Below are 71449 nucleotides of genomic sequence, written 5' to 3'. Positions count from 1 at the left end.
GTTGAGTTCATGGAATAAACATTGTTGTGTTTAAAAACTCACGTGTCCATAATTGTAATATCACACCTGGAGAACAAACCGCGTGCTTCAAAAGCAACAATCCGTTAAAGGACTCATGGTTGGACTCCATGATACATTTTGGGGTTCTGAAAACACCTCTCCCATAACAAGGACTCAACAGAGAGAGCGATGAAGGACTGCTCAAAGAGAGCGACACAAGCCTCCACAAACTCCACAGAGAGAGCGATGAAGGACTCCACAAAGAGAGCGACACAAGCCTTCACAAAGAGAGCGACGCAAGCCTCCACAGACAGCTTGGTGACAGACTCAAAAATGGAAGCAAGCAAACACTCTGTAGCGAACGCCATGCATGAACAAGACCATGAAGATCTATCAAGCTTATTTGAGCCACCAGAAGAAGACACTGAATGTCTACCCACTGTATGTGAGACAAGTGACGAAGAAATCACAATTCCCTTCCGGAATGTGCAGGATCACAGCGAGACTGACATATCTCAGCCCGTCTGCACAGAAGCACTCAATAATCAGAGGACGGCCACCCATGATCCAGAGAGACCAGGTCAATTGAAATCTTGAAGATTTTGACTCCAGAAAAGGAGCACAAAGAGATCACAGATGATTCAAATGAAATGACTCCAAAAGAGGAGCACCAAGAAATCAATGATGATTCAAGTGAAGCAGAAGTGAATCTAGAAGAGGAGTACCAAGTAAGCAAAGAAGAGGAATTGAATCCACCACAAATGACTGATGTCACCAACATCAATGCAACATCAGATCATTCTCACAATTCTCAAACACACGCTCAATGTAGCAGATACCACAAAGGACACTGACACCAATAACTGTGACAATGACTCAAATCATCCACATGGCACACTCATTGAGCGCAACAAGAACAAAAACTGTAAGAGGCACAACAGAAACAAGAATAACAATAGCAACAACAAAAACAACATGCAGCACAACAAGAACAACAAAAGCAACAAGAAGCATCCCAGAAACAACAAGCACGACAAGAAACGGGCAGCACGGTAGCATAGTGGATAGCACAATTGCTTCACAGCTCCAGGGTCCCAGGTTCGATTCCTGGCTTGGGTCACTGTCTGTGCGGAGTCTGCACGTCCTCCCCATGTGTGCGTGGGTTTCCTCCGGGTGCTCCGGTTTCCTCCCACAGTCCAAAGATGTGCAGGTTAGGTGGATTGGCCATGTTAAATTGTCCTTAGTGTCCAAAATTGCGCTTAGTGTTGGGTGTGGTTACGGGGTTATGGGGATAGGGTGGAGGTGTGGGCCCCGGTAGGGTGCTCTTTCCAAGAGCCGGTGCAGACTCGATGGGCCGAATGGCCTCCTTCTGCACTGTAAATTCTATGAAATCTATGAAAAAGAACAAGAATTAAAGACGAAAACAACAAAGACAGAAACGACAGAAACAACAACAATGAAACAACGACCTGTACAACATGGTACAACTCTGCACGTGAAGGACAATGCAACAGCACACTGCGAAACAATGACAAGACTACAAACATGCCATGGCATGATAAAGAATCTCACAAATTCACATCTGCTCCAGAACAAACAAGCAAAACAGCTTTCACGAACGATGACATACAGAATCAATACCACAAACACAGGAAAAAGTCGAGGTCAGACAACGGTGCAACACAGACTCGCTACCCGCAATCAAATGGAACAGGGGAAAAAGTGTCCACATCATTAAACGGCTCGTCAGCAAGGCAACCGAGTCACGTTCCGACATCAACCTAGCTCTGTTATCATACCGAGCAACCCCATTGAGCTCAGGACTGTCGTCAGCACAAATGCTCTTCGGCAGAGACATCCGGACAGCCCTACTGGCAAAGGAATTCCGAGACCCCGGCAACGCACCGGTTCTCGACGGAATGCGGGCACTCCGCTCCAAACAAAACTATACTACGATCAACATGCGATCCCACTCAAGCTGCTGACAATGGGTGACACCATCAGAATCAGGGACCCAGAAGGCGGATGGTCTGAGTCAGCCACGGTGATCAGGCAGGAGGCACCGCGGTCCTACATTGTCAAATCGTCTGTGGGAGTACTTTTTCGCCGTAAACGCCGGGATCTATTAGAGATTCAACCTACAACGCCAGTATTTCCCACACTGGACTTGACCGAGTCCATTAGTCCACAGGACGCTCCTTGCCACACAACGCCAGACAGTACTCTATCATCCCTACTACCACCGTTAAGACGCTCCAGCAGAAGCTGTAAGTCACCCGACCGGCTAGATTTGTGACGACACTTCAACACATTTGGACATTTATCACGATGGACTCACAACACAGTTAATTGTTTCTGTATTACTTTATCATTTTCACAGTGTGCAGCTTTGCTTATTCTCAACACTTGTTATGTACAGTTTTCTTGAGGCCAGTCTAGAAAACATGTCAAATAAAAGGGGGGGGGGATGTAGTGATCTGTACATCTGCATATACACCAGGGACTACAGACAGATGTAACAGCCACAGCATCACTAGAGGGCAGCATCAGAGACAGGTATAAAGCCCAAGGGAGGATCCGCCTCTTTCAGAAGCACAGGGCTAGTGAGCAGCAGCAGACAGAGACAGCTCAGCATAGGCAGTTTACTTTAGCTTCACTGGTCATACCTCTTGACTGTATTACATCTAGTTAAGCTCTGGAAACAGGACAAACCTACTGAATAAAGTATTTGTGTTAACTGGAAGTCTACAATCTTTATTCAGACTTAGAGAATAACATAATGGGTGTTTAAGAAATGTACCTTTAAGAAATGGAGCTGCTCATGTTACTGGAATGATGTCAGAGTGTGGGTGGAGCTGAGCTCTACTTCTGCTTTTTGAGTTTCAGTTTGAGAAGAGCTTGGATGTATCTGTGTTCTTTCAGTGAGCTGCACTGCTGTTGATCTCTGCCACGCAAAGACTATCTATGGATGATTTGGCAAACTCAGAATTGTAAAAAGGTCTCAGTATTAAATGTAACCCTAATGTGTTCCTGTTTGAAGGTTTGTTAAGTCTTTTGGATGATAAAAGGATAGCATACAGGTTACTTAGTGTTGTATTCTTTGGGGGGTGTATTTGATTTACTGGTTGCTAAGATGTTCACTGTTTGTTTTTAAAAGGTTAACTTGAGTTCATAGAATAAACATTGTTTTGTTTTAAAAAACCACTGGTCCAGTTTCTGCTGTACCACACCTGTAGAGTAAGCCGTGTGCTCCCCATACCACAATCTATTAAACGTTGTGGGTCAGGTGAACTCCATGATACACTTTGGGATTCTCTAAACCCTGGCCCATAACAAGGTTATTAGAATCCCTACAGTGCAGAAGCAGGCCATTTGGTCCATCTAGTCTGCACTGACCCTTGGAAACAGCACCCTACCTAGGCCCACGTCCCCACCCTATTCTCGTAGCCCAGTAACCCCATCTAACCTTTAGGACACTTAGGGACAATTTATCGTGGCCAATCCACCTAACCTGCACATCTTTGTAACGTGGGAGGAATCCGGAGCACCGGGAGGGAACCCACGCAGACGTGGGGAGAATGTACAAACTCCACACAGAGAGTCACCTGAAGTCAGAATTGAACCCACTGCGAGGCAGCTGTGATAACCAGTGTGCCATCATGCCGTCCATATATGATGATAAAAATTATGGATAAAATAAATGTAGGACGGATGCTTTCTCTTGTGGGGCAGTCTAGAACGAGAGGCCACAGTTTTAGGATATGAGGCAGCAAATTTAAAACAGAGATGAGGAGAAAATATTTCTCCCAAAGGAACGTGAATATGTGAAATTCGCTATCCTAGAGTGCGGTGGATGCTCTGACAGTGAGTAAATTTAAGGAGGACCAAAGAGAAAATGCTGGAAAATCTCAGCAGGTCTGGCAGCATCTGTAGGGAGAGAAAAGAGCTAACGTTTCGAGTCCAGATGACCCTTTGTCGCTTTGAAATACAAAGAACAAAGAAAGAACAAAGTACAGCACAGGAACAGGCCCTTCGGCCCTCCAAGCCCGTGCCACCCATCTAAACTACAATCTTCTACACTTCCTGAGTCCGTGTCCCTCTATTCACATCCTATTCATGTATTTGTCAAGATGCCCCTTAAACATCATTATCGTCCCTGCTTCCACCACCTCCTCCGGCAGCGAGTTCCAGGCACCCACTACCCTCTGCGTAAAAAACTTGCCTCGTACATCTACTCTAAACCTTGCCCCTCTCACCTTAAACCTATGCCCCCTAGTAATTGACCCCTCTACCATGGGGAAAAGCCTCTGATTATCCATTCTGTCTATGACCCTCATAATTTTGTAGACCTCTATCAGGTTACCCCTCAACCTCTGTTGTTCCAGTGAGAACAAACCAAGTTTATTCAACCTCTCCTCATAGCTAACGCCCTCCATACCAGACAACATCCTGGTAAATCTCTTCTGCACCCTCTCTAAAGCCTCCACATCCTTCTGGTAGTGTGGCGACCAGAATTGAACACTATACTCCAAGCGTGGCCTAACTAAGGTTCTATACAGCTGCAACGTGACTTGCCAATTCTTATACTCAATGCCCCGGCCAATGAAGGCAAGCATGCCGTATGCCTTCTTGACTACCTTCTCCACCTGTGTTGCCCCTTTCAGTGACCAGTGAAATGTTAGCTCTTTTCTCTCCCTACAGACCTGCTGAGATTTTACAACATTTCCTCTTTGGTTTCAGATTCCAGCATCCGCAGTAATTTTATTTTCACCCCCACAACCCAAAAGATGTGCAGGGTAGGTGGATTGGCCACACTAAATTGCCCCTTAATTAGGAAATAATAATTGGGTACTCAAAATTTTTTTAAAAAGTAATTTGCTTTTATTAAATTTAAGGAGGAGTTTATTACAGGCCCCCACAACTGCCAGCGAGAGATGGAGGAGCAGGTAGATAAATTTTGGATAGGTGCAAAAGTAACAGTGTTGTGGTCAGGGATTTTAACTTCCCCTATGTTGACTGGGACTCACTTAGTGCTCGGGGTTTGGATGGGCAGAGTTTGTAAGGTGTATCCAGGAAGCCTTCTTGATGCAAGATGCAGATAGTCCAACTAGGGAAGGGGCAGTACTGGATCTGGTACTGGGGAATGAGCCTGGACAGGTGGTTCAGGTTTCAGAATGGGAGCATTTTGGGAGTAGTGACCACAATTCCGTAAGTATTCGGGTACTTTTGGATAGGGATGAGGGTAACCCTTGCGTTAAGGTGTTAAACTGGGGACTTCCGGGTGCGGCGATGACCAGCTGAGTCGCACCTTTCGGCAGCTCCCGGTGGAACGGACTTTTGGGCTCTTAATAAGAGCCCCAACGGCAATTTTAACGGCTAAAAGTACTGTGCGGTGAACCAGAAGGGAATCCCCCCTGGATACGGATGAAAAAAGGAGAGGAAGGTGGCCGGATTGCGGTGGATCCTTTAGAGCAGCGGCAAGGAAGTCAAGCAAAAACCAAGATGGCGTCGGAAGGTGGCAGTTTAATATGGGACCCTGAACAACACGAGTTTTTGAAACGCTGCGTGGAAGAACTTAAAAAGGAGATGAAGAAGGAGCTGTTGGCCCCGATATTACAGGCGATCGAAGGGCTAAAGGAGGAGCAAAAGACCCAGGAGCGGGAGCTTCGGGTCGTGAAGGCAAAGGCTGCCGAGAATGAGGACGACATACAGGGCCTGGTGGTGAAGACGGAGATGCACGAGGCACACCATAAACGATGTGTGGAAAGGCTGGAGGCGCTGGAGAACAACGCGAGGAGGAACAACCTAAGGATTCTTGGTCTTCCTGAAGGTGCGGAGGGAGCGGACGTCGGGGCATATGTGAGCACGATGCTGCACTCGTTAATGGGAGCGGAGGCCCCGGCGGGTCCGCTGGAGGTGGAGGGAGCATACCGAGTGATGGCGCGAGGACTGAGAGCAGGAGAAATTCCTAGAGCCATAGTGGTGAGATTCCTCCATTTTAAGGACAGAGAGATGGTCCTTAGATGGGAAAAGAAAACTCGGAGCAGTAAATGGGAGAACGCGGTGATCCGCGTATACCAAGACTGGAGTGCGGAGGTGGCGAGAAGGAAGGCGAGCTTTAATCGGGCCAAGGCGGTGCTTCATAAAAGGAAGATAAAATTCGGAATGCTGCAACCGGCAAGACTGTGGGTCACATATCAAGGGAGGCACCACTACTTTGAGACGGCGGATGAGGCATGGACTTTTATCGTGGAACAAAAATTGGAATGAGCGGGTTATTTAAAAAAAAGAACGTTTGAAACAAAGTGGTGGGGCGAGTATGGGGGGGCGAAGAGGGGGGGTAAAAAGGGGGGAAAGAGGAGTTTTATGTTATTAATCCTGCGATGTGGTAACTTTTCTCTCTTCCACAGGAGGTGGTGGGGGGAGGAAAGGAGGTGGAGGAGATGGGGCGTTGACCATTGGGGGCGGGGCCAAGGGGGAAGCGCGGGCTCGGTTCCCGCGCTATGATAAGCATGGCGGGAATAGGGAAGCAGGAAGGAGGGGGCGTCGCACGGTGCGAGCCGAGGTCACGGGGGGAAGCCGAGGTCGGCCAGAGTTTGCTGACTTCTGGGAGCAACATGGGGGGTGTAACTACGCTAGTGGGGGATCTAGCGGGGGGGGGTGGGTGGGAGGGGGGAATTATTGGGCTGCTGCAGCTGGGGAGAGGGGGGAGCTGGCATGGGATGGGATGGGCGGGGGGGCACCGCCTGGGGGGGACACAGCTGCGTGGGAACCGGGTGAGGAGCTGGAAAAAGGGGATGGCTAATCGACAAGGGGGGGGGGTAAAAAGCCCCCCAACCCGGCTGATCACGTGGAACGTGAGAGGGCTGAACGGGCCGATAAAGAGGGCACGGGTACTCGCACACCTTAAGAAACTTAAGGCAGACGTGGTTATGTTACAGGAAACGCACTTGAAACTGATAGACCAGGTGAGACTACGCAAAGGTTGGGTGGGGCAGGTGTTCCATTCGGGGCTAGATGCGAAAAACAGGGGGGTGGCTATATTAGTGGGGAAGCGGGTAATGTTTGAGGCAAAGACTATAGTGGCGGATAGCGGGGGCAGATACGTGATGGTGAGTGGCAAACTACAGGGGGAGACGGTGGTTTTGATAAACGTATATGCCCCGAACTGGGATGATGCCAATTTTATGAGGCGTATGCTCGGACGCATCCCGGACCTAGAGGTGGGAAAGTTGGTAATGGGGGGAGATTTCAATACGGTGTTGGAACCAGGGCTGGACAGGTCGAGGTCCAGGACTGGAAGGAGGCCGGCAGCAGCCAAGGTGCTTAAAGATTTTATGGAGCAGATGGGAGGAGTAGACCCGTGGAGATTTAGCAGACCTAGGAGTAAGGAGTTTTCGTTTTTCTCCTATGTCCACAAAGTCTATTTGTTTTGGGAAGGGCGTTGATCCCGAAGGTGAGGGGAATGGAGTATACGGCTATAGCCATTTCGGATCACGCTCCACATTGGGTGGACTTGGAGATAGGGGAGGAAACAGAAGGGCGCCCACCCTGGAGAATGGACATGGAACTAATGGCAGATGAGGGGGTGTGTCTAAGGGTGAGGGGGTGCATTGAAAAGTACTTGGAACTCAACGATAATGGGGAGGTCCAGGTGGAAGTGGTCTGGGAGGCGCTGAAGGCAGTGGTTAGAGGGGAGCTGATAGCAATAAGGGCATATAAAGGAAAGCAGGAGAGTAGGGAACGGGAGCGGTTGCTGCAAGAACTTCTGAGGGTGGACAGGCAATATGTGGAGGCACCGGAGGAGGGACTGTACAGGGAAAGGCAAAGGCTACACGTAGAATTTGACTTGCTGACAACGGGTACTGCAGAGGCACAGTGGAGGAAGGCACAGGGTGTACAGTACGAATATGGGGAGAAGGCGAGCAGGTTGCTGGCCCACCAATTGAGGAAAAGGGGAGCAGCGAGGGAAATAGGGGGAGTGAGGGATGAGGAAGGAGAGATGGAGCGGGGAGCGGAGAGAGTGAATGGAGTGTTCAAGGCATTTTATAAAAAATTATACGAAGCTCAACCCTCGGATGGGAGGGAGAGAATGATGGGCTTTCTGGATCGGCTGGAATTTCCCAAGGTGGAGGAGCAGGAAAGGGTGGGACTGGGAGCACAGATTGAAATAGAGGAAGTAGTGAAAGGAATTAGGAGCATGCAGGCGGGGAAGGCTCCGGGACCGGATGGATTCCCAGTTGAATTTTACAGGAAATATGTGGACTTGCTCGCCCCGCTACTGATGAGGACCTTTAATGAGGCAAAGGAAAGGGGACAGCTGCCCCCGACTATGTCTGAGGCAACGATATCACTTCTCCTAAAGAAGGAAAAGGACCCGCTGCAATGCGGGTCCTATAGACCTATTTCCCTCCTAAATGTAGACGCTAAGATTCTGGCCAAGGTAATGGCAGTGAGGATAGAGGATTGTGTCCCGAGGGTGGTCCATGAGGACCAAACTGGGTTTGTGAAGGGGAGACAGCTGAATACGAATATACGGAGGCTGCTAGGGGTAATGACGATGCCCCCACCAGAGGGGGAAGCGGAGATAGTGGTGGCGATGGATGCCGAGAAAGCATTTGATAGAGTGGAGTGGGATTATCTGTGGGAGGTGCTGAGGAGATTTGGTTTTGGAGATGAGTATGTTGGATGGGTGCAGCTGTTGTACAGGGCCCCAGTGGCGAGTGTGGTCACGAATGGACGGGGATCTGCATACTTTCGGCTCCATAGAGGGACAAGGCAGGGATGCCCTCTGTCCCCATTATTGTTTGCACTGGCGATTGAGCCCCTGGCAATAGCATTGAGGGGTTCCAAGAAGTGGAGGGGAGTACTTAGAGGAGGAGAAGAACACCGGGTATCTCTGTATGCGGATGATTTGTTATATGTAGCGGACCCGGCGGAGGGGATGCCAGAGATAATGCGGACACTTCGGGAGTTTGGAGAATTCTCAGGATATAAACTAAACATGGGGAAAAGTGAGTTGTTTGTGGTGCATCCAGGGGAGCAGAGCAGAGAAATAGAGGACTTTCCGCTGAGGAAGGTAACAAGGGACTTTCGTTACTTGGGGATCCAGATAGCTAAGAATTGGGGTACATTGCATAGGTTAAATTTAACGCGATTGGTGGAACAAATGGAGGAGGACTTCAAGAGATGGGACATGGTATCCCTGTCACTGGCAGGGAGGGTGCAGGCGGTTAAAATGGTAGTCCACCCGAGATTCCTCTTTGTGTTTCAGTGCCTCCCGGTGGTGATCACGAAGGCTTTTTTCAAAAGGATCGAAAAGAGTATCATGAGTTTTGTGTGGGCCGGGAAGACCCCGAGAGTGAGGAAAGGATTCTTACAGCGTAGTAGGGATGGGGGGGGCTGGCACTACCGAGCCTAAGTGAGTACTACTGGGCCGCCAATATCTCAATGGTGAGTAAGTGGATGGGAGAAGAGGAGGGAGCGGCGTGGAAGAGATTGGAGAGGGCGTCCTGTAGGGGGACTAGCCTACAAGCTATGGTGACGGCCCCATTGCCGTTCTCACCGAAGAAATACACCACAAGCCCGGTGGTGGTGGCGACTTTGAAAATTTGGGGACAGTGGAGACGGCATAGGGGAAAGACGGGAGCCTTGGTGGGGGTCCCCGATAAGAAATAACCATAGGTTTGCCCCGGGAAGAATGGATGGGGGATTTGGAATATGGCAAAGAGCAGGAGTAACGCAACTGAAAGATCTGTTTGTGGATGGGAAGTTCGCAAGTCTGGGAGCGCTGACCGAGAAATATGGGTTGCCCCAAGGGAATGCATTCCGGTATATGCAACTGAGGGCTTTTGCGAGGCAACAGGTGAGGGAATTCCCGCAGCTCCCGACGCATGAGGTGCAGGACAGAGTGATCTCAAAGACATGGGTGGGGGACGGTAAGGTGTCAGATATATATAGGGAAATGAGGGACGAGGGGGAGATTATGGTAGATGAGCTGAAAGGGAAATGGGAAGAAGAGCTGGGGGAGGAGATTGAGGAGGGGCTGTGGGCGGATGCCCTAAGTAGGGTAAACTCATCATCCTCGTGTGCCAGGCTAAGCCTGATTCAATTTAAGGTGTTACACAGGGCGCATATGACTGGAGCACGGCTCAGTAAATTTTTGGGGGTCGAGGATAGGTGTGCGAGATGCTCGAGAAGCCCAGCGAATGACACCCACATGTTCTGGTCATGTCCGGCACTACAGGGGTTCTGGGTGGGGGTGACAAAGGTGCTTTCGAAAGTAGTGGGGGTCCAGGTCGAACCAAGCTGGGGGTTGGCTATATTTGGGGTTGCACAAGAGCCGGGAGTGCAGGAGGCGAGAGAGGCCGCTGTTTTGGCCTTTGCGTCCCTAGTAGCCCGGCGCAGTATACTGTTGATGTGGAAGAAAGCCAAGCCCCCGGGGGTGGAGACCTGGATAAATTACATGGCAGGGTTTATAAAGCTGGAACGGATTAAGTTCGTCCTAAGGGGATCGGCTCAAGGGTTCACCAGGCGGTGGCAACCGTTCGTCGAATACCTCACAGAAAGATAGAGGGAATGGAAAAGAAGAAGGCAGCAGCAGCAGCCCAGAGGGGTGGGGGGGGGGGGGGGGGGGAGGAGGAGGAACGAGAAGGACTTTTAAGGTTGTTAATATATATGTATAATATGTATAGGTCGTTGCTATAAATAATTGTATATTGGACTGTTAAATCATATTTTTGGAGAGTGTTTATCTGAGACAAGGCAGTTGCCATTTAGTTTTAGTTTTTGTTATATATTATTTATTCTTTGTTTATAAAACAGGTCATTGTTATTTATACTGTTATATTATTGTGTAAAGGATACACAATGTACTGTGATGGTTGACCAAAAATGTTCAATAAAATATTTTTTTTTCAAAAAGGTGTTAAACTGGGGAAAGGCAGATTACGGTAACATTAGACAGGAATTAAAGAATTTGGATTGGGTGTGGCTGTTGAAGGGTAAATCAACATCGGACATGTGGGAGTCTTTCGAGCGACAGTTGATTAGGATTCAAGAAAGTCACATTCCTGAGAGAACAACGGATAAGTATGGGAAGTTTAGGGAGCCTTGGATAACGAGGGATATTGTGAACCTCGTCAAAAAGAAAAAGGAGGGGACTTCCGGTGGCGGCTATGAAGGAGTAAGTCTCACATTTGGTGGCTGCCGCTCGGGTCGGACTTTTGGACCTTTTCCCACGATTTTTTACCGGACTTGATTTGAAAAATCGATGGCAGAGGCAATTGTGTACTGGATTCCCACATCGGTGCATGGAGAGGAGGACTAGGAGTGCTCACAAAGTCAGAAACAGAAGGACAGAGAAGACTTGGGTTGAAGCTGCAGCAGGAGGAAGCATGGCAGAGGACCGGACCTCGGGCTTGTCGACCCAGCGGTCATCGGAGCAGCTGATGCAGTTTATCCAGGAGGACTTCGCCAGGCAGAAGCAGGACTGCTTGGACCTGATTAAAGAGGCAATTGCACAGCTGGAGCTTAGATTGGATGCCCAAGATCAGGCGATCCAGAAAGTAGAGAAGGCGCTGAGCAGGAGGAACATCAAACAGCAGTGGAGTTGGATGTGGGGATGCTGAGAGACCAGCAGAAAAGGCTCCTGGAGAAGGTGGAGGACCTAGAGAATAGGTCCCGCCAGCAGAGCTTGAGAATCGTTGGGCTCCCGGAGGGATCCGAAGGAGCGGACACTGGGGCATACATAGCGGACATGTTTGAGAAGCTGCTGGGGGATGCGGCATTCCCCCGACCCTTGGAGGTGGGCAGGGCTCACAGAGCGCTCGTGAGGAAGCCGCGAATGGGAGACCCCCCGAGGGCAATGGTGGTGAGATTCCACAGGTACTTGGATAAGGAGCGTATTTTACAGTGGGCCAAGCAGACACGGAGCTGTCAATGGGACAACGGTATCCTGCGGATCTATCAGGATCTGAGTGCGGAGGTGGCTAGGAGAAGAGCGAGCTTTAACCAGATCAGGTCGACCCTTTTCAAGAAAAAGATGAAGTTCGGGCTGTTGTATCCGGCCCGCCTCTGGGTCACATACGAGGAGCAACAGTTCTATTTTGAGTCGCATGAGTAAGCCCTGGACTTCGTGAAAAGGAAAGGTCTGGTGTTGGACTGAGAACTTTGAAAACTCAGCGGCAACTTTTGTTTTTAAAAAAAAGTTTCTTGTTTTTCGGACGTTATTTGTAATGCCTGCTGTATTGATCTGGGGCCAGTTGCAGAGCTGAGTGAGGTAAAGTTTGCATGTGCACTGTTGGGGGATGGAGGTGTGTTTCTCTAGATGCTGGATCTTTTGCTTGATCTTTTCTTTGTTTAACTGGGGTTTTTTTTCTCTGTCGGGCAATTGTGTTGGGATTGTTTTTCATTTGAATATGTATGTATGAGCGGGGGGGGGGGGGGGGGGGGGCGGAGTGTATGTATGAGTGGGGAGGGAACAATAGGTGGGAGAATGTCTGGTGCCAAGGGCGAGGGCCACCAAGCTAGCTGGGCGGGCTAGCTTACGGAAGCGTAGTGGGGAGTGAGCAGATGTTAGCCTTATCAAAGGGGTTGATCTATTTTGTGCTGTTACTGGGGGGGGGGGAAATGTTCTGCTGATGAAGGAGGGACTTTTGCTGAGGGACAGAGAGGAGGTCGGGGGCTGCCTGGGGGCCAGCCGGTGGAGGCGTGGGGCGCGGGCTGGCGACTGGCCCAGGGGATGGCGACCGACGAAGGGGGGGGGGGGGCGATGAGCCCCCCAACTAGACTGATCACCTGGAATGTAAGAGGGCTCAATGGGCCGGTCAAGAGGGCACGCGTGTTCGCGTATTTGAGAGGACTGAAGGCGGACATGGTAATGCTGCAGGAGACGCATCTTAGAGTAGCTGACCAGATTAGATTACGGAAAGGTTGGGTTGGACAGGTTTTTCACTCGGGACTGGACTCGAAGACTAGAGGGGTCGTAATCCTAATCAACAAACGAGTGGTGTTTGAGGCGGGAAGAATAGTTTCGGATGTGGGAGGCCGGTACATTATGGTCAGTGGGAAATTGGAGGGGGTGCAGGTGGTACTAGTAAATGTGTATGCGCCAAACTGGGACGATGTGGAGTTTATAAAGAGGATGCTGGGGAAGATACCGGACCTGGATTCGCATAAGCTTGTCATCAGAGGGGATTTCAACACAGTTACACAGTTATTGACCCTGGTTTAAACCGGTCAAGCTCAAAAACAGGCAGGGTGCCAGCAATGGCTAAGGAGCTAAAAGGGTTGATGGAGCAGATTGTGGGGGGGGGGGAGGTGGACCCATGAGATTTGGACAGCCGAGGGGGACGTTCTCCTTCTACTCACATGTGCATAGAGTGTATTCCCGGATCGATTTCTTTATTCTGAGCAGGGCTCTACTGACGGGGGTGGTGGACACGGGGTACTTGGCGATTACAATCTCAGACCATGCCCCGCACTGAGTTGACCTACAGGTTAGTAAAGACAGTAGCCAGCGCCCGCACTGGAGGTTAGACGTGGGACGTTTAGTGGATGAAGAGGTGTGCGGGCGGTTGAGGAAATGTATTCAGAATTACCTGGAGGTCAATGACACGGGGGAAGTTTCAGCAGTGGTGGTCTGGGAGGCATTGAAGGTGGTGGTTAGAGGGGAGCTGATCTCGATACGGGCCCACAGGGAGAAAGTAGACAGGGCAGAGACGGACCGACTGTTAAAGGAGCTACTGCAGATCGACAGGAGATATGCGGAGACCCCAGAGGCAGGGCTTTTAAGGGAACGACGGAGGCTACAGGCGGAGTTCGGCTTGTTAACCACAGGAAAGGCGGTAGAGAAGCTGAGGAAGGCTGGGGGGTGATTTATGAGCATGGAGAGAAGGCCAGCAGAATGCTTGCACAGCAGCTTAGGAAGAGGGAGGCAGCCAGGGAGATAGGGAAAGTAAAGGATGGAGACGGGAACCTGGTGGGAGACTCAGCAGGAGTGAATAAGGCGTTGAAGGAGTTTTACAGTAGGCTGTATGGGTCGGAACCCCCACCTGGGCCGGAGAAGATGAGGCACTTCCTAGGGGGGCTGAATTTCCCGAAGGTGGACGGTGAGCTGGTAGAAGGGTTGGGGGCCCCGATCGGGATGGAAGAGATAGCGGAGGGGCTGAAGGCCATGCAGTGTGGTAAAGCCCCGGGGCCGGATGGGCACCCATGGAGTTCTATAAAATGTTCTCTGGGATATTGGGGCCGTTGTTGATGAGGACATTCAATGAGACAAGGGAGAGAGGGGTGCTTCCTCCGACGATGTCACATGCCACGATCTCGCTGATCCTGAAGCGGGACAAGGATCCGGAGCTGTGTGGGTCCTACAGACCGATATCCCTATTGAATGTGGACGCCAAACTACTGGCCAAAATTTTGACCTCTAGGATTGAAGACTGTTTTCCGGACGTGATTGGGGAGGACCAGACTGGGTTTGTTAAGGGAAGGCAGTTGGTGGCCAATGTAAGAAGGTTGTTGTCATAGTATACACAGTATATCATGGTGCAGACACACACACACTGATGGACATGCAGTGGGACCAATCAGCATTCACAACACCGCAGCCAATCACCAGTGAGAGCACACGCACTATAAAGACAGGGGACAGGAGAGTTCCCGCTCATTCTAGTAGCAGCCAGCTCGGAGCACAGAGCTCACAGCCTGCAACACAGACATTCACCATGTGCTGAGTGCATCACCTAGTTAGGACTAGGCAAGTTAAAGCTGGTATTGCATTTACCCACAGTTCAAGTATGTTAATATAGTTAACCTTATAATAAAATAGAGTTGCACCACTTCCAGTGTTGGTGACCTGTTTGTGATCCAGAACACCCAACACATCATGGTACAAGGAGTGGTTGCATACTAGCACTTCTGAGACCCAGCTGCAACTAATCAGCATTCCGTCATCCTGAAGTATGGAGAACATCAACCCGCCGCCGCTCCGCATCGCCGGCAATCTCGGGGTCAATTGGAAGATTTTTAAACAGCGCTTCCAGCTCTTCCTCGAAGCCACGGACAGGGAGAACACCTCGGACACCAGGAAGATTGCTCTGCTCCTCCACGGCCGGGCAACACGTCATCCACATCTTCAACTCCCTCACATTCGCAGACGACGAGGACAAGACAAAGTATAAGACGGTTCTCCTCCAATTCGATACCCACTTCAGCATAGAGGTCAATGAAAGCTTCGAAAGATACCTGTTCCAGCAGCGCTTGCAGGGTAAGGACGAGCCTTTCAAATCTTTTTTAACACACCTCCGCATCCTTTCCCAATCCTGCGGCTACGGGCCCACCTCCGACTCCATGATACGCGACCAGATCACATTTGGTGTTCTGTCGGACCCCCTGCGTCAGCAGCTCCTCAAAGTTAAGCAACTCAACCTAGTGACTGCCATTGAGACCTGTGTCCTGCATGAAAATTCCACCAGCCGGTACTCCCACATACAGACGGCTGAAACGGCGCGGCAAGGTCCCCATGAGGCGGAACGGGTCCAAACAATTGAACACCTCTGAGGCTGCAGTCTGGATGAGGGCGGCCATTTTGCGCGCTTTTCGCGGCCTTCCGCGCTTGTACGCGCCAAACGAGGGGACGGTGACGTGGAGGAACGTGATGTGCAGGCACGCACCATGCAGGACCGCACCGCGCATGCACGGTGGTGCAACGAGCGTACTGACGTCATGACGTGCGGCAACTGTGGCTCCGCCCATTTAAAGTGGCAATGTCCTGCAAAATCGCGACAATGCCTACTATGTGGCAGACTTGGCCACTATGCTGCCTGCTGTCGAGCAGCTCAGCCTGCCAATTCGCATCGCTTCAGCCAGCCTCGCAGGAATGTTCGGGCAATTCAACCCACGTTCACCGAGTCCGATTCCGAATTCCCGCAGATCAGTGACACCGAGGACCCGAGGGAGCCTTTTCGAGTCGCTGTTATAACAGAACAGGCTGTCCCCGAATCAAAACCACCAGCTGCTGTCAGTGCACAGCATTGATCCAGACGACGAGTGGTGTGCCACCCTGACGGTCAACCAGAATTCGTCGCCCACCTCAGAGACTTGACTTATGAGTTTTACAATGTTGGACTCTTTGATCTGTTCTGTTATCCTGTTTCATCGTTCCAGTAGTTTGTATATAATGTTCATTTCGTTGTTGGTGTGATACCCTATTTCTCTGCACCAGGCACCTTCCCATGTAAATAGATTAGCCTCATGTACATAGTCATGTAAATAACATGCACTCACATAGTCAGGTACATTCACTACACGATATTTATTGTCACGCAGGCACGTGTTCTTTATATGAAAGGGGGGATGTCATAATATACACCAGTATATTATGGTGCAGACACACACACACTGATGGACATGCAGTGGGACCAATCAGCATACACAACACCGCAGCCAATCACCAGTGAGAGCACACGCACTATAAAGACAGGGGACAGGAGAGTTCCCGATCATTCTAGTAGCAGCCAGCTCAGAGCACAGAGCTCACAGCCTGCAACACAGACATTCGCCATATGCTGAGTGCATCACCTGGTTAGGACTAGGCAAGGGTCAACAGTAAAAGCTGGTATTGCATTTACCCACAGTTCAAGTATGTTAATATAGTTAACCTTATAATAAAATAGAGTTGCACCACTTCCAGTGTTGGTGACCTGTTTGTGATCCAGAACACCCAACACATCAGTTGTTAAATGCGATCATGATGCCCCCGGAAGGTAAGGAGATGGAGGTAGTGGTCGCAATGGACGCAGAGAAGGCTTTTGATCAAGTAGAATGGGAATATCTGTGGGAGGTACTGGGACGGTTCGGATTTGGGCGGGGCTTTATTGACTGGGTCAGGTTGCTATATCAGGCTCCTGTGGTGAGCGTACGGACGAATAGGACAACATAGGACTATTTTAGGCTACACCGGGGGACGAGACAGGGATGCCCCCTCTCCCCACTCTTGTTCGCATTAGCTATAGAGCCGCTGGCAATTGCACTAAGAGCCTCAAGGGGCTGGAAGGGGCTGGTCCGAGGGTGTGTGGAACACAGAGTCTCGCTTTACGCAGACGGCCTGCTCCTGTATGTATCGGACCCAGTAGAGGGGATGGAAGAAATCATGAGGATCCTGGGGGAATTTGGCCGGATTCTGGGGTACATACTTATGGGGAAAAGTGAGATGTTTGCAATCCAGGCAAGGGGACAGGAGAGGCGACTGGGGGATCTGCCGTTTAGAGTAGCAGGGGGATGCTTTCGGTATCTAGGCATCCAAGTGGCACGGGAATGGGAACGGTTGCACAAACTTAATCTGGCCCGACTAGTAGACCAAATGAAGGACGATTTTCGGAGGTGGGACGCGCTCCCGTTGTCATTAGCTGGGAGGGTCCACACGGTGAAGATGACTGTCCTTCCGAGATTCCTGTTTGTGTTCCAGTGTCTCCCAATCTTTATTTTTTAAACGGGTCAATAATGAAATCACTTGCTTTGTCTGGGCGGGCAAGACCCCGCAAGTAAAACGGGATGCTTGAGTGGAGCTGGGAGGAGGACGGGCTGGTGCTGCCAAACTTCAGTAACTATTATTGGGCGGCGAATATAGCTATGATCAGGAAGTGGGTGGTGGGGGAGGGTCGGTATGGGAGCGTTTTGAGGCAGCTTCATGCAAGGGCACCAGTCTGGGGGCGTTGGTAACTGCGCCTCTGCCGTTCCCGCCGGCACGGTACTGCACCAGCCCCGTGGTGGTGGGGCCCTGAGAGTCTGGGGGCAATGGAGGAGGCATGTGGGGGCGGAGGGAGCATCGGTGTGGTCTCCAATCTGTAATAACCACCGGTTTGCCCCGGGAAGGATGGACGGGGGTTTTGGGAGATGACAGAAAGCAGGAATTGAGAGGATGGGGGATATGTTTATATCCTAGCTTAAGGGAGCTGGAGGAGAAATTTGGATTGGCGAGGGGAAACAAATTCAGGTACCTGCAGGTGTGGAACTTCCTACGTAGGCAGGTCTCAACCTTCCCGCTCCTACCACCAAGGGGGATACAGGATAGGGTAGTTTCCAGAATGTGGGTGGGAGAAGGGAAGGTGTCTGACATCTATAAAGAACTCATGGGGTCAGAGGAAACACAGACCGAGGAGCTGAAGCACAAATGGGAAGAGGAGTTAGGAGGAGAGATAGAGGATAGTCTCTGGGCGGATGCGTTGAGTAGAGTCAACGCGTCCACAACATGCGCCAGGCTCAGCCTGATACAGTTTGAGGTTGTTCACCGGGCTCACTTGACAGCGGCCCGGATGAGCAGGTTCCTTGGGGTAGAAGACCGGTGCGCAAGGTGTGCGGGGGCCAGCGAACCATGTCCACATGTTCTGGGCATGCCCGAAGCTGAGGGGATTTTGGCAGGGGTTTGCAGATGTCATGTCCATGGTGTTAAAAACAAGGGTGGCACCAAGTCCAGAGGTGGCGATTTTCAGGGTGTCGGAAGATCCGGGAATCCAGGCGGAGAAAGAGGCAGACGTTCTGGGCTTTGCTTCCCTGGTAGCCCAGAGACGGATATTATTAGCTTGGAGGGACTCAAAGCCCCTGAAGACAGAGACCTGGCTATCGGACATGGCTAGCTTTCTCTGTTTGGAGAAAAACAAGTTCGCCTTGAGAGGGTCACTGTTAGGGTTCACCCGGAGGTGGTAACCGTTCGTCGACTTCTTTGCAGAAAATTAATCGTCAGCAGAAGGCGGAGGGGGGAGGGGGGGGGGGGGGGTTAGTTTAGTGTAGGAGGTTAATAAAGGTGGGACCTGTAAGGGAGGAAGCAGGCTTTTTGCACTATGTTTATAGACTTATGTACATTGTTTATTTTGCGTTGTTGTAAAACCAAAAATACCTCAATAAAATGTTTATTAAAATAAAAAGGAGACTTTTGAATGGTCCAGAAGGGTGGGGAAAGTCAAAACCCTTGAGAAGTATAAAGAAAGTAGGAAGGTGCTGAAGCCTGTTCCTGTGCTGTATTGTTCTTTGTTCTTTGAGTTACAGATTTGTCATTAGTAATGGGCTGAAGGGTTATGGAGAACAGGCAAGACGGTGGAGTTGAGGTCAGAATGAGATCAGCCATGATCATACTGAACGGAGGGGCAGGCTCGGAGAGCTGAAATACCTCATCTTGTTCTCCCCCTCTCCTGACCCCGCTCTCTCCTCTCTCTCTCACTGACCCCGCTCTCTCTCTCTCTCAGACTCCGCTCTCTCTCTCTCTCTCTCACTGACTCCGCTCTCTCCTCTCTCTCTCACTGACTCCACTCTCTCTCTCTCTCACTGACTCCACTCTCTCTCTCTCCCACTGACTCCGCTCTCTCTCTCTCTCACTGACTCCACTCTCTCTCTCTCTGACCCCGCTCTCTCTCTCTCTCTCTCCCACTGACTCCACTCTCTCTCTCTCTCTCACTGACTCCACTCTCTCTCTCTCTCTGACCCCACTCTCTCTCTCTCTCTCTCCCACTGACTCCACTCTCTCTCTCTCACTGACTCCTCTCTCTCTCTCTCACTGACGCCACTCTCTCTCTCTCACTGACTTTGCTCTCTCCCTCTCTCTCTCTCACTGACTCCGCTCTCTCTCTCTCTCTCACTGACTCCACTCTCTCTCTCTCATTGACTTCACTCTCTCTTGTGGTGTTGGGTGCTCTGAGGTACAGACGAACCAACACGGTTGCGATTGGTACAACGCAGTTTTATTCCAACTAGTTATGTACACATCTGACTTGGTACTCAGCATGTGGTGAATTTGAGAGTGTCTTGTTAATGAGGTCCTGGCCTTGTCCTGTCTCCAGATGGACTGGCCAGCAGGTGTCGTGTTTCTTGTCTTATACTGTGTCTGCTCTTGTCTGTGATTGGCTGTCGTGTTGTGTGTGATGATTGGTCTGTTGGTCTGTCTATCATGATGTGTGTGTTGTGATGTGTGTTTGAATATCATGACCTCTCTCTCTCTCTCTCACTGACTCCACTCACTCTCTCTCTCTCACTGACTCCACTCTCTCTCTCTCACTGACTCCACTCTCTCTCTCTCTCTCTCACTGACTCCACTCTCTCTCACTGACTCCACTCTCTCTCTCTCTCACTGACTCCACTCACTCTCTCTCTCTCACTGACTCCACTCTCTCTCATTGACTCCACTCTCTCTCTCTCACTGACTCCACTCTCTCTCACTGACTCCACTCTCTCGCTCTCTCTCACTGACTCCACTCTCTCTCTCTCTCTCTCTCACTGACTCCACTCTCTCTCTCTCACTGACTCCACTCTCTCTCTCTCTCTCACTGACTCCTCTCTCTCTCTCTCTCTCTCACTGACTCCACTCTCTCTCTCACTGACTCCACTCTCTCTCTCACTGACTCCACTCTCTCTCTCTCACTGACTCCACTCTCTCTCTCTCTCTCTCTCACTGACTCCACTCTCTCTCTCTCTCACTGACTCCACTCTCTCTCTCTCTCTCACAGACTCCACTCTCTCTCTCACAGACTCCTCTCTCTCTCTCACTGACTCCTCTCTCTCTCTCTCACTGACTCCACTCTCTCTCTCTCACTGACTCCACTCTCTCTCTCTCTCACTGACTCCACTCTCTCTCTCTCACTGACTCTACTCTCTCTCTCTCTCACTGACTCCAATCTCTCTCTCTCTGACTCCACTCTCTCTCTCTCTCTCTCACTGACTCCACTCTCTCTCTCACTGACTCCACTCTCTCTCTCACTGACTCCACTCTCTCTCTCTCACTGACTCCACTCTCTCTCTCTCACTGACTCCACTCTCTCTCTCTCACGGACTCCACTCTCTCTCTCTCTCACGGACTCCACTCTCTCTCTCTCTCTGACTCCACTCTCTCTCTCTCTCTGACTCCACTCTCTCTCACTGACTCCACTCTCTCTCTCTCTCTCACTGACTCCGCTCTCACTCTCTCTCTCTCTCACTGACTCCGCTCTCTCTCTCACTCACTGACTCCGCTCTCTCTCTCTCTCACTGACTCCGCTCTTTCTCTCTCTCTCTGTCACTGACTCCACTCTCTCTCTCTCTCACTGACTCCACTCTCTCTCTCCCTCATTGACTCTGCTCTCTCTCTCTCTCACTGACTCCACTCCTCTCTCTCTCTCTCTCTCTCTCTCACTGACTCTGCTCTCTCTCTCTCTCTCTCACTGACTCCGCTCTCTCTCTCTCTCTCTCTCTCACTTAGTCCGCTCTCTCTCTCTCTCTCACTGACTCCACTCTCTCTCTCTCACTGACTCCACTCTCTCTCTCTCTCACTGACTCCACTCTCTCTCTCTCTCACTGACTCCACTCTCTCTCTCACTGACTCCACTCTCTCTCTCTCACTGACTCCACTCTCTCTCTCACTGACTCCTCTCTCTCTCTCTCACTGACTCCACTCTCTCTCTCTCTCTCACTGACTCTGCTCTCTCTCTCTCTCTCACTGACTCCACTCCTCTCTCTCTCTCTCTCTCTCCCTCACTGACTCTGCTCTCTCTCTCTCTCTCACTGACTCCCACTCCTCTCTCTCTCTCTCTCTCACTGACTCTGCTCTCTCTCTCACTGACTCCGCTCTCTCTCTCTCTCTCTCTCTCTCACTTAGTCCGCTCTCTCTCTCTCTCTCACTGACTCCACTCTCTCTCTCTCACTGACTCCACTCTCTCTCTCTCACTGACTCCACTCTCTCTCTCTCTCACTGACTCCACTCTCTCTCTCACTGACTCCACTCTCTCTCTCTCACTGACTGCACTCTCTCTCTCTCACTGACTGCACTCTCTCTCTCTCTCTCTCACTTAGTCCGCTCTCTCTCTCTCTCTGACTCCACTCTCTCTCTCTCCCACTGACTCTACTCTCTCTCTCTCTCTCACTGACTCCACTCTCTCTCTCTCTCTGACCCCGCTCTCTCTCTCTCTCTCTCCCACTGACTCCACTCTCTCTCTCTCTCACTGACTCCTCTCTCTCGCTCTCACTGACTCCACTCTCTCTCTCTCACTGACTCCGCTCTCTCTCTCTCTCTCTCACTGACTCCACTCTCTCTCTCTCACTGACTCCGCTCTCTCTCTCTCTCTCTCACTGACTCCACTCTCTCTCTCACTGACTCCGCTCTCTCTCTCCCTCACTGACTCCACTCTCTCTCTCTCACTGACTCCACTCTCTCTCTCTCTCTCACTGACTCCACTCTCTCTCTCACTGACTCCACTCTCTCTCTCTCTCACTGACTCCACTCTCTCTCTCTCTCTCACTGACTCCACTCTCTCTCTCTCTCACTGACTCCACTCTCTCTCTCTCACTGACTCCACTCTCTCTCTCTCTGACTCCACTCTCTCTCTCACTGACTCCACTCTCTCTCTCACTGACTCCACTCTCTCTCTCTCACTGACTCCGCTCTCTCTCTCTCTCTCTCACTGACTCCACTCTCTCTCTCACTGACTCCGCTCTCTCTCTCTCTCACTGACTCCACTCTCTCTCTCTCACTGACTCCACTCTCTCTCTCTCTCTCTCACTGACTCCACTCTCTCTCTCTCACTGACTCCACTCTCTCTCTCTCTCACTGACTCCACTCTCTCTCTCTCTCTCACTGACTCCGCTCTCTCTCTCACTGACTCCACTGTCTCTCTCACTGACTCCACTCTCTCTCTCACTGACTCCGCTCTCTCTCTCACTGACTCCACTCTCTCTCTCACTGACTCCACTCTCTCTCTCTCTCTCACTGACTCCGCTCTCTCTCTCTCACTGACTCCACTCTCTCTCTCTCTCACTGACTCCACTCTCTCTCACTGACGCCGCTCTCTCTCTCACTGACTCCACTCTCTCTCTCTCCCACTGACTCCACTCTCTCTCTCTCTCTCACTGACTCCACTCTCTCTCTCTCTCTGACCCCGCTCTCTCTCTCTCTCCCACTGACTCCACTCTCTCTCTCACTGACTCCTCTCTCTCTCTCTCACTGACTCCACTCTCTCTCTCTCACTGACTCCGCTCTCTCTCTCTCTCTCACTGACTCCGCTCTCTCTCTCACTGACTCCACTCTCTCTCTCTCATTGACTTCACTCCCTCTTGTGGTGTTGGGTGCTCTGAGGTACAGACGAACCAACACGGTTGCGATTGGTACAACGCAGTTTTATTCCAACTAGTTATGTACACATCTGACTTGGTACTCAGCATGTGGTGAATTTGAGAGTGTCTTGTTAATGAGGTCCTGGCCTTGTCCTGTCTCCAGATGGACTGGCCAGCAGGTGTCGTGTTTCTTGTCTTATACTGTGTCTGCTCTTGTCTGTGATTGGCTGTCGTGTTGTGTGTGATGATTGGTCTGTTGGTCTGTCGATCATGATGTGTGTGTTGTGATGTGTGTTTGAATATCATGACCTCTCTCTCTCTCTCTCACTGACTCCACTCACTCTCTCTCTCTCACTGACTCCACTCTCTCTCTCTCACTGACTCCACTCTCTCTCTCTCTCTCACTGACTCCACTCTCTCTCTCTCATTGACTCCACTCTCTCTCTCTCACTGACTCCACTCTCTCTCTCTCACTGACTCCACTCTCTCTCTCTCACTGACTCCACTCTCTCTCACTGACTCCACTCTCTCGCTCTCTCTCTCACTGACTCCACTCTCTCTCTCTCTCTCTCACTGACTCCACTCTCTCTCTCACTGACTCACTCTCTCTCTCTCTCTCACTGACTCCTCTCTCTCTCTCTCTCACTGACTCCACTCTCTCTCTCACTGACTCCACTCTCTCTCTCACTGTCTCCACTCTCTCTCTCTCACTGACTCCACTCTCTCTCTCTCTCTCACTGACTCCACTCTCTCTCTCTCTCTCACAGACTCCACTCTCTCTCACAGACTCCTCTCTCTCTCTCACTGACTCCACTCTCTCTCTCTCTCACTGACTCCACTCTCTCTCTCTCTCTCACTGACTCCACTCTCTCTCTCTCACTGACTCCACTCTCTCTCTCTCTCACTGACTCCACTCTCTCTCTCTCACTGACTCTACTCTCTCTCTCTCTCACTGACTCCAATCTCTCTCTCTCTGACTCCACTCTCTCTCTCTCTCTCTCACTGACTCCACTCTCTCTCTCACTGACTCCACTCTCTCTCTCACTGACTCCACTCTCTCTCTCACTGACTCCACTCTCTCTCTCACTGACTCCACTCTCTCTCTCTCACTGACTCCACTCTCTCTCTCTCACGGACTCCACTCTCTCTCTCTCTCACGGACTCCACTCTCTCTCTCTCTCTGACTCCACTCTCTCTCTCTCTCTGACTCCACTCTCTCTCACTGACTCCACTCTCTCTCTTTCTCACTGACTCCGCTCTCACTCTCTCTCTCTCTCTTTCTCACTGACTCCGCTCTCTCTCTCTCTCACTGACTCCGCTCTCTCTCTCTCTCACTGACTCCGCTCTTTCTCTCTCTCTCTGTCACTGACTCCACTCTCTCTCTCTCTCACTGACTCCACTCTCTCTCTCCCTCACTGACTCTGCTCTCTCTCTCTCTCTCACTGACTCCACTCCTCTCTCTCCCTCTCTCTCTCTGACTCCACTCTCTCTCTCTCCCACTGACTCCACTCTCTCTCTCTCTCACTGACTCCACTCTCTCTCTCTCTCTGACCCCGCTCTCTCTCTCTCTCTCTCCCACTGACTCCACTCTCTCTCTCTCTCACTGACTCCTCTCTCTCTCTCTCACTGACTCCACTCTCTCTCTCTCACTGACTCCGCTCTCTCTCTCTCTCTCACTGACTCCGCTCTCTCTCTCTCTCTCTCACTGACTCCACTCTCTCTCTCTCACTGACTCCGCTCTCTCTCTCTCTCACTGACTCCACTCTCTCTCTCACTGACTACGCTCTCTCTCTCTCTCACTGACTCCACTCTCTCTCTCTCACTGACTCCGCTCTCTCTCTCTCTCTCACTGACTCCACTCTCTCTCTCTCTCTCTCACTGACTCCACTCTCTCTCTCTCACTGACTCCACTCTCTCTCTCTCTCACTGACTCCACTCTCTCTCTCTCTCACTGACTCCACTCTCTCTCTCTCTCACTGACTCCACTCTCTCTCTCTCACTGACTCCACTCTCTCTCTCTCACTGACTCCACTCTCTCTCTCACTGACTCCACTCTCTCTCTCACTGACTCCACTCTCTCTCTCACTGACTCCACTCTCTCTCTCACTGACTCCGCTCTCTCTCTCACTGACTCCACTCTCTCTCTCACTGACTCCACTCTCTCTCTCTCTCTCACTGACTCCGCTCTCTCTCTCTCACTGACTCCACTCTCTCTCTCTCCCACTGACTCCACTCTCTCTCTCTCTCTCACTGACTCCACTCTCTCTCTCTCTCTGACCCCGCTCTCTCTCTCTCTCTCCCACTGACTCCACTCTCTCTCTCTCTCACTGACTCCTCTCTCTCTCTCTCACTGACTCCACTCTCTCTCTCTCACTGACTCCGCTCTCTCTCTCTCTCTCACTGACTCCGCTCTCTCTCTCTCTCTCACTGACTCCACTCTCTCTCTCTCATTGACTTCACTCCCTCTTGTGGTGTTGGGTGCTCTGAGGTACAGACGAACCAACACGGTTGCGATTGGTACAACGCAGTTTTATTCCAACTAGTTATGTACACATCTGACTTGGTACTCAGCATGTGGTGAATTTGAGAGTGTCTTGTTAATGAGGTCCTGGCCTTGTCCTGTCTCCAGATGGACTAGCCAGCAGGTGCGTGTTTCTTGTCTTATACTGTGTCTGCTCTTGTCTGTGATTGGCTGTCGTGTTGTGTGTGATGATTGGTCTGTTGGTCTGTCGATCATGATGTGTGTGTTGTGATGTGTGTTTGAATATCATGACCTCTCTCTCTCTCTCTCTCACTGACTCCACTCACTCTCTCTCTCACTGACTCCACTCTCTCTCTCTCACTGACTCCACTCTCTCTCTCTCTCTCACTGACTCCACTCTCTCTCTCTCATTGACTCCACTCTCTCTCTCTCACTGACTCCACTCTCTCTCTCTCACTGACTCCACTCTCTCTCTCTCTCACTGACTCCACTCTCTCTCTCTCACTGACTCCACTCTCTCGCTCTCTCACTGACTCCACTCTCTCTCTCTCTCTCTCACTGACTCCACTCTCTCTCTCTCACTGACTCCACTCTCTCTCTCTCTCTCACTGACTCCTCTCTCTCTCTCTCTCTCTCTCACTGACTCCACTCTCTCTCTCACTGACTCCACTCTCTCTCTCACTGACTCCACTCTCTCTCTCTCACTGACTCCACTCTCTCTCTCTCTCTCTCTGACTCCACTCTCTCTCTCACAGACTCCACTCTCTCTCTCACAGACTCCACTCTCTCTCTCTCTCACTGACTCCACTCTCTCTCTCTCTCACTGACTCCACTCTCTCTCTCACAGACTCCACTCTCTCTCTCACAGACTCCTCTCTCTCTCTCACTGACTCCACTCTCTCTCTCTCTCACTGACTCTACTCTCTCTCTCTCTCACTGACTCCACTCTCTCTCTCTCACTGACTCCACTCTCTCTCTCTCTCACTGACTCCACTCTCTCTCTCTCACTGACTCTACTCTCTCTCTCTCTCACTGACTCCAATCTCTCTCTCTCTGACTCCACTCTCTCTCTCTCTCTCTCTCTCACTGACTCCACTCTCTCTCTCACTGACTCCACTCTCTCTCTCACTGACTCCACTCTCTCTCTCTCACTGACTCCACTCTCTCTCTCTCACTGACTCCACTCTCTCTCTCACGGACTCCACCTCTCTCTCTCTCTCACGGACTCCACTCTCTCTCTCTCTCTGACTCCACTCTCTCTCTCTCTCTGACTCCACTCTCTCTCACTGACTCCGCTCTCACTCTCTCTCTCTCTCTCTCACTGACTCCGCTCTCTCTCTCTCTCTCACTGACTCCGCTCTCTCTCTCTCTCACTGACTCCGCTCTTTCTCTCTCTCTCTGTCACTGACTCCACTCTCTCTCTCTCTCACTGACTCCACTCTCTCTCTCCCTCACTGACTCTGCTCTCTCTCTCTCTCTCACTGACTCCACTCCTCTCTCTCTCTCTCTCTCTCTCACTGACTCTGCTCTCTCTCTCTCTCACTGACTCCGCTCTCTCTCTCTCTCTCTCTCTCACTTAGTCCGCTCTCTCTCTCTCTCTCACTGACTCCACTCTCTCTCTCTCACTGACTCCACTCTCTCTCTCTCTCACTGACTCCACTCTCTCTCTCTCTCACTGACTCCACTCTCTCTCTCTCACTGACTCCACTCTCTCTCTCTCACTGACTCCACTCTCTCTCTCACTGACTCCACTCTCTCTCTCTCTCACTGACTCCACTCTCTCTCTCTCTCTCACTGACTCTGCTCTCTCTCTCTCTCTCACTGACTCCACTCCTCTCTCTCTCTCTCTCCCTCACTGACTCTGCTCTCTCTCTCTCTCTCACTGACTCCACTCCTCTCTCTCTCTCTCTCTCTCACTGACTCTGCTCTCTCTCTCTCTCTCTCACTGACTCCGCTCTCTCTCTCTCTCTCTCTCTCACTTAGTCCGCTCTCTCTCTCTCTCTCACTGACTCCACTCTCTCTCTCTCACTGACTCCACTCTCTCTCTCTCTCACTGACTCCACTCTCTCTCTCTCTCACTGACTCCACTCTCTCTCTCTCACTGACTCCACTCTCTCTCTCTCTCACTGACTCCACTCTCTCTCTCTCACTGACTCCACTCTCTCTCTCTCACTGACTCCACTCTCTCTCTCTCTCTCTCTCACTGACTGCACTCTCTCTCTCTCACTGACTGCACTCTCTCTCTCTCACTGACTGCACTCTCTCTCTCTCTCTCTCTCACTTAGTCCGCTCTCTCTCTCTCTCTCACTGACTCCACTCTCTCTCTCTCACTGACTCCACTCTCTCTCCCTCTCACTGACTCCACTCTCTCTCTCTCTCTCTCTCACTGACTCCACTCTCTCTCTCTCTCTCTCACTGACTCCACTCTCTCTCTCTCTCTCTCTGACTCCACTCTCTCTCTCTCTCTCTCTCGCACTGACTCCACTCTCTCTCTCTCTCTCTCACTGACTCCACTCTCTCTCTCTCTCTCTCTCTCACTGACTCCACTCTCTCTCTCTCTCTCTCTCTCACTGAGAAGATGTGTGAAGAGATCAGATCAGTCTATATGTCCATCAGTCCATGGGTGGGATTCTCTGAAAATGGGGCTATGCCCACACGCCGGCGGGAAAACCGACACCAACCACTCCGGCGCGAACAGCCCCCAGAAAGTGAGGAATTCTCCAATTTCTCGGGGCTAGGTTGACGCCGGAATGGTTGGCGCCACACCAGCTGGCGCCGAAGGGCCGGCGTATTTCCGTGCATGTGCGGGTGGTTTCTTCTCCGCACCGGGCCCCGGGCAATATGGCAGAGCCCTACAGGGGCCCGGCGCGGGGGAAGAAGGCCCCTCGGAACCAGCCCGCCCGCAGGATCGGTAGGCCCCGATTGCGGGTTAGGCCACCTGTGGGGGCCCCCCCCTGGGGTTGGATCCCCCCCGCCACCCCCCCAGGACCGCCCCCCGCACACTTACCTGCCCGGTCCTGCCGTGGGTGAGGTGAGTAATTCACGGCGGCGGGACTGGGCAAAACTTTACGGTCACTCGGCCCATCGGGGCCCGGAGAATCGCCGGGGTGGGGCCCGCTGTCAATGGTCCCCGACCGGCGTGGCGGGAATCCCACCGACCCCCGAAAAACGGCGCCGGAGAATAGAGCAGCTGGCGGTGGAGCAGCGGGGAGGGATTCGCGCCTGCCCCCGGGGATTCTTCGACCCGGTGCAGGGTCGGAGAATCCCGGACCATAAGAGGGTGGTTTCGGAGTCTGTTGACAGCAGGGAAGAACTGCTTCACGGCGCTGAGGTCCCAGGTTCGATCCCGGCTCTGGGTCACTGTGCGTGTGCAGTTTGCACATTCTCCCCGTGTTTGAGTGGGATTCGACCCCACAACCCAAAAACGATGTGCAGGCTAGGTGGATTGGCCTCGATAAATTGCCCCTTAATTGGAGAAAATGAAATGGGTACTCTAAATTTATTTTAAAAAGCAGCAGGGAAGAAGCTGTTTTTGATTCTGTTTGTGCGGGTTCTCAGACCTCTGCATCTCCTGCCCAATGGAAGATGTTGGAAGAGTCTTTGATTATGCTATGGGAGGGGTCTTTGATTATGCAGCCCGCTTTCCCCAGACAGCGGGAGGTGTAGATGGAGTCAATGGATGGGAGGCAGGTTTGTGTGATGGACTGGGCTGTGTTCATGACTCTGAAGTTTCTTGCGGTCCTGGGCCGAGCAGTTGCCATACCAGGCTGTGACGCAACCAAATAGGATGCTTTCTATGGTGCATTTGTAAAATGTGGTAAGGGTCAGTGCGGACATGTTGAATTTCCTTAGATTCCTGAGAAAGTAAAGGAGCTATTGTGCTTTCTTGGTGGCAGCATCGACGTGGGTGGACCAGGACAGATTTTTGGTGATGTGCATATCTAGGAATTTGAAACTGCTAACTGTAGTACCCTCAACAATGACACGAGAGTGTGGAATGGTAATTGAACTAGCCTGCTACAGAGATGAGTGCTCACTGAGTGCCACCCGACAGGGCGTCACCTTATATACGGCTCCCTGGTGGGCGGAGTCCCCAAGGTTCCAAACCCGGTCTGAAAGCGGCATCACCTACATGGTGTTAAGGGTACTGTAACCATTCATCACATTCACCCCCTGTTTAAAAAAACGCAGAGTCCGTCGAGGGTGAAGTGAAGTCTATTCGTTTTGGCGGCCTGATCGTCCTCGTCGACCTTCTCAGCTCAGGCGGTGGTGTGGCAGACACTGACATCTTTGGTGAGGGTACATCCGGGAGCACGGTGGTCGGAGCCTTCGTCCGGGTCGGGGTAGGGAGTCGGGGGGCTGGGGGAATAGCTGGGGGTAGCTGTGCCGGCGCTGGCGGGGACTTTAGAGGGGAGGGGTGCTGGGGGGGGGGGGGCGTGGTCGGTGTCTACCGACGATGTGGCGGCCCGGGGGGGGCATCAGTAGGGGAACCAGCGGGTGCCAGATCCCGCTGTGTGTTGTGATGTGTGTTTGAATATCATGACCTCTCTCTCTCTCACTGACTCCACTCTCTCTCTCACTGACTCCACTCTCTCTCTCTCTCACTGACTCCACTCTCTCTCTCTCACTGACTCCACTCTCTCGCTCTCTCTCTCACTGACTCCACTCTCTCTCTCACTGACTCCACTCTCTCTCTCTCACTGACTCCACTCTCTCTCTCTCTCTCACTGACTCCTCTCTCTCTCTCTCTCTCACTGACTCCACTCTCTCTCTCACTGACTCCACTCTCTCTCTCACTGACTCCACTCTCTCTCTCACTGACTCCACTCTCTCTCTCTCACGGACTCCACTCTCTCCCTCTCTCACTGACTCCATTCTCTCTCTCTCTCTCACAGATTCCACTCTCTCTCTCTCTCACTGACTCCACTCTCTCTCACTGACTCCACTCTCTCTCTCTCTCACTGACTCCACTCTCTCTCTCTCACTGACTCCACTCTCTCGCTCACTGACTCCACTCTCTCTCTCACTGACTCCACTCTCTCTCTCACTGACTCCACTCTCTCTCTCACTGACTCCACTCTCTCTCTCTCTCTCACTGACTCCTCTCTCTCTCTCTCTCTCACTGACTCCACTCTCTCTCTCACTGACTCCACTCTCTCTCTCACTGACTCCACTCTCTCTCTCTCACTGACTCCACTCTCTCCCTCTCTCACTGACTCCACTCTCTCTCTCTCTCTCACAGATTCCACTCTCTCTCTCACTGACTCCACTCTCTCTCTCTCACTGACTCCACTCTCTCTCTCTCACTGACTCTACTCTCTCTCTCTCTCACTGACTCCACTCTCTCTCTCACTGACTCCACTCTCTCTCTCTCTCACTGACTCCACTCTCTCTCTCTCATTGACTCTACTCTCTCTCTCTCTCTCACTGACTCCAATCTCTCTCTCTCTGACTCCACGCTCTCTCTCTCTCTCTCTCTCACTGACTCCACTCTCTCTCTCACTGACTCCACTCTCTCACTGACTCCACTCTCTCTCTCTCACTGACTCCACTCTCTCTCTCTCACTGACTCCACTCTCTCTCTCTCGTGGACTCCACTCTCTCTCTCTCTCACGGACTCCACTCTCTCTCTCTCTCTGACTCCACTCTCTCTCTCTCTCTGACTCCACTCTCTCTCACTGACTCCACTCTCTCTCTCTCTCTCACTGACTCCGCTCTCACTCTCTCTCTCTCTCTCTCACTGACTCCGCTCTCTCTCTCTCTCTCACTGACTCCGCTCTCTCTCTCTCTCACTGACTCCGCTCTTTCTCTCTCTCTCTGTCACTGACTCCACTCTCTCTCTCTCTCTCACTGACTCCGCTCTCACTCTCTCTCTCTCTCTCTCACTGACTCCACTCTCTCTCTCTCACTGACTCCACTCTCTCTCTCCCTCACTGACTCTGCTCTCTCTCTCTCTCTCATTGACTCCACTCCTCTCTCTCTCTCTCTCTCTCACTGACTCTGCTCTCTCTCTCTCTCTCTCACTGACTCCGCTCTCTCTCTCTCTCTCACTTAGTCCGCTCTCTCTCTCTCTCTCACTGACTCCACTCTCTCTCTCTCACTGACTCCACTCTCTCTCTCTCTCACTGACTCCACTCTCTCTCTCTCACTGACTCCACTCTCTCTCTCTCACTGACTCCACTCTCTCTCTCTCACTGACTCCACTCTCTCTCTCACTGACTCCACTCTCTCTCTCTCTCTCTCACTGACTCCACTCTCTCTCTCTCACTGACTCCACTCTCTCTCTCTAACTGACTCCACTCACTCTCTCTCTCACTGACTCCACTCTCTCTCTCTCTCACTGACTCCACTCTCTCTCTCTCACTGACTCCAATCTCTCTCTCTCACTGACTCCACTCTCTCTCTCTCACTGACTCCACTCTCTCTCTCTCACTGACTCCACTCTCTCTCACTGACTCCGCTCTCTCTCTCTCACTGACTCCACTCTCTCTCTCTCTCTCACTGACTCCACTCTCTCTCTCTCTAACTGACTCCACTCTCTCTCTCTCTCTCAATGACTCCACTCTCTCTCTCTCTCTCACTGACTCCACTCTCTCTCTCTCTCTGACTCCACTCTCTCTCTCTCACTGACTCCACTCTCTCTCTCTCTAACTGACTCCACTCTCTCTCTCTCACTGACTCCACTCTCTCTCTCTCTCACTGACTCCACTCTCTCTCTCTCTAACTGACTCCACTCTCTCTCTCTCACTGACTCCACTCTCTCTCTCTCACTGACTCCGCTCTCTCTCTCTCACTGACTCCGCTCTCTCTCTCTCTCTGACTCCACTCTCTCTCTCTCTCTCTCTCTCTCTCACTGACTCCACTCTCTCTCTCTCTCTCTCTCTCACTGAGAAGATGTGTGAAGAGATCAGATCAGTCTATATGTCCATCAGTCCATGGGTGGGATTCTCTGAAAATGGGGCTATGCCCACACGCCGGCGGGAAAACCGACACCAACCACTCCGGCGCGAACAGCCCCCAGAAAGTGAGGAATTCTCCAATTTCTCGGGGCTAGGTTGACGCCGGAATGGTTGGCGCCACACCAGCTGGCGCCGAAGGGCCGGCGTATTTCCGTGCATGTGCGGGTGGTTTCTTCTCTGCACCGGGCCCCGGGCAATATGGCAGAGCCCGACAGGGGCCCGGCGTGGGGGAAGAAGGCCCCTCGGAACCAGCCCGCCCGCAGGATCGGTAGGCCCCGATTGCGGGTTAGGCCACCTGTGGGGGCCCCCCCTGGGGTTGGATCCCCCCCACCACCCCCCCAGGACCGCCCCCGCACACTTACCTGCCCGGTCCTGCCGTGGGTGAGGTGAGCAATTCACGGCGGCGGGACTGGGCAAAACGTTACGGTCACTCGGGCCCATCGGGGCCCGGAGAATCGCCGGGGTGGGGCCCGCTGTCAATGGTCCCCGACCGGCGTGGCGGGAATCCCACCGACCCCCGAAAAACGGCGCCGGAGAATAGAGCAGCTGGCGGTGGAGCAGCGGGGAGGGATTCGCGCCTGCCCCCGGGGATTCTTCGACCCGGTGCAGGCTCGGAGAATCCCGGACCATAAGAGGGTGGTTTAGGAGTCTGTTGACAGCAGGTAAGAACTGCTTCACGGCGCCGAGGTCCCAGGTTCGATCCCGGCTCTGGGTCACTGTGCGTGTGCAGTTTGCACATTCTCCCCGTGTTTGAGTGGGATTCGACCCCACAACCCAAAAACGATGTGCAGGGTAGGTGGATTGGCCTCGATAAATTGCCCCTTAATTGGAGAAAATGAAATGGGTACTCTAAATTTATTTTAAAAAGCAGCAGGGAAGAAGCTGTTTTTGATTCTGTTTGTGCGGGTTCTCAGACCTCTGCATCTCCTGCCCAATGGAAGATGTTGGAAGAGTCTTTGATTATGCTATGGGAGGGGTCTTTGATTATGCAGCCCGCTTTCCCCAGACAGCGGGAGGTGTAGATGGAGTCAATGGATGGGAGGCAGGTTTGTGTGATGGACTGGGCGGTGTTCACGACTCTCTGAAGTTTCTTGCGGTCCTGGGCCGAGCAGTTGCCATACCAGGCTGTGACGCAACCAAATAGGATGCTTTCTATGGTGCATTTGTAAAATGTGGTAAGGGTCAGTGCGGACATGTTGAATTTCCTTAGATTCCTGAGAAAGTAAAGGAGCTATTGTGCTTTCTTGGTGGCAGCATCGACGTGGGTGGACCAGGACAGATTTTTGGTGATGTGCATATCTAGGAATTTGAAACTGCTAACTGTAGTACCCTCAACAACGACACGAGAGTGTGGAATGGTAATTGAACTAGCCTGCTACAGAGATGAGTGCTCACTGAGTGCCACCCGACAGGGCGTCACCTTATATACGGCTCCCTGGTGGGCGGAGTCCCCAAGGTTCCAAACCCGGTCTGAAAGCGGCATCACCTACATGGTGTTAAGGGTACTGTAACCATTCATCACATTCACCCCCTGTTTAAAAAAACGCAGAGTCCGTCAAGGGTGAAGTGAAGTCTATTTGTTTTGGCGGCCTGATCGTCCTCGTCGACCTTCTCAGCTCAGGCGGTGGTGTGGCAGACACTGACGTCTTTGGTGAGGGTACATCCGGGAGCACGGTGGTCAGAGCCTTCGTCCGGGTCGGGGTAGGGAGTCGGGGGGCTGGGGGAATAGCTGGGGGTAGCTGTGCCGGCGCTGGCGGGGACTGTAGAGGGGAGGGGTGCTGGGGGGGGGGGGGGGGGGCGGTCGGTGTCTACCGACGATGTGGCGGCCCGGGGGAGGCATCAGTGGGGGAACCAGCGGGTGCCAGATCCCGGAGGGAAACCGTGTCTTGCCTTCCGTCGGGGTGCGCGACGTAGGCGTACCGGGGGTTCGCATGTAGCAGTTGGACCCTCTTGACCAGAGGTTCCGTCTTATGGCTCCTCGCGTGCCTCCGGAGAAGAACAGCTCCCGGAGTCGTCAACCAAGGTGGAAGCGAGACCCCAGAGGCGGACTTCCTGCGGAAGACAAACAAGCGATTGTGCGGGGTCTCATTCGTGGCGGTGCAGAGGAGCGACCTAATGGAGTGGAGGGCATCGGGTAGGACCTCCTGCCAGCGAGTAGTTGGGAGACTTCTCGACCGTAGGGCCAGAAGGACAGCCTTCCAAACTGTCGCATTCTCCCTCTCCACCTGCCCGTTTCCCTGCGGGTTATAACTGGTCGTTCTGCTCGAGGTGATGCCCTTGAGCAGATACAGACGCAGTTCATCGCTCATGAACGCTGTACCCCGGTCGCTGTGGATATAAGCAGGGAAACCGAACAGGGTGAAGATGCTGTGCAGTGCCTTAATCACCGTGGCTGAGGTCATGTCGGGACAGGGAACGGCGAATGGGAAGCGGGAGAACTCGTCGATGACGGTTAGGAAATAGATATTGCGGTTGGTGGATGGGAGGGGGCCTTTGAAGTCCATGCTCAGTCGCTCAAAGGGCCCCGAGGTCTTTACAAGGCGAGCCTTGTCTGGCCGATAGAAGTGCGGTTTGCACTCCACACAGACTTGGCAGGCCCTGACCATGGCCTTGACCTCTTTGGTTGAGTAAGGTAGGTTGCGGGACTTGATGAAATGGACGAGCCGGGTAACCCCCGGGTGACAGAGGTCATTGTGGATGGCATGCAGGCGGTCCTCCTGCGCATTGGCGCATGTGCCGCGGGACAGGGCATCTGGGGGCTCGTTCAGCTCCCCTGGACGATACTTAATATCGTACGCATAGGTGGAGAGTTCGATCCTCCACCTCAAGATTTTATCATTTTAAATTTTGCCCCGGTGGTCGGTAACGAGGGTGAACCTCCCACCGGCTAGGTAGTGTCTCCAGCGCCACACAGCCTCCACAATGGCTTGAGCCTCCTTTTCGACTGCAGAGTGCCGAATCTCAGAGGCGGTGAGGGTCCGGGAGAAGAACGCTACTGGCCTGCCTGCCTGGTTGAGGGTAGCAGCCAGGGCGATGTCTGACGCATCGCTCTCTACCTGGAAAGGGATGGTTTCGTCCACCGCGCGCACAGCGGCCTTGATAATGTCGTTCTTGATGCGACTGAAGGCCGAACGGGCCTCAGCCGAGAAGGGAAATGTCGTGGTCTTTAGGAGTGGGCGGGCTTTGTCCGCATATTTGGGAACCCACTGGGCGTAATAGGAGAAAAGCCCCAAGCACCATTTGAGTGCCTTGAGGCTACGGGGTAGGGGGAGTTCCTTAAGGGGGCGCATGCGGTCGGGGTCGGGACCTAGGACCCCGTCTTTCACGACATAGCCGAGGATGGCCAGTCGGGTTGTGTGGAAAACACATTTTTCCTCATTATAGGTCAGGTTAAGGGCTCGGGCGGTCTGGAGGAACTTTTCGAGGTTAGCGTCATGGTCCTGCTGGTCATGGCCGCAGATGGTGACATTGTCCAAGTACGGGTATGTAGCCCGCAAACCGTACTGGTCCACCATTTGGTCCATCACCCTCTGGAAGACAGAGACCCCATTTGTGATGCCGAAGGTGACCCTGAGGAAGCGGAAAAGCCAGCCGGCTGCTTCGAAAGCAGTATAGGGGCGGTCTTTCGGTCGGATAGGGTGCTGGTGGTAGGCGGATTTTAGGTCGACAGTGGAGAATACACGGCATTGAGCGATCCGATTGACCATCTCTGCTATGCGGGGAAGGGGGTACGCATCGAGCTGCATGAAGCGGTTTATGGTCTGGCTGTAGTCCACGACCATCCGTTTCTTTTCCCCGGACTGTACTACCACCATTTGTGCTCTCCAGGGGCTGTGGCTAGCCTCGATGACCCCCTCTCCCAGTAAACGCTGGACCTCTGACTTGATAAAAGCCATATCTTGGGCACTGTAGCGCCGGCTCCTGGTGGCGACGGGCTTACAGTCAGGAGTGAAGTTCGCGAATAGCGAGGGGGGTGCGACTTTCAGTGTCGCAAGGCAGCATACCGTGAGGGGGGGCAAGGGTCCGCCGAACTTCAGTGTCAGGCTTCGGTGGCTGCACTGGAAATCCAGTCCGAGCAGCAGGGGGGCACAGAGATGAGGGAGGATATACAGTTTGAAACGGGTGTATACGGCGCCCTGGATCGAGAGATCCGCAATACAGTACCCCGTGATTTGGACCGAGTGGGACCCGGAGGTGAGGGCTATGGTTTGGGAAGCGGGATAGGTGCGCAAGGAGCAGCGCCTTACCGTTTCAGGGTGGATAAAGCTCTCCGTGCTCCCGGAGTCGAAGAGGCATGCAGTGTCGTGCCCGTTGACCTGGACCTGCATCATGGAGTTCTGCAGGTGTTTTGGCCGCGATTGGTCGAGGGTGATCGCTCCCAGTTGCGGGTAGTCCGAGTCCTCAGCCGAGTCGGATTCACAAAATGGCCACCGCCGTTGGTCGCACGTGTCGGGTTTAGAAGATGGCTGCTGCCAAGATGGCCGCCCCATGACTCGCACGAGGCCGATGACGCGTCAGAAAGGGGCGTGTCCGGCTGGTGCGCAGCTGCGTTGCGGGGCATGCGGGCCTGTGAGCTCGATTTTCGGGCTTGGTAAGCTTTTTGTTTCTGGGCCTTGGGCCTACCCAGGCAGACCCTCGCGAAATGCCCCTTCTTTCCGCAGTCGCTGCAGATGGCGGAGCGGGCTGGGCAGCGATGACGTGGATGCTGGCTCTGCCCACAGAAATAGCACAGTGTGCCCCCGGTCTGGGCGGGTCGCCGCGTGGCGCAGGCCCGTAGCGTGGCAGAGTCTGGGGAAGTCCAAGGGGGGCTCGCAAGGTCCACGGGGTACGTGCCTAGGTTGTGGCGGGCCACTTCCAGTGAGGTGGCGAGCGTTACCGTTTACCGAAGGTCTTTAGCTCCATTTTCAAGGAGCCGCTGCCTGATATAGGTCGAACGGATGCCGGACACGAAGGCATCTCGGATGTACAGGTTCATGTGGACTTCCCCCGTCACATCCTGATGGTTGCAGTTCCTGGCGAGCGCAGTGAGCTTTTCCACGTACTCGTCCAGCGTTTCCCCTGAGTGCTGCCGGCAGGTAGAGAGCAGGTGCCGTGCATGTACCTCATTTATGGGTTTGACGAAACGCTTGCGCAGGATCTCGATCGCCTCGTTGTAAGTGGTCGCCTTCTCGATCATGGCGGAGATTCTATGGCTCACACGGGCGTGGAGTAGGTGCAGCTTGCGAGGCCCTTGACGGGAGCTGCCGAAGATTCCAGGTAGGCCTCGAAGCAGCGGAGCCAGTACTTAAACATTTCTTTGGCCTCCGGGGTCCGTGCTTCCAGGTTGAGCTTTTCTGGCTTGAGACCGGCGTCCATCCTAACGTAGTCTGCTTATTAAATTGTAGTACCCTCAATAACGACACGAGAGTGTGGAATGGTAAATGAAGGCTTTAATAAGCAGAGAACTAGCCAGCTACAGAGACGTGTGCTTACTGAGTGCCGCCTACAGGGCGTCACCTTATATACGGCTCCCTGGTGGGCGGAGCCGGAGGCAGAGTCCCCCAGGGTTCCAAACCCAGTCTTAAAGGGGCATCACCTACATGGTATTAAGGGTACAGTAACCATTCATCACACTAACCATCTCCACCTTAGCCCCGTTGATGCTGACGGGTGTGTACAATACTTTGCTTCCTGAAATCAGTGACCAGCTCTTTAGTTTTGCTGACATTGGGAGAGATTGTTGCCGTTACACCACTCCACTAGGTTCTCTATCTCTCTCCTGTATTCTGACTCGTCGTTATTCGAGATCCAGCCCACTATTGTTGTGTCGTCAGCAAACATGTAGTTGGAGTTGGAGCCACATTTTGCCACGTAGTCTTGTGTGTACAGGGAGTAGAGTAGGGGGCTAAGTACGCAGCCTTGCGGGGCCCCGGTATTGAGGACTATTGTGGAGGAGAGGTGTTGTTGTTCATTCTTACTGATTGTGGTCTGTGGGTCAGAAAGTCGAGAATCCAGTTGCAGAGTGAGGAGACAAGTCCTCGGTTTTGGAGCTTTGATATGAGTTTGGCTAGGACTATGGTGTTGAAGGCGGAGCTGTAGTCAATAAATAGGAGTCTGATGTAGGAGTCCTTGTTGTCGAGATGCTCTAGGGATGAGTGTAGGGTCAGGAAGATGGCATCTGCTGTGGACCGGTTGCGGCGGTATACGAACTGCAGTGGATCTAGGCATTGTGGGAGTATGGAGTTGATGTGCCTGATGACCAACCTCTTGAAGCACTTCATTACGATCAAAGTAAAGGACACCAGATGATAATCATTGAGGCACGTTGCCTGGTTCTTCTTTGGCACCAGTATGATGGTGGTCTTCTTGAAGCAGGTGAGGACCTTGGAATGGAGTAGGGAGAGGTTGAAGATGTCCGCAAACATATCTACCAACTGGTCCGCGCAGGATCTGAGTGCAAGATCAGAGGCCCCATCCGGGGTAGCCTTCCGGGAGTTCACTTTCAAGGAGGCCAATCTGACTTCGGAAGCTGTGACGGTGGGTGTGGGCGTGGGTGGGTCCGGGGCTGCTGGGGCACTCGACAGCGGTTTGATGGTTTCCTGGATGGTCTTCGGTGGAGAGTATTTGGGGATTAGAGGGATGGTCTTCGATGGAGAATGTTTGGAGATTAGAGGGATGGTCTTCGAAGGAGCGTGTGTTTGGGGATTAGAGGGATGGTCTTCGATGGAGGGTGTTTGGGGATTAGAGGGATGGTCTTCGATGGAGATAGTGTTTGGGGATTAGAGGGATGGTCTTCGATGGAGAGCGTGTTTGGGGATTAGAGGGATGGTCTTCGATGGAGAGTGTTTGGGGATTAGAGGGATGGTGTTCGATGGAGATACTGTGTGGGGATTAGAGGGATGGTCTTCGATGGAGTGTTTGGGGATTAGAGGGATGGTCTTCGATGGAGATAGTATTTGGGGATTAGAGGGATGGTCTTCGATGGAGAGTGTTTGGGGATTAGAGGGATGGTCTTCGGTGGAGATAGTGTTTGGGGATTAGAGGGATGGTCTTCGATGGGGAGTGTGTTTGGGGATTAGAGGGATGGTCTTCGATGGAGTGTGTGTTTGGGGATTAGAGGGATGGTCTTCGATGGAGAGTGTGTTTGGGGATTAGAGGGATGGTCTTCGATGGAGGGTGTTTGGTCTTAGAGGGATGGTCTTCGATGGAGAGTGTGTTTGGGGATTAGAGGGATGGTCTTCGATGGAGGGTGTTTGGTCTTAGAGGGATGGTCTTCGATGGAGAGTGTTTGGGGATTAGAGGGATGGTCTTCAATGGAGAGTGTGTTTGGGGATTAGAGGGATGGTCTTCGATGGAGGGTGTTTGGTCTTAGAGGGATGGTCTTCGATGGAGAGTGTTTGGGATTAGAGGGATGGTCTTCGATGTAGAGTGTTTGGGATTAGAGGGATGGTCTTCGATGGAGGGTGTTTGGTCTTAGAGGGATGGTCTTCGATGGAGAGTGTGTTTGGGGATTAGAGGGATGGACTTCGATGGGGAGTGTTTGGAGATTAGAGGGATGGTCTTCGATGGAGAGTGTGTTTGGGGATTAGAGGGATGGTCTTCGATGGGGCGTGTTTGGAGATTAGAGGGATGGTCTTCGATGGAGGGTGTTTGGTCTTAGAGGGATGGTCTTCGATGGAGAGTGTTTGGAGATTAGAGGGATGGTCTTCGATGGGGCGTGTTTGGAGATTAGAGGGATGGTCTTCGATGGAGGGTGTTTGGTCTTAGAGGGATGGTCTTCGATGGAGAGTGTTTGGAGATTAGAGGGATGGTCTTCGATGGGGAGTGTTTGGAGATTAGAGGGATGGTCTTCGATGGGGAGTGTTTGGAGATTAGAGGGATGGTGTTCAATGGGAGAATGAAGGGATCCAGCGAACAAACTCAGCTCAGAATGCAGAAAGAGCCCGGATCTCTTCCCTCCATCTCGACGCCTCCACTTCACGGTGGTCCGTCTCCCTGGCTGCACTGGGACTCGCCCTCGACGACCATTACAGCAGTATCCCTGTCAACAGAGTAGGAATGGATGTGTTATGAGGGAGTCTCAATGACTGGATGCGTCGGTGGGTGCAAATGGGTGAGGAAGCCACAAGGCAAAGGGGACAGCATTAACTTGAGGGGCAGGCTTCCGGGCCTAGCAGCTGCCATTTTGTATGCCAATGCACATTCGTTGGGGAGCAGAAGAAGACTCACCTTTTCCCCTATCGCGTCCCATCCTTGGGCCCTGCAAGAAGAGAGGGAGAGAGGTGAAATGGGTTGAATTTGGAGACCTCAATCATTAGCCTGTCGAGCTCACGACGGGGCAAGTGTCATGTGGGAGATTGCTTACCGGCGGGTCTCGGAGTGAGTCGACAGAAATGTACGAGGGCCAGGAGGAACAGAATTGAGGAGATGACAATCCCAGATATCGAAAACAGGATACCCTCTTCCTCACCTGCAAGGTGTAAAGGGAAGATTGAGAGATAAGCCGTGGACTGAAGGGGCTGTTGGAAAATTCTTATTCACTAGGCCCTGATCAAACTTCCTCGTGCTCCCCTCCCCCACATCTGTCCAGTCATCCCTGGGCGAGGAGGTTCAACTCTCTGCACGCCCCCCCCCCCCCCCCCCCCGCGCCCCCCCCCCCCCCCCCCCCCCCCACTCCCAGTTCGGCCAGAGTTAATCTAGCTTAGGGTAAGAGAACTCTGTCATCCCCGCTACCCTCGTCCCCCTCAATGCCCACCAGAGAGACCCATTAACCCTCTCTCCCACCCCCTCCCAGTTACACACACCAGGCAGCCCCTTCCCCTATTGGAGGGAAGGAGGAAGAGGGTGATTAATGTGTACCTATGGGCCTTTGCAGTTGTACAGAAACGTGGATAGGCTCCGCGAGGGCAATGTGGGCCACCTCGCATGTGTAAACAGACGCAAGCTCCAGGAGGTCGGGTGTGATGGTGACCTGCGATGAGATGTTGTAAGTCCCATCCTTGTTCTTGCGATGGCTGGAATACGAGACACCGGACAGCGGCAGGGGGTCCAGGTCGTCCCCCTCAGTCCGCACCGACCACGCCACAGTCACATCGAGTGGGTAGTATCGTGAAATCTCACAGATCAGGCTCTCGCGCATTCCATGGTGAAAGTACAGCGCCTCTGGTGTCAGCGTGACTCTGGGAGGCTCTGAAAATAAACAGAGTATAACGGTATTAACCCTCTCTCTCTCTCTCTCTATCCTTCACTCAGGGAGATATCGGTACACTGACTGGTGTCTCTCGGTCCCCTCTCTCTCTCAGGGAGATATCTGTACACTGACTGGTGTCTCTCAGTCCCCCCTCTCTCTCAGGGAGATATCTGTACACTGACTGGTGTCTCTCAGTCCTCTCTCTCAGGGAGATATCGGTACACTGACTGGTGTCTCTCAGTCCCCTCTCTCTCTCAGAGAGATATCTGTACACTGACTGGTGTCTCTCAGTCACTGTCTCTCAGGGAGATATCTGTACACTGACTGGTGTCTCTCAGTCCCCTCTCTCTCTCAGGGAGATATCTGTACACTGACTGGTGTCTCTCGGTCCCCTCTCTCTCTCAGGGAGATATCTGTACACTGACTGGTGTCTCTCAGTCCCCTCTCTCTCAGGGAGATATCTGTACACTGACTGGTGTCTCTCGGTCCGCTCTCTCTCTCAGGGAGATATCTGTACACTGACTGGTGTCTCTCGGTCCGCTCTCTCTCAGAGAGATATCTATACACAGACCTGTGGTGATCTTTGTGAGAGGTTTCCAGGATGGAAGGTGTAGTGATCACAAAGACACTCAAAGCTCTTTTGAAGAACAAAACAAATTTTATTAACACTACTAAATTTGAGTTTGACACTTATTCCGAATAGCAAACATAGATGTGTGGTAGTTACCACTGATGCATATATTAGGTGATTTGTGGTAAGGCCCTGTCTACAGGTACGGGGGTAGTTCCCTGCCTGCTGGCTCCACCCAACAGGCGGAGTACAAATATGTGTGCTCCCCATACAGCAGCCATTTTGCCAGCTGCTGTTGGAGGCCACACATCTTAGTGTAATAAAGCCTCAGTTGCATTCAACTCTCGTCTCTGTGCAATTGATCGTGCATCAATTTATTACACTAAAGTTTTCAGAAGATGGACCTCCGCATCAAGCCGGATCGCCTGCAGCTGGATCCGCAATCAAGCAACACCAAAATGGACTTTGAACATTGGCTAGCCTGTTTCGAAGCTTACATCAGGTCTGCACCAAACCCGATTCCGGAAGCTCAGAAGATTCAGATCCTCTACACACGGCTGAGCTCCAAAGTCTTTCCGCTTATCCAGGACACGACGAATTACAACAAAGCCATGGCGCTACTGAAAGAAAACTACGCTCAGCGGACTAATATGCTCCACACCAGACACCTCCTCTCCACTCGTAGTCAACTTCCTGGTGAGTCAGTGGAAGATTTCTGGTGCGCTCTAATTCCCCTAGTCAGAGACTGTGACTGTCAGGCCGTCATGGCCACGGAAAACTCTAATTTGCTTATGAGGGACGCTTTTGTTACGGGGATAGGGTCAGATTACATCCGCCAGCGCCTTTTAGAAGGGGCCACGCTCGACCTCGCGGCACCCAAAAAGCTTCCGCTCTCGCTGACGGTCGCCTCGCGCAACATCCAGGCCGACACCCCCGGCCGCGCGGGCCACCCCTCCTACGCATCGTGGACTCCGCAGACGGCCGCCTCATCGGGGACCCCACTCAGCCAACCCCACGCCTGTGCCGCGCGGCAGCCAACCATCCCCGGGGGCCCCATATGCTCCTTCTGTGGGCAGCCAAAACACCCCTGACAATGCTGCCCGGCCCGGAGCGCCCTTTGCAAGGCCTGCGACAAGAAGGGGCACTTCGATGCGGTGTGCCAGGCCCGCGCAGTCGCCGCTATTGTTCTGACCCCACCCCGTACTGCATAGCCACTCTCACTGTCCAGGGCGTGGAGTTTACCGGCTTCCGCCTCTACGTCCTCCCCAACCTCTGCGCTGCCTTACTACTCGGCCTGGACTTCCAGTGCAACCTCCAGAGCCTGACATTGAAATTCGGTGGGCCCCTACCACCACTTACTGTGTGCGGCCTCGCGACCCTAAAGGTCGACCCACCTTCCCTATTTGCAAACTTAACCCCAGATTGCAAACCCGTCGCCACCAGGAGCAGACGGCACAGCGCCCAGGACAGGACCTTCATCAGGTCCGAAGTCCAGCGACTGCTTCGGGAGGGCATCATCGAGGCCAGCAACAGCCCCTGGAGAGCCCAAGTGGTAGTGGTCAAAACTGGGGAGAAGCACAGAATGGTTGTGGACTACAGCCAGACCATCAATCGGTACACACAGCTCGACGCGTACCCCCTCCCACGCATATCTGATATGGTCAATCAGATTGCACAGTACCGGGTCTTCTCAACTGTGGACCCAAAATCCACCTACCACCAGCTCCCCATTCGCAAGGAGGACCGCCCATACACTGCCTTCGAGGCAGCCGGTCGCCTCTATCACTTCCTCAGGGTCCCCATCGGCGTCACCAACGGGATCTCGGTTTTCCAATGGGAAATGGACTGAATGGTCGACCGGTACGGGCTGCGGGCCACTTTCCCGTACCTTGACAATGTCACCATCTGCGGCCACGATCAGCAGGACCATGACGCCAACCTTGCCAAATGTCTCTGCACCGCCACTCTCCTTAATCTCTCTTACAACAAGGAGAGGTGTGTGTTCAGCATGAACCGCTTAGCCATCCTCGGCTATGTGATCCAGAACGGAGTTCTGGGGCCCGATCCCCACTGCCCCAAGGCCCTCAAACGTTGCCTGGGGTTCTTTTCTTACTACGCCCAGCGGGTCCCAAATTATGCGGACAAGGCCCGCCCACTCACTCAATCCACTCTTTTACCCCTAACGGCCAAGGCTCACCAGGCCTTTAACCGTATTAAGGCCGACATCGCCAAGGCCGCGATGCACGTGGTCGACGAGACACTCCCCTTCCAAGTCAAGAGCGACGCATCAGATGTCGCTCTGGCCGCCACCCTCAATCAGGCAGGCAGGCCCATGACATTCTTTTCACGAACACTTCATGCCCCCGAAATTCGGCACTCCTCTGTCGCGAAAGAGGCCCAAGCTATCGTTGAAGCTATGCGGCATTGGAGGCATTACCTGGCCGGCAGGAGATTCATTCTCCTCACTGACCAACGGTCGGTTGCCTTCATGTTCAACAACACACGGCGGGGTAAGATCAAAACTGATAAAATCTTGAGGTGGAGGATCGAGCTCTCCACCTACAATTACAAGATTTTGTATCGCCCCGGTAAGCTCAACGAGCCCCCCGATGCCCTAACCCGAGGTACATGTGCCAACGCACAGGTGGACCGACTCCGGACTCTGCACAACAACCTTTGTCACCCGGGAGTCACACGTTTGTACCACTTCATAAAGGCCCGCAATCTGCCCTACTCCGTCGAGGAAGTCAGGGCTGTCACCAGAGACTGCCAGGTCTGTGCGGAGTGCAAGCCGCACTTCTACCAGCCAGACCGTGCGTGCCTGGTGAAGACCTCCCACCCCTTTGAACGCCTCAGCATGGACTTCAAAGGGCCCCTCCCCTCCACCGACCATAACACGTACATTCTCAGTGTGGTCGATGAGTACTCCAGGTTCCCCTTCGCCATCCCATGCCCCGATATGACATCTGCCACCGTTATCAAAGCCCTCAACACCATCTTCGCTCTGTTCGGCTTCCCCGCCTATGTCCACAGTGACCGGGGATCCTCATTCATGAGCGATGAGCTGTGTCAGTTCCTGCTCAGCAGGGGTATCACCTCCAGCAGGACGACCAGCTACAACCCCCGGGGAAACGGGCAGGTGGAGAGGGAGAATGGGACGGTCTGGAGGGCCGTCCAGCTGGCCCTACGGTCCAGAACTGTCCCGGCTTCCCGCTGGCAGGAGGTCCTCCCCGACGCACTTCACTCCATTCGGTCGCTCCTATGCACTGCGACTAATGACACACCCCATGAACGTCTCTTTGCTTTCCCCAGGACGCCACCTCCGGGGTGTCGCTCCCGCTTTGGCTCGCAGCTCCAGGACCCGTACTCCTCCGTAAGCACGTACGACTCCACAAGGCGGACCCGTTGGTTAAAAGGGTACAGCTACTCCACGCCAACCCGTACGCCTACGTAGCGTACCCCGACGGCCGCCAAGATACTGTCTCCTTCAGGGACCTGGCACCAGCTGGTTCCACACACACCCTCCCCTTCCCTGGCGCACCCCACTGCAGCCCCCGCCCCAGGACAATTCGTCCTCCCCCTGCCCACGCCCGAGGATGACGAGGATTCTGGCACGCTTCCGGAGTCACCGAGGACCAGACCAACACTGGAATCGCCGCCACCCCTGTGGCGCTCCCAACTGCAGATCAAGGTTCCGGACCGACTGAACCTGTAACTTGTTCTCTGTAGTTAAAACATGTACTGTATATAGTTCTCCACCACCCCGCAGGACTCAATTTTAACAGGGGGTGAATGTGGTAGTCACCACTGATGTATATATTAGGTGCTTTGTGGTAAGGCCCCTGTACTACAGGTACGGGGGTAGATCCCTGCCTGCTGGCTCCGCCCAGTAGGCGGAGTACAAATATGTGTGCTCCCAGTACAGCAGCCATTTCGCCAGCTGCTGTAGGAGGCCACACACCTCAGTGTAATAAAGCCTCAGTTGCATTCAACTCTCGTCTTTGTGTAATTGATCGTGGTGGACGTCCTGGTGGGGGTGGGGCGATCTGACTCCGGGGGGGGGGGGGGGGGCCTCCACGACCTGGAGGGGGCATACCTCCTACCGCGCGGGTCTGCTGTTAGGTCTCCGACATGTTGCTCCGCGCCGGTGCGAAGACGGCAACAACGTGCATGCGCGGACTCCCGCCGACTGTGCAGGGCCACCTTTCGGCGCCGGAGCAGCGCGTGGCACTCTGGCGCCGTGCTAGCCTCCTGAAGATCGGTGAATCGCTGGGCCAGGAGGCCCGTTGACGCCGGCGTACACCACTCCGGCGTTTACACCGGCATCAACACATGGCCGGGATTTCGGAGAATCCCGGCCCTTATCTCTGTCAGCTCCAGTTTAATCTCCTCCCCTTAGCTTAAGAGCCAGTGCAATTTATAGTCCTGCCCCTTAGTGGCTAGGCTTAACATAACATTAACTCTTCACATGCTGTACATTTGTATAATGTCACATGACTGGTGTCCCTCAGGCCATTCTTTCTCTTACTTTAAAAAAAATAAAATTATTTGTAGAGTACCCAATACATTTTTTTCCAATTAAGGGGCAATTTAACGTGGCCAATCCATCTACCCTGCACATCTTTGGGTTGTGGGGGCGAAACCCGCGCAAACACGGGGAGAATGTGCAGACTCCACACGGACAGTGACTCAGAGCCGGGATCGAACCTGGGAGCCCGGCGCCGTGAGGCAGCAGTGCTAACCACTGCGCCACCGTGCTGCCCTCTCTTTCAGGGAGATATCCGAACACTGGCTGGTGTCTCTCAGTCCCCTCGTTTTTAAGGAGATATCTGTACACTGACTGGTGTCTCTCAGTCCCCTCTCTCTCTCAGGGAGATATCTGTATAATGACTGATGTCTCTCAGTTCTCTCCCTCTCTCTCAGGGAGATATCTGTACACTGACTGGTGTCTCTCAGTCGTCTCTCTCTCTCAGGGAGATATCTGTACACTGACTGGTGTCTCTCAGTCCCCTCTCTCTCAGGGAGATATCTGTACACTGACTGGTGTCCATCAGTCGTCTCTCTCTCTCAGGGAGATATCTGTACACTGACTGGTGTCGCTCAGTCTCCTCTCTCTCAGGAAGATATCTGTACACTGACTGGTGTCTCTCAGTCCTCTCTCTCTCAGGAAGATATCTGTACACTGACTGGTGTCTCTCAGTCCTCTCTCTCTCAGGGAGATATATATACACTGACTGGTGTCTCTCAGTCCTCTCTCTCAGGGAGATATCTGTACACTGACTGGTGTCTCTCAGTCCCCTCTCTCTCAGGGAGATATCTGTACACTGACTGGTGTCTCTCAGTCCTCTCTCTCTCAGGGAGATATCTGTACACTGACTGGTGTCTCTCAGTCCTCTCTCTCTCAGGGAGATATCTGTACACTGACTGGTGTCCATCAGTCGTTTCTCTCTCTCAGGGAGATATCTGTACACTGACTGGTGTCTCTCAGTCCCTCTCACTCGGGGAGATATCTGTACACTGATACACTGACTGGTGTCTGTCAGTGCTCTCTCTCTCTCCCTCAGTGAGATATCTGTCCACTGATTTGTGTCTCTCAGTCCCACCTCTCCCTCAGGGAGATATCTGTCCACTGGTGTTTGTCAGTGCTCTCTCTCTCTCTCTCTCTCAGGGAAATATCTGTACACTGACTGGTGTCTCTCAGTCCTCTCTGTCTCTCAGGCAGATGTCTGTGCACTGATTGTTGTCTCTCAGTCCCCTCTATCTCAGGGAGATTGATGCACGATCAATGACCACTAAAGCAAGGTTATAGTCCAACTGAAGGCTTTAATAAGCTAGATGTTTCCCCCAGCAGCTCAGGTACAGAATGAAGGCTGCTGGGGTGGCACGGGCTCTTATACCCCGCCTAGAAGGGCGGAGCTACCATACATCCTAACCGATAGAAAGCATACAGTTTCCACCATTGGTGCTTCAGCCTATCAGGTACCGTAATACCTATAATACCACAGAGATATCTGTACACTGACTGGGTCTCTCAGTCCCCTCTTTCTCTCTCTCAGGGAGATATGTGTACACAACTGATGTCTCTCAGTTCCCTCTCTCTCTCAGGGAGATATCTGTACACTGACTGGTGTCTCACAGTCCTCTCTCTCTCAGGGAGATATATGTACACTGACTGGTGTCTCTCTTATCTCTCTCAGGGAGATATCTGTACACTGACTGGTGTCTCTCAGTCCTCTCTCTCTCAGGGAGATATCTGTACACTGACTGGTGTCTCTCAGTCCCCTCTCTCTCAGGGAGACATCTGTACACTGACTGGTGTCTCTCAGTTCTCTCTCTCTCTCTCTCAGGGAGATATCTGTACACTGACTGGTGTCTCTCAGCCCCTCTCACTCTCAGGGAGATATCTGTACACTGACTGGTGTCTCTCAGTCCCCTCTCTCTCAGGGAGATATCTGTACACTGACTGGTGTCTCTCAGTCCTCTCTCTCTCAGGGAGATATCTGTACACTGACTGGTGTCTCTCAGTCCTCTCTCTCTCAGGGAGATATCTGTACACTGACTGGTGTCTCTCAGTCCCCCCTCTCTCTCAGGGAGATATCTGTACACTGACTTGTGTCTCTCAGCCCCTCTCTCTCGGGGAGATATCTGTACACTGACTGGTGTCTCTCAGTCCCCTCTCTCTCAGGGAGATATCTGTACACTGACTGGTGTCTCTCAGTCCCCTCTCTCTCAGGGAGATATCTGTACACTGACTGGTGTCTCTCAGCCCCTCTCTCTCAGGGAGATATCTGTACACTGACTGGTGTCTCTCAGTCCCCCCTCTCCCTCAGGGAGATATCTGTACACTGACTGGTGTCTCTGAGCCCCCTCTCTCTCAGGGAGATATCTGTACACTGACTGGTGTCTCTCAGTCCCCCCTCTCTCTCAGGGAGATATCTGTACACTGACTGGTGTCTCTCAGTTCTCTCTCTCTCTCAGGGTGATATCTGTACACTGACTGGTGTCTCTCAGTTCTCTCTCTCTCAGGGAGATATCTGTACGCTGACTGGTGTCTCTCAGTCCCCTCTCTCTCAGGGAGATATCTGTACACTGACTGGTGTCTCTCAGTCCTCTCTCTCAGGGAGATATCTGTACACTGACTGATGTCTCTCAGTTCTCTCTCTCTCTCAGGGTGGTATCTGTACACTGACTGGTGTCTCTCAGTCCTCTCTCTCAGGGAGATATCTGTACACTGACTGATGTCTCTCAGTTCTCTCTCTCTCTCAGGGAGATATCTGTACACTGACTGGTGTCTCTCAGTCCCCTCTCTCTCAGGGAGATATCTGAACACTGACTGGTGTCACTCAGTCCCCTCTCTCTCAGGGAGATATCTGTACACTGACTGGTGTCTCTCGGTCCTCTCTCTCTCAGGGAGATATCTGTACACTGAGTGGTGTGTCTCAGTCCCCTCTCTCTCAGGGAGATATCTGTACACTGACTGGTGTCTCTCAGTCCCTCTCTCTCAGGGAGATATCTGTACACTGACTGGTGTCTCTCAGTCCCTCTCTCTCAGGGAGATATCTGTACACTGACTGGTGTCTCTCAGTCCCTCTCTCTCAGGGAGATATCTGTATACTGACTGGTGTCTCTCAGTCCCCTCTCTTTCAGGGAGATATCTGTACACTGACTGGTGTCTCTCAGTTCTCTCTCTCTCTCTCTCAGGGTGATATCTGTACACTGACTGGTGTCTCTCAGTCCTCTCTCTCAGGGAGATATCTGTACACTGACTGGTGTCTCTCAGTTCTCTCTCTCTCTCTCTCAGGGAGATATCTGTACACTGACTGGTGTCTCTCAGTCCCCTCTCTTTCAGGGAGATATCTGTACACTGACTGGTGTCTCTCAGTTCTCTCTCTCTCTCAGGGAGATATCTGTACACTGACTGGTGTCTCTCAGTCCTCTCTCTCAGGGAGATATCTGTACACTGACTGGTGTCTCTCAGTTCTCTCTCTCTCTCTCTCAGGGAGATATCTGTACACTGACTGGTGTCTCTCAGTCCCCTCTCTTTCAGGGAGATATCTGTACACTGACTGGTGTCTCTCAGTCCCCTCTCTCTCTCAGGGAGATATCTGTACACTGACTGGTGTCTCTCAGTCCCCTCTCTTTCAGGGAGATATCTGTACACTGACTGGTGTCTCTCAGTTCTCTCTCTCTCTCTCTCAGGGTGATATCTGTACACTGACTGGTGTCTCTCAGTCCTCTCTCTCAGGGAGATATCTGTACACTGACTGGTGTCTCTCAGTTCTCTCTCTCTCTGTCTCAGGAAGATATCTGTACACTGACTGGTGTCTCTCAGTCCCCTCTCTCTCTCAGGGAGATATCTGTACACTGACTGGTGTCTCTCAGTCCCCTCTCTTTCAGGGAGATATCTGTACACTGACTTGTGTCTCTCAGTTCTCTCTCTCTCTCTCTCAGGGAGATATCTGTACACTGACTGGTGTCTATCAGTCCTCTCTCTCAGGGAGATATCTGTACACTGACTGGTGTCTCTCAGTTCTCTCTCTCTCTCTCTCAGGGAGATATCTGTACAATGACTGGTGTCTCTCAGTCCCCTGTCTCTCAGGGAGATATCTGTACACTGACTGGTGTCTCTCAGTCTCCTCTCTCTCAGGGAGATATCTGTACACTGACTGGTGTCTCTCAGTCTCCTCTCTCTCAGGGAGATATCTGTACACTGACTGGTGTCTCTCAGTCCCTCTCTCTCAGGGAGATATCTGTACACTGACTGGTGTCTCTCAGTTCTCTCTCTCTTTCTCAGGGTGATATCTGTACATTGACTGGTGTCTCAGTTCCCTCACTCAGGGCGTTATCTATGCACTGACTGATGCCTCTCGGTCCTCTCTCTCTCTCAAAACACAGGGAGGTATCTGGACCCTGACTTACCCATTATTTCCACTAAGATGGTCTGTTGGGCGTGACCTTTGAGTCCCTGGACGATGCAGATGTATGTCCCCTCATCTTGGACGGTTATGTCACGCAGAAGGAGTGACACATTCCCGTTGCTGCCAACCTGGTCCGCGTCCATCAAGGTGCCCTCCCGCTCCGACATCCCTTGGCCCTCTGAGAGTGTGTAGATTCTCCGACCTGTGCCTTTGTGTTGTATCCGCCAATCGACGGATATTGTGCTGGGGTCAGCTCCCAGAAACCCGCAGTCCAGGAGGATGGTCTGGCCCAGGAGCGTCCGGATGCTTGACGTGCGAGTGTAGACGAGGAATTGCACTGTGGATTAATGGAACAGGAATCAATCCCAATGGACCCAAACCCCTTCCCGTTCACTCCCACTATACACAATCCCAATGGACCCAAATCCCTTCCCGTTCACTCCCCTTGTACACAATCCCAATGGACCCAAACCCACTCCCACTGTACACAGTCTCAAGCTAGCCCACCCCTTTCCCACCACTCCCACTGTACACAATTCCAATGGACTCAAACCCCTTCCCGTTCACTCCCACTGCACACAATCCCAATGGACCTAAACCCCTTCCCATTCACTCCCAATGTACACAATCCCAATGGACCCAAACCCCTTCCCGTTCACTCCCACTGTACACAATCCCAATGGACCCAAACCCCTTCCCATTCACTCCCAATGTACAAATCCCAATGGACCCAAACCCCTTCCCATTCACACCCACTGTATACAATCCCAATGGACCCAAACCCCTTCCCAATCACTCCCACACTACACAATTCCAATGGATCCAAACCCCTTCCCGTTCACTCCCACTAGCACACAATCTCAATGGACCCAAACCCCTTCCCATTCACTCCCACTGTACAAATCCCAATGGACCCAAACCCCTTCCCATTCACTCCCACTGTACACAATCTCAATGGACCCAAACCCCTTCCCATTCACTCCCACTGTACACAATCCCAATGGACCCAAACCCCTTCCCATTCACTCCCACTGTACAAATCCCAATGGACCCAAACCCCTTCCCATTCACTCCCACTGTACACAATCCCAATGGACCCAAACCCCTTCCCGTTCACTCCCACTGTACACAATCCCAATGGACCCAAACTCCTTCCCGTTCAGTTCCACTGTACACAATCCCAATGAAACCAGATTGAAAATGCACTGGGCAGAAGGATCTGGGTGTCTTTGCTCATGAATCACAGAAAGTCTGAATGCAGGTACAAAATGTGATAAGAAAGGCAAATGGAATGTTCGCATTTATTGCAAAATGACTGGAGTATAAAAGTAGATAAGTGTTGTTGCAATTGTATAGGGTGTTGGTGATACCACACCTGGAGTTTTGTGTCCAGTGTTGGCCTCCTTATTTTTAAAAAATGAATTTCGAATGGCCAATTCTTTGCTTTTTCAATTAAGAGGCGTGACCAATTCACCACCCCGGCACATCATTTTGGGTTGTGAGAGTGAGACCCACACAGACATGGGGAGATTGTGCAAACTCCACAGAGACAATGGCCCGGAGCCGGTATCACACCCGTGTCTTCGGCGCCGTGAGACAGCAGTGCTAACCACTGTGCCACCGTGCTGCCGTGTTGGTTTTATTGGAGAAGGGATGTGGTGGAATTGGAGTTCAGAGGAGTTTCACCAGATTGATTCCGGGGATGAAAGGGTTACTGTATGAGGCGAGATTAAACAGTTTGAGCTTATACTCGCTGGAGTTTAGAAGGATGAGAGGGGATCTAATCGAGGTGTATGAAAAATAAAAGGGATTGACAAAGTAAACGTAGGCCAAATCAAGATCAAGAGGAAGGCTCGAGGTCAGTGACTAGTAAGTAGTATTTCTGTTTTCTTTTTCTTTTCATTGGTATATTGATATATTTTTTTCTTCGTTGTTTATTTATTTATTCAATTTTTTTTGGTAAATTGTAATTGTTGAAGTTAACCGAAGGTTTAAGACATGGCCGGAGATCTCAGACCCGTGTCATGCTCCTCGTGTGCGATGTGGGAGCTCAGGGCCACGTCCACTGTCCCTGGCACCTTCACGTGCAAGAAGTGTGTCCAGTTGCAGCTCCTGTTAGACCGCTTGACGGCTCTGGAGCTGCGGATGGACTCACTTTGGAGCATCTGCGATGCTGAGGACGTCGTGGATAGCACGTTTAGCGAGTTGGTCATACCGCAGGTGAAAGGTACTGAGGGAGATAGAAAATGGGTGACCAAAAGACAGAGCAAGAGTAGGAAGGCAGTGCAGGTGTCCTCTGCGGTCATCTCCCTGCAAAACAGATATAGCGCTTTGGATACTGTTGAGGGAAATGGCTCACCAGGGGAAGGCAGCAGCAGCCAGGTTCATGGTACCGTGGCTGGCTCTGCTGCGCAGCTGGGCAGGAAGAAGAATGGCAGGGCTATAGTGATAGGGGACTCAATTGGAAGGGGAATAGACAGGCGGTTCTGCGGACGCAATCAAGACTCCAGGATGGTATGTTGCCTCCCTGGTGCAAGGGTCAAGGATGTCTCGGAGGGGTTGCAGGACATTCTGGGGGGGGGGAGGGTGAACAGCCAGCTGTGCACATAGGCACCAACGATATAGGTAAAAAACGGGATGAGGTCCAACAAGCTGAATTTAGGGAGTTAGGAGTTAAACTAAAAAGTAGGACCTCTAAGGTAGTAATCTCAGGATTGCTACCAGTGCCACGAGCTAGTCAGAGTAGGAATTTCAGGATAGAGAGGAGGAAAGCGTGGCTCGAGAGATGGTGCAAGAGGGAGGGATTCAAATTCCTGGGACATTGGAACCGGTTCTGGGGGAGGCGGGACCAGTACAAACTGGACGGTCTGCACCTGGGCAGGACTGGAACCGATGTCCTGGGGGGGGGGGGGGGGGGGGGGGTTTGCGAGAGCTGTTGGGGAGAGTTTAAACTAATGTGGCAGGGGGATGGGAACCGATGCAGGAAGTTGGAAGGTAGTAAAACAGGGACAGAAACAAAAGGCAGTAAGGGGGAAAGTGTAAGGCAGAGAAGCCATAGTCAAAAATCAAAAAGGGCGACAGTACAAGGTACAGTGACTGAGGGGAGCTCAGTGAATAGGAGCAGGAATACGAAAAGGAATAAAACGGGAATTGAAAACATTAATGGTAAGCGACGCGGCAGGTTGTTACATGAAGATATGGGTTCAACGACAAGGAAAATTAGGAGAAAGGTTAAGAGGAAATATAACTTAGGGGAGGTTACTGATCGAGGTGTTAAGATTCAGAACAGAGGTAAAAAAGCCAACATAAGTGTACTTTACCTGAATGCTCGTAGTATTCGGAATAAGGTAAATGAGTTGATGGCGCAAATCATCGTGAATGACTATGATTTAGTGGCCATTACTGAAACATGGTTAAAAGATGGTCACGACTGGGAGTTAAATATCCGAGGGTATCAAACTATTCGGAAGGACAGAGTGGATGGTAAGGGAGGTGGTGTAGCTCTGTTATTTAAGGATGACATCTGGGCAACAGTAAGGGATGACATCGGTGCTATGGAGGATAAGGTTGAATCCATTTGGGTGGAAATCAGGAATAGTAAGGCAAAAAAGTCACTTATAGGAGTAGTCTATAAGCCACTAAATAGTAACATTATGGTGGGGCAGGCAATAAACAAAGAAATAACTGATGCATGTAGAAATGGTACAGCAGTTATCATGGGGGATTTTAATCTACATGTCGATTGGTTTAACCAGGTCGATCAAGGCAGCCTTGAGGAGGAGTTTATAGAATGTATCCGCGATAGTTTCCTCGAACAGTATGTAATGGAACCTACAAGGGATCAAGCAGTCCTAGATCTGGTCCTGTGTAATGAGACAGGATTGATTCAGGATCTCATAGTTAGGGATCCTCTCGGAAGGAGCGATCACAATATGGTGGAATTTAAAATACAGATGGAGGGTGAGAAGGTAAAATCAAGCACTAGTGTTTTGTGCTTAAACAAAGGAGATTACAATGGGATGAGAGAACTAGCTAAGGTAGACTGGGAGCAAAGACTTTATGGTGAAAAAGTTGAGGACCAGTGGAGAACCTTCCAAGTGATTTTTCACAGTGCTCAGCAAAGGTTTATACCAACAAAAAGGAAGGACGGTAAAAAGAGGGAAAATCGACCGTGGATATCAAAGGAAATAAGGGAGAGTGTCAAATTGAAGGAAAAAACATACAAAGTAGCAAAGATCAGTGGGAGACTAGAGGACTGGGAAATCTTTAGGGGGCAACAGAAAGCTACTAAAAAAGCTATAAAGAAGAGTAAAATAGATTATGAGAGTAAACTTGCTCAGAATATAAAAACAGATAGTAAAAGTTTCTACAAATATATAAAACAAAAAAGAGTGGCGAAGGTAAATATTGGTCCTTTAGAGGATGAGAAGGGAGATTTAATAATGGGAGATGAGGAAATGGCTGAGGAACTGAACAGGTTTTTTGCGTCGGTCTTCACAGTGGAAGACACAAATAACATGCCAGTGACTGATGGAAATGAGGCTATGACAGGTGAGGAGCTTGAGAGGATTGTTATCACCAAGGAGGTAGTGACGGGCAAGCTAGTGGGGCTAAAGGTAGACAAGTCTCCTGGACCTGATGGAATGCATCCCAGAATGCTAAAAGAGATGGCTAGGGAAATTGCAAATGCACGAGTAATAATTTACCAAAATTCACTAGGCTGGTCCTGGCGGATTGGAAATTAGCAAACGTGACACCACTGTTTAAAACAGGAGGTAGGCAGAAAGCGGGTAATTGTAGGCCAGTGAGCTTAACTTCGGTAGTAGGGAAGATGCTGGAATCTATCATCAAGGAAGAAATAGCGAGGCATCTGGATGGAAATTGTCCCATTGGGCAGACGCAGCATGGGTTCATAAAGGGCAGGTCGTGCCTAACTAATTTAGTGGAATTTTTTGAGGACATTAACAGTGCGGTAGATAACGGGGAGCCAAGGGATGTGGTATATCTGGATTTCCAGAAAGCCTTTGACAAGGTGCCACACAAAAGGTTACTGCATAAGATAAAGATGCATGGCATTAAGGGGAAAGTAGTAGCATGGGTAGAGGATTGGTTAATTAATAGAAAGCAAAGAGTGGGGATTAATGGGTGTTTCTCTGGTTGGCAATCAGTAGCTAGTAGTGTCCCTCAGGGATCAGTGTTGGGCCCACAACTGTTCACAATTTACATAGATGATTTGAAGTTGGGGACAAAGGGCAATGTGTCCAAGTTTGCAGACGACACGAAGATAAGTGGTAAAGCAAAAAGTGCAGAGGATACTGGAAGTCTGCAGAGGGATTTGGATAGGCTAAGTGAATGGGCTAGGGTCTGGCAGATGGAATACAATGTTGACAAATGTGAGATTATCCATTTTGGTAGGAATAAAGGGATTATTATTCAAATGATAAAATATTAAAACATGCTGCTGTGCAGAGAGACCTGGGTGTGCTAGTGTATGAGTCGCAAAAAGTTGGTTTACAGGTGCAACAGGTGATTAAGAAGGCAAATGGAATTTTGTCCTTCATTGCTAGAGGGATGGAGTTTAAGACTAGGGAGGTTATGCTGCAATTGTATAAGGTGTTAGTGAGGCCACACCTGGAGTATTGTGTTCAGTTTTGGTCTCCTTACTTGAGAAAGGACGTACTGACACTGGAGGGTGTGCAGAGGAGATTCACTAGGTTAATCCCAGAGCTGAAGGGGTTGGATTACGAGGAGAGGTTGAGTAAACTGGGACTGTACTCGTTGGAATTTAGAAGGATGAGGGGGGATCTTATAGACACATATAAGATTATGAAGGGAATAGATAGGATAGATGCGGGCAGGTTGTTTCCACTGGCGGGTGAAAGCAGAACTAGGGGGCATAACCTCAAAATAAGGGGAAGTAGATTTAGGACTGAGTTTAGGAGGAACTTCTTCACCCAAAGGGTTGTGAATCTATGGAATTCCTTGCCCAGTGAAGCAGTAGAGGCTCCTTCATTAAATGTTTTTAAGATAAAGATAGATAGTTTTTTGAAGTGAAAAGGGATTAAGGGTTATGGTGTTCGGGCCGGAAAGTGGAGCTGAGTCCACAAAAGATCAGCCATGATCTCATTGAATGGTGGAGCAGGCTCGAGGGGCTAGATGGCCTACTCCTGCTCCTAATTCTTATGTTCTTATGTCAATGTCCCCCTTGTACGGCAATCTAGAATGAGAGGTCACGGATATAGGTTGAGAGGCATTAGATTTAAAACTGGGACAAGTGGCACTACTTCTCGCAGAGGGTGGTGAATTTGTGGATCTCGTTGCCCCATATTGCGCTGGAATTGGAGTCATTAAATGGTTTCAAGAAGCAGATCGATATATTTCGGATTAAAAAATGGATTAAAGGGATATGGGAACAGGTAAGTAGCTAGCTTTGAGACCAGGAAGAGATCAGCCATGATCTGATTGAATGGTGGAGCAGGCTCGAAGGGCTGAATTACCTATATCTTCTCCTAATTCCTATGTTCCTGTGTTCCCATGTCCCTAACTCCTTCCCGTTCACTCCCACAGTACATAATCCCAATGGACCAAAACCCCTTCCCGTTTACTCCCATTGTACACAATCCCAATGGACCCAATCCTCTTCCCTTTCAATCCCACTCTACACAATCCTAAGGCACCCAATTCACTTCCCGTTCACACCCACTCTACAAAATCCCAATGGGCCAAACCCCTTCCCATTCAATCCCACTCCATACAATCCTAATGGACCCAAACCCCTTCCTTTTCACTCCCACTGCACACAATCCCAATGGACCCAAACCCCTTCCCATTCACTCCCACTCTACACATTCCCAATGGACCCAAACCCCTTCCCGTTCACTCCCACTGTACACAATCCCAATGGACCCAAACCCCTTCCCGTTCACTCCCACTGTACATAATCCTAATGGACCCAAACCCCTTCACGTTCACTCCCACTGTACACAATCCCAATGGACCCAAACCCCTTCCCGTTCACTCCCACTGTACACAATCCCAATGGACCAAACCCCTTCCCGTTCACTCCCACTGTGCACAATCCCAATGGACCCAAACCCCTTCCCGTTCACTCCCACTGTGCACAATCCCAATGGACCCAAACCGCTTCCCGTTCACTCCCACTGTACACAATCCCAGTGGGCCCAAACCCCTTCCCGTTCACTCCCACGGTACACAATCCCAATGGACCCAAACCTCTTACCCTCCACTCCCACTGTACACAATCCCAATGGACCCAACCCCCTTCCCCTTCACTCCCACTGTACACAGTCCCAATGGACCAAACCCCTTCCCGTTCACTCCCACTGTGCACAATCCCAATGGACCCAAACCCCTTCCCGTTCACTCCCACTGTGCACAATCCCAATGGACCCAAACCGCTTCCCGTTCACTCCCACTGTGCACAATCCCAATGGACCCAAACCCCTTCCCATTCACTCCCACTGTGCACAATCCCAATGGACCCAAACCCCTTCCCGTTCACTCCCACTGTGCACAATCCCAATGGACCCAAACCCCTTCCCGTTCACTCCCACTGTACACAATCCCAGTGGGCCCAAACCCCTTCCCGTTCACTCCCACTGTACACAATCCCAATGGACCAAACCCCTTCCTGTTCACTCCCACTGTACACAATCCCAATGGACCCAAACCCCTTCCCGTTCACTCCCACCGTACACCATCCCAATGGAGCCAAACCCCTTCCCGTTCACTCCCAGTGTACACCATCCCAATGGGTACAAATACTCAATGCGATACCCACCAGAAAGGGGGATAGTTCCCGTCGGGCTCAGTTCTACATTCAGCTTCTCGTTGAATATCCGTTCTCCGCTGTCCTTCTCGCTGACTGGAATGGTTCTGAACACCAGAGCCATGCCGAGGCCACCCCCAGAGATACGCAGCACCCCGATGAAGGAGGTGCCAGGAGCCCCCTCAGCATCATCCGCCCCAGATTGAGCCCCGAAACTGCTAATCTCGCACGTCACCTCTTGTCCTTCACAGTCTGCGTGAAGCAGAATCTCCCCATTGGGTATCGGGACATCCGAGCCTGCAGGTACAAAGATCATCGGGTCAGTACTGAGGGAGTGCCGCACTGTCAGAGGGTCAGTACTGAGGAAACGCCACACTGTCAGAGGGTCAGTACTGAGGAAACGCCACACTGTCAGAGGGTCAGTACTGAGGGAGTGCCGCACTGTCAGAGGGTCAGTACTGAGGAAACGCCACACTGTCAGAGGGTCAGTACTGAGGGAGTGCCGCACTGTCAGAGGGTCAGCACTGAGGGAGTGCCGCACTGTCAGAGGGTCAGTACAGAGAGAGTGCTGCACTGTCAGAGGGTCAGCACTGAAGGAGTGCCGCACTGTTGGAGGGTCAGCACTGAGGGAACGCCGCACTGTCAGAGGGTCAGTGCTGAGAGCGTGCCGCACTGTCAGAGGGTCAGTGCTGAGGGAGTGCCGCACTGTCAGAGGGTCAGTGCTGAGGGAGTGCCGCACTGTCAGAGGGCCAGTACTGAGGGAGTGCCGCACTGTCAGAGGGCCAGTGCTCCAGGAGTGTCCGCACTGTTCGAGGGTCAGTGCTGAGGGAGTGCCCGCACTGTCAGAGGGTGGGTGCTGAGGGAGTGCCGCAGTGTTAGAGGGTCAGTGCTGAGGGAGTGCCCGCACTGTCAGAGGGTCAGTGCTGAGAGCGTGCCACATTGTCGGAGGGTCAGTACTCAGGGAGTGCCGCACTGTCAGAGGGTCAGCACTGAGGGAGTGCCGCACTGTCAGAAGGTCAGTACTGAGGGAGTGCCGCACTGTCAGAGGGTCAGTGCTGTGGGAGTGCTGCACTGTCAGAGGGTCAGTGCTGAGAGCGTGCCGCACTGTCGGAGGGTCAGTACTGAGGGAGTGCCGCACTGTCAGAGGGTCAGTGCTGTGGGAGTGCCACACTGTCAGAGGGTCCGCACTGAGGGAGTGCCACACCATCAGAGGGTCAGTGCTGAGGGAGTGCCGCACTGTCGGAGGGTCAGTACTGAGGGAGTGCCGCACTGTCGGAGGGTCAGTACTGAGGGAGTGCCGCACTGTCAGAGGGTCAGCACTGAGGGAGTGCTGCACTGTCAGTGGGTCAGCACTGAGGGAGTGCCACACCGTCAGAGGGTCAGTGCTGAGAGCGTGCCGCACTGTCGGAGGGTCAGCACTGAGAGAGTGCCGCACTGTCGGAGGGTCAGCACTGAGAGAGTGCCGCACTGTCAGAAGGTCAGCACTGAGGGAGCGCCGCACTGTCAGAGGGTCAGTACTGAGAGCGTGCCGCACTGTCAGAGGGTCAGTACTCAGGGAGTGCCGCACTGTCAGAGGGTCAGTACTGAGAGCGTGCCCGCACTGTCGGAGGGTCAGTACTGAGCGAGTGCTGCACTGTCAGAGGGTCAGTACTGAGAGAGTGCCGCACTGTCAGACAGTCAGCACTGAGGGAACGTCGCACTGTCAGAGGGTCAGTGCTGTGGGAGTGCCGCACTGTCAGTGGGTCAGTACTGAGGGAGTGCTGCACTGTCAGAGGGTCAGTACTGAGGAAGTGCCGCACTGTCAGAGTGTCAGTGCTGAGGGAGTGCCTGCACTGTCGGAGGGTCAGTACTGAGGGAGTGCCGCACTGTCAGAGTGTCAGTGCTGAGGGAGTGCCTGCACTGTCAGAGGGTCAGCACTGAGGGAGTGCTGCACTGTCAGAGGGTCAGTACTGAGGAAGTGCCGCACTGTCAGAGGGTCAGTGCTGAGAGCGTGCCGCACTGTCGGAGGGTCAGTACTGAGGGAGTGCCGCACTGTCAGAGGGTCAGTACTGAGGGAGTGCTGCACTGTCAGAGGGTCAGTACTGAGCGATTGCCGCACTGTCAGAGGGCCAGTCCTGAGAGCGTGCCGCACTGTCAGAGGGTCAGTACTCAGGGAGTGCCGCACTGTCAGAGGGTCAATGCTGAGAGCGTGCCCGCACTGTCAGAGGGTCAGCACTGAGGGAGTGCCACACCGTCAGAGGGTCAGTACTGAGGGAGTGCCACACTGTCGGAGGGTCAGTACTGAGGGAGCGCTGCACTGTCAGAGGGTCAGTGCTGAGGGAGTGCCGCACTGTCAGAGGGTCAGTGCTGAGGGAGCGCCCGCACTGTCATTGGGTCAGTACTGAGGGAGTGCAGCACTGTCATTGGGTCAGTACTGAGGGCGTGCAGCACTGTCAGAGGGTCAGTACTGAGGGAGTGCCGCACTGTCAGAGGGTCAGCACTGATGGAGCGCTGCACTGTCAGAGGGTCAGTGCTGAGGGAGTGCCCGCACTGTCATAGGGTCAGTACTGAGGGAGTGCCGCACTGTCAGAGAGTCAGCACTGAGGGAGTGCCGCACTGTCAGAGGGTCAGTACTGAGGGAGTGCTGCACTGTCAGAGGGTCAGTACTGAGGGAGTGCCGCACTGTCGGAGGGTCAGTGTTGAGAGCGTGCCCGCACTGTCAGTGGGTCAGCACTGAGGGAGTGCCACACTGTCAGAGGGTCAGTACTGAGGGAGTGCCGCACTGTCATAGGGTCAGTACTGTGGGTGTGCCGCACTGTCAGAGGGTCAGTACTGAGGGAGTGCTGCACTGTCAGAGGGTCAGTACTGAGGGAGTGCCGCACTGTCAGAGGGTCAGTACTGAGGGAGTGCCGCACTGTCAGAGGGTCAGTACTGAGGGAGTGCCGCACTGTCAGAGGGTCAGTACTGAGGGAGTGCTGCACTGTCAGAGGGTCAGTACTGAGGGAGTGCTGCACTGTCAGAGCGATAGTGCCGAGGGGTCGGGTGGATGTTGGGGTGGAGTCTTACTGTTTGGGAGTAGGCTTTGGGGGTTGACCGAGGGTGAAAATAACGGAGCCTCACCAATGGCCTCGAAGATGATGTGCTTCCGATCCTCGTCGCGAACCTCGTAGTCAGTCCAGGCGGACGTTTGCTCATCTCCGGCGATACTGACGTTGCGGAGTACGAGCAAAGCTTTCTCCCGAGAGAATCTACCACTGACCGCGCTGAGACCACCCGAGTCCTCGATATACCAGCAGTCCAGGACCACATCAGCAGCTTCACTCACTGGGCGAGCGCCAGGATCATCGGCCAAAACTAAAACTACAGAGACAAGTACAGCTCGGGGTTAGATACAGAGTAAAGCTCCCTCTACACTGTCCCCATCAAACACTCCCAGGACAGGTACACCACGGGGTTAGATACAGAGTAAAGCTCCCTCTACACTGTCCCCATCAAACATTCTCAGGACAGGTACAGCACGGGGTTAGATACAGAGTAAAGCTCCCTCTACACTGTCCCCATCAAACACTCCCAGGACAGGTACAGCACGGGGTTAGATACAGAGTAAAGCTCCCTCTACACTGTCCCCATCAAACATTCCCAGGACAGGTACAGCACGGGGTTAGATACAGAGTAAAGCTCCCTCTACACTGTCCCCATCAAACTCTCCCAGGACAGGTACAGCACGAGGTTAGATACAGAGTAAAGCTCCCTCTACACTGTCCCCATCAAACACTCCCAGGACAGGTACAGCACGAGGTTAGATACAGAGTAAAGCTCCCTCTACACTGTCCCCATCAAACATTCCCAGGACAGGTACAGCACGGGGTTAGATACAGAGTAAAGCTCCCTCTACACTGTCCCCATCAAACACTCCCAGGACAGGTACAGCACGAGGTTAGATACAGAGTAAAGCTCCCTCTACACTGTCCCCATCAAACACTCCCAGGACAGGTACAGCACGGGGTTAGATACAGAGTAAAGCTCCCTCTACACTGTCCCCATCAAACACTCCCAGGACAGGTACAGCACGGGGTTAGATACGGAGTAAAGCTCCTTCTACACTGCCCTGATCAAACACTCCCAGGACAGGTACAGCACGGGGTTAGATACAGAGTAAAGCTCCCTTCACACTGTCCCCATCAAACACTCCCAGGACAGGTACAGCACGGGGTTAGATACAGAGTAAAGCTCCGTTCACATTGTCCCCATCAAACACTCCCAGGACAGGTACAGCACGGGGTTAGATACAGAGTAAAGCTCCCTTCACACTGTCCCCATCAAACACTCCCAGGACAGGTAGAGCACGGGGTTAAATGCAGAGTAAAGCTCCCTCTACACAGTCCCCATCAAACACTCCCAGGACAGGAACAGCACGGGGTTAGATACAGAGTAAAGCTCCCTTCACACTGTCCCCATCAAACACTCCCAGGACAGGTACAGCACGGGGTTAGATACAGAGTAAAGCTCCCTTCACACTGTCCCCATCAAACACTCCCAGGACAGGTAGAGCACGGGGTTAAATGCATAGTAAAGCTCCCTCTACACAGTCCCCATCAAACACTCCCAGGACAGGAACAGCACGGGGTTAGATACAGAGTAAAGCTCCCTTCACACTGTCCCCATCAAACACTCCCAGGACAGGTACAGCACGGGGTTAGATACAGAGTCAAGCTCCCTTCACACTGTCCCCATCAAACACTCGCAGGACAGGTACAGCACGGGGTTAGATACAGAGTAAAGCTCCCTCTACACTGTCCCCATCAAACACTCCCAGGACAGGTACAGCACGGGGTTAGATACAGAGTAAAGCTCCCTCTACACTGTCCCCATCAAACACTCCCAGGACAGGTACAGCACGGGGTTAGATACAGAGTAAAGCTCCCTCTACACAGTCCCCATCAAACACTCCCAGGGCAGGTACAACACGGGGTTAGATACAGAGTAAAGCTCCTTCTACACTGTCCCCATCAAACACTCCCAGGACAGGTACAGCACGGGGTTAGATACAGAGTAAAGCTCCCTTCACACTGTCCCCATCAAACACTCCCAGGACAGGTACAGCACAGGGTTAGATACAGAGTAAAGCTCCCTCTACACTGTCCCCATCAAACACTCCCAGGACAGGTACAGCACGGGGTTAGATACAGAGTAAAGCTCCCTTCACACTGTCCCCATCAAACACTCCCAGGACAGTTACAGCACGGGGTTAGATACAGAGTAAAGCTCCCTTCACACTGTCCCCATCAAACACTCCCAGGATAGGTACAGCACGGGGTTAAATGCAGAGTAAAGCTCCCTCTACACAGTCCCCATCAAACACTCCCAGGACAGGTACAGCACGGGGTTAAATGCAGAGTAAAGCTCCCTCTACACAGTCCTCATCAAACACTCTCAGGACAGGTACAGCACGGGGTTAGATACAGAGTAAAGCTCCCTTCACACTGTCCCCATCAAACACTCCCAGGACAGGTACAGCACGGGGTTAAATGCAGAGTAAAGCTCCCTCTACAGAGTCCCCATCAAACACTCCCAGGACAGGTACAGCACGGGGTTAGATACAGAGTAAAGCTCCCTCTACACAGTCCCCATCAAACACTTCCAGGACAGGTACAGCATGGGGTTAGATACAGAGTAAAGCTCCCTCTACACTGTCCCCATCAAACACTCCCAGGACAGGTACAGCACGGAGTTAAATACAGAGTAAAGCTCCCTCTACACTGTCCCCATCAAACACTCCCAGGACAGGTACAGCACGGGGTTAGATACAGAGTAAAGCTCCCTTTACACTGTCCCCATTAAACACTCCCAGGACAGGTACAGCACGGAGTTAGATACAGAGTAAAGCTCCCTCTACACTGTCCCCATAAAACACTCCCAGGACAGGTACAGCACGGAGTTAAATACAGAGTAAAGCTCCCTCTACACTGCCCCGATCAAACACTCCCAGGACAGGTACAGCACGGGGTTAAATGCAGAGTAAAGCTCCCTCTACACAGTCCCCATCAAACACTCCCAGGACAGGTACAGCACGGGGTTAGATACAGAGTAAAGCTCCCTCTACACAGTCCTCATCAAACACTTCCAGGACAGGTACAGCATGGGGTTAGATACATGGTAAAGCTCCCTCTACACTGTCCCCATCAAACACTCCCAGGACAGGTACAGCACGGAGTTAAATACAGAGTAAAGCTCCCTCTACACTGTCCCCATCAAACACTCCCAGGACAGGTACAGCACGGGGTTAGATACAGAGTAAAGCTCCCTCTACACTGTCCCCATCAAACACTCCCAGGACAGGTACAGGACGGGGTTAGATACAGAGTAAAGCTCCCTCTACACTGCCCTGATCAAACACTCCCAGGACAGATACAGCATGGGTTAGATACAGAGTAAAGCTCCCTCTACACAGTCCCCATCAAACACTCCCAGGACAGGTACAGCACGGGGTTAGATACAGAGTAAAGCTCCCTCTACACAGTCCCCGTCAAACACTCTCAGGACAGGGACAGCACGGGGTTAGACAGAGATTAAAGTTCCCACTGTTGTGGCTGAGTGGGAGCGTTGCTTACCCAGCTTGAGTAGAAGCCAGTGTATGTGTCGGTGCATTTTCCGTGATTTTCCAGTTGAATTGATGGTGTTTTAGATTGCTGATGGTGGGGGTTGGGTGACACAAGGATGGAAATCTTCATTTTTGCTTTCACTTTGCAGCCGGAAGCTTTTGGCCTTTTCAGTTCTGGGACAGGAGCCAATTCTCTCACTGGCTCTGACACTCCTGCAGGAAACCATGTGACTGCTCAGAAACCTGTCTGTCTCTTTCTGTGCGTGTCTCTCTCTCGCTCTCGTACTCTCTGTCTCTGCCTCTCTCCATTTTAGTCTTTCTCTCTGTTTCTCTCTCCTTCTGTCTTTCTGTCCCTGGCTCTCTCTCCCTCTGTCTCTCACTCTGTTTCTCTCTCTGATTCTCTCTCTATCTGTCTCTCTCTCTCTCTGTCTGACTCTGCCCCTCTCTCTATCTATCTCTCTCACTCCCTCTGTCCTGGGAGTGTTTTAGGCTGCGGATGATGGGCAGACAGTCAGGTCGGATGACCCCCTTGGTCGCCCGCTGCCTGGACCTATTGATGGCAAGTTAGGCCAGGCCCAGAGCAGGTTCACGAGGAGATCCTCTGCCTTTCCCGCCCCTCTCTGCACCGGATGTCTGTAGATCAGGAGTGTGGGGCTGAAGTGCAAAGAAAACCTCAACAACAACATTGTCAAGAAACCAAAAAGGGAATGCAACCTAGTGTCGTGTTATTCACCCTGGGATAACACGGACTGCAACTGGATGCAGTTGTATTGGAAAGTAGACTCCAAACTTAGACGTTGGTTCAATACGTTTCATTGAACTTCTGTAGCAGTGCACACAGCTTGCTGTGGGTTTGACACTCTACTAATCTAAGCGTGCTAACTATAACTAACTAGACCAGACTAGCTCTGAGCCACGTATAGAAGGTGCTAACTGATAGATACACCCTGACTGTCACTACAGTTGTCACCAGTGGAAAGAGGCAGAGTGCTGATGCCTCGTGTGTTTTATAGTGGGGAAACCCCCTCTAGTGTTCTGTCTGGTGATTGGTTGTGTTCTGTCCTGTGTGTTGATTGGCTGTACTGGGTGTCTGTCACTGTCTGTCTGTATCTCATTATGTGCATGAGTGCATATCATGACACCTAGGACAGACAACATAAACATGCTGCACGGTCTCCACCAGGCCGCAAAAGTGGCAGGACTCTGGCCAGGCCGTGAAGTGATGGGATCAACGATTGCACGGCACTGCCATGTGCAGCACCCTCCACCCCAGGTCCCCAAGTTTTATGGGGAGGACACCTCCGTAGAGGGACCTCCAGTGGGGACCTCCGCCGCTGGACGTCAACGAGGACAAGGAGGTGGAAGGTGTGCAATAGTAGGTTGTACAGGAAACCCCTCCGCGCGGTGCGAAAAGGCACGGAGGGTATTTCCGCATGGCGACTGGGGCTGTGGGGTACCGGCGCCCAGGGGGGGTTTAGGGGCTTGAAACCAATGTGGAATTCCATTCAAGCAGGGGTCCACTCAGACGGGATGCCACCGCACAACCGCACCGTATCCAGTCCAGGTCTGCCCACGGGGTTGAGCATGACCGTTTTGAGGCTTTGGCTTTATTACAGTCAGATGCGAGGCCTCCTGCTGCAGCTGGCGAAATGGCAGGGCACTGGAGGTCATGCATATTTATACAGTTCTCCGTGGGCGGAGCCAGCCGGCAGGAGCTACCGGTGAACCTGTAGTGCAGGTCCTACCTTACATCTCCAATTACAGTGGATCACCACATTCACCCCCTGTTAATAATGAGTCCGGCGGGGGTGACGTGAAACTATATACAATTAGTGCAATTATGTACAGTGGTATGTAGCCACCTGGGTTGGCCACTTCCCGACTTAAAATGGAGGTCCGCAAAGGTTGCAGGGAAATTCAGCCAACTCAGGCAAAGACCAGCAAGTGCAGAAATCCTGTGTATTAGAACTTGCAGAAACCCAGACAGCACTGAAACCAGCAGCCATCTGCATAGTAATGTGCGATTCCCAGGCACAATTGCAACAGTTAAGGCGAATAAAGCCAAGCCAGACTCCTCGGCACCAGCAGGAGCCAAGACAAAGGAAGGCCAACGGACATTTAGGGACGGCCCAGCGATCAGGGAACAACTCCAGTATTGGAGAAATCGATCCAAGTGATCGGAACGCAGTCCAATCACTTGGAACCAGGTACGGGGTCCGCCCGAAGGGGTGGGAAGCCCCTGGGGACTATAAAATAGAGTCCCCAAGTTCAAATCGTCCTTCTTGGCAGGGTCACTCAGCAACTCGAAACAACCCGTGAGAGTGATCTGTCTAAGCTGCCGCATCAACCAAGTAAGTCTCAAGTCAACGCTCGCTACGCGATAGACGCTCCTAGCTACCAGTCCAAACCAGCTTTTGAATCCTGCAGATTCAGATCGAACGAAAGGCCATTTGTTCCCCTGACCTGGTGGGCCAATTCCGAAGCTAAGTATTGGCCTTTTAGTGATAGAGAATAGTCTAGAAAGTAGAGTTTACGCATGAGTAGTGATTTACTGTGTATAATAAATGTGTTTTGATTTGAATCTTACTAATTGGTGTGTTGAGTTATTGATCATTACTTGAACTTGAACCTCGTGGCGGTATCATAAAGATACCTGGCGACTCTCGAGCAAAGGTTATAAAACAGAGCCAATTACGAATTAAGAGCCAACCAAAAGTTAGCAACAGGTAGGGAAAGAAAAGTCCATGTTGACGGTCCGGAGTCTGTCAAAGGTTCAGCCGGTCCAGTGCTTTGGTGCTTCATTGGGAGCGACGTAACGGTGGCGGCGAAGTCGGTGCTGGCGGTGGTGGGGGTGGCACCGATGGCGGTGGCGGTGGTGGCGGTGCTGGCCAGTCATCGGGGAACTCCGGGAGCGTGCAGAAGTCCTCTTCGTCCTCTTGTGCGGAAAAGAGGAGGGGGGGTGCTCTGGTGGGGTCAATATTGGCGGCGCAGTGGGAGGTGGGGGGGGGGCGCATTGGTGGGGGGGTGTGTTGGGGTGGAACCTGACGGTGCCAGGTCCCTGAGTGAGACAGTATCTTGGCGGCCGTCGGGGAACTCAACGTAGGCATATTGAGGGTTGGCGTGGAGCAGGTGAACCCTGTCCGCCAAGGGGTCTGCCTTGTGGAGTCGGACGTGCCTACGGAGAAGGACTGGTCCTGGAGCAGCGAGTCAAGTCGGGAGCGACACCCCGGATGTGGACTTCCTGCGGAAGGTAAAAACACATTCGTGGGTTGCGTTATTAGTGGCGGTGCACAATATTGATCGGATGGAGTGTACAGCATCAGGGAGGACCTCCGCCAGCGAGAGGCTGGGAGGCTCCTGGACCATAGGGCCAGCTGGACAGCCATCCAAACCGTCCCATTCTCCTGTTCTACTTGCCCGTTTCCCCGGGGGTTGTAGCTGGTCGTTCTGCTGGAGACTATACCCCTGCTGAGCAGGAACTGACGCAGCTCATCGCTCATGAATAAGGATCCCGTCTCTGTGGATGTAGGCGGGGAAACCGAACAGAGCGAGAATGATGCTGAGGGCCTTGATGATGGTGGCAGACATCATATCGGGGCATGGGATGGCGAAGGGGAATCTGGAGTGCTCAATGACCACACTGAGAATGTACGTGTTACGGTCGGTGGAGGGGAAGGGCCCCTTGAAATCCACACTGAGGTGTTCAAAGGGGTGGGAAGCCTTCACCAGGCGCGCACGGTCTGGCCGGTAGAAGTGCGGCTTGCACTCCGCACAGACCTGGCAGTCCCTGGTGACTGTCCTTACTTCCTCGACGGAGTAGGGCAGATTGCGAGCTTTGACCAGATGGTACAATCGAGTAATCCCCGGGTGACAAAGGCTGTCGTGTAGGGCCCGGAGTTGGTCCACTTGTGCGCTGGCACATGTACCTCGGGAGAGGGCGTCTGGGGGCTCGTTGAGTTTCCCGGGGCGATACAAAATCTCATAATTATAGGTGGAGAGCTCGATTCTCCACCGCAAGATTTTATCATTTTTGATCTTGCCCCGCTGTGTGTTATTGAACATGAAGGCTACCGACCGTTGGTCCGTAAGGAGAGTGAATCTCTTACCGGACAGGTAATGCCTCCAATGCTGCACAGCTTCAACGATAGCTTGGGCCTCCTTTTCGACGGATGAGTGTCGAATTTCAGAGGCATGAAGGGTGCGGGAAAAGAATGCCACGGGTCTGCCTGCCTGGTTTAGAGTGGCGGCAAGGGCGACGTCTGAAGCGTCGCTTTCTACTTGGAAAGGCAGTGACTCATCCACTGCGCGCATGCCAGCCTTGGCGATGTCTGCTCTGATGCGGACGAAAGCATGGTGTGCCTCGGCCGCGAGGGGGAATTGGGTGGACTGAATGAGTGGGCGGGCCTTGTCCGCATAGTTTGGGACCCACTGAGCATAGTAGGAAAAGAACCCCAGGCAGCGTTTGAGGGTGTTGGGGCAGGGGAAGTTCCATGGGGGAGCGCGTGCGGTGGGGTCGGGCCCGAGAAGTCCGTTTTGGACTATATAGCCGAGAATGGCTAACCGGGTCATGCTGAACACACACTTCTCTTTGTTGTAGGTCAGGTTGAGAAGAGTGGCAGTGCGGAGGAATTTATCGAGGTTGGCATCGTGGTCCTTGTGGTAGTATGTATTAGGGGTCATGTGGGACTGTGAAGCCGTGATGCTATTGGCTGACAGATCCCGGGTCCTGGTTGGCTGTTGACCCCTAGCTCCGCCCTGAAGGCGGAGAATAAGAACCCGGGCTTCTCCCCGCCGCTCCAGTCTGTTGCTGAACTGCGGGGAACAAGTCACGCTTAATAAAGCCTCATCGACTTCATCTCTATTCGTCTCTCTCGTAAGTCATTGTGCGCTACAATTTATTAAGCGTGACTTAAAGGACTATGGAGCTCAGGATCGCCCCGGAATGCCTGCGGATCAGCCCCCACGCAGTGAACTCGGCAGCAGTTTTTAAACACTGGCAAGCTTGTTTCGAAGGCTACCTCCGAACGGCCCCCGGCCGGATCACAGAAGACCAGAAACTGCAGGTCCTGCACTCAAGGGTAAGCCCGGAAATTTACCCTCTCATAGAAGGCGCAGAGGATTTCCCGACGACGCTCGCAGCACTGAAGAGCATCTCCGTTCGCCCCGTGAACCAGGTCTACGCACGCTACCAACTCGCAACGAGACGGCAAAGTCCCGGAGAATCGTTAGAGGAATTCTACGCCGCGCTGCTAATTTTGGGACGGGGCTGCAGCTGCCCGCCGGTAAACGCGACTGAACACACGGACATGTTAATTCACGATGCGTTTGTGGCAGGTATGAACTCTCCCCAAATCCGCCAAAGACTTTTAGAAAAAGAGTCGCTAGGACTCTCAGAGGCACGGGCCATTGCAGCTTCCCTAGATGTGGCCTCACAAAACGCCCGCGCCTACGACCCCGACCGCGCGGCAGCCCCTTGGGCTCCGTGGACCCCCGTCGCGACAAACCCCCCCCCTCCCTCACAGGCTTGCGCGGTTAAGACGCCAGATCATCCCGGGGGGGCCCGCTGCTATTTCTGCGGGCAGGCGAGACACCCCCGGCAGCGCTGCCCGGCCCGCGCAGCGATCTGCAAGAGCTGCGGCAAAAAGGGCCATTTCGCGGCTGTGTGCCGGTCCCGGGGGGTCGCCGCAGTCCCCGGAGAAGAAAGAGCCCAGCGCATCCCAAACGCTCCCCAACCCCCCCCCCAGCGCCCCATGTGCGACCCGCAGGCGCCGCCATTTTGGGTCCCGGCCACCACGAGGGGAGGATGGGCGCCGCCATCTTGTGACCCCCCCAGCCATGTGCGATGCATGGGGGCGGCCATTTTGTCCACCCCCGACCACGTGCGATCCGTGGGGGCGGCCATTTTGTCCAC

The 71449-nt window shown here is 52.5% G+C and overlaps 1 protein-coding gene across 1 annotated transcript; it reads right to left on the bottom strand.

Moving 5' to 3' along the window:
- Nucleotides 1-37923: 37923 nt before the first annotated feature.
- On the bottom strand, nucleotides 37924-65719 carry LOC140392895 (tapasin-related protein-like). Its single transcript, XM_072478661.1, has 8 exons — nucleotides 65549-65719; nucleotides 62058-62297; nucleotides 58971-59255; nucleotides 51171-51506; nucleotides 41350-41679; nucleotides 40856-40960; nucleotides 40720-40750; nucleotides 37924-40531 (listed from the first exon to the last, which is right to left on the bottom strand). Exons 1-7 carry the CDS (start codon nucleotides 65583-65585, stop codon nucleotides 40728-40730), a joined length of 1356 nt encoding a protein of 451 aa, XP_072334762.1. The 5' UTR covers nucleotides 65586-65719; the 3' UTR covers nucleotides 37924-40531; nucleotides 40720-40727.
- Between the last annotated feature and the right edge of the window lie 5730 nt (nucleotides 65720-71449).

This window comes from Scyliorhinus torazame, chromosome 16 (assembly GCF_047496885.1).
Source record: "Scyliorhinus torazame isolate Kashiwa2021f chromosome 16, sScyTor2.1, whole genome shotgun sequence".
Classification (NCBI taxonomy): domain Eukaryota; kingdom Metazoa; phylum Chordata; class Chondrichthyes; order Carcharhiniformes; family Scyliorhinidae; genus Scyliorhinus; species Scyliorhinus torazame.
The sequence above is the reverse complement of the archived record's forward strand: the minus strand, read 5'-3'. Positions and strand labels throughout refer to the sequence as shown.

What these genes read in the sequence shown, in the direction of transcription:
- LOC140392895 (XM_072478661.1), bottom strand. Translation starts at nt 65,585, where the DNA reads ATGCACCGACACATACACTGGCTTCTACTCAAGCTGG. An exon ending in CATCATCTTCGAGGCCATTG is followed by an intron (nt 59,256 to 62,057) that starts GTGAGGCTCCGT and finishes TTGTACCTGCAG; the next exon opens with GCTCGGATGTCCCGATACCC. An exon ending in CATCTTAGTGGAAATAATGG is followed by an intron (nt 41,680 to 51,170) that starts GTAAGTCAGGGT and finishes GTTTATTTTCAG; the next exon opens with AGCCTCCCAGAGTCACGCTG.